At 48.4% G+C, this 72,089-nt stretch overlaps 1 protein-coding gene across 5 annotated transcripts; it reads right to left on the bottom strand.

Moving 5' to 3' along the window:
- Window positions 1–23,815: 23,815 nt before the first annotated feature.
- On the bottom strand, window positions 23,816–65,937 carry STMN1 (stathmin 1). Of its 5 annotated transcripts, none has more exons than XM_063954773.1 (5): window positions 65,883–65,937; window positions 34,576–34,631; window positions 27,076–27,248; window positions 24,263–24,454; window positions 23,816–24,161 (listed from the first exon to the last, which is right to left on the bottom strand). In XM_063954773.1, the coding sequence occupies exons 1-5, from the start codon at window positions 65,918–65,920 to the stop codon at window positions 24,105–24,107; spliced, it is 516 nt and encodes a 171-aa protein (XP_063810843.1). In that variant the 5' UTR covers window positions 65,921–65,937; the 3' UTR covers window positions 23,816–24,104. The 5 variants fall into 5 exon arrangements, with proteins under 5 accessions (XP_063810843.1, XP_063810836.1, XP_063810846.1 ...); XM_063954766.1 differs by lacking the exon at window positions 65,883–65,937 and adding an exon at window positions 35,454–35,599; XM_063954776.1 differs by lacking the exon at window positions 65,883–65,937 and adding an exon at window positions 35,518–35,596.
- Between the last annotated feature and the right edge of the window lie 6,152 nt (window positions 65,938–72,089).

Genomic DNA, 72,089 nt, shown 5'->3' with positions numbered 1-72,089 from the left:
ACTGTCCCTGTCAAGGGTATCAATATTTTTAGTCAGGGAATCCGACCAAGCCACCCCAGCTCTGCACATCCAGGCTGAGGCGATCGCTGGTCGCAGTATAACACCAGTATGTGTGTATATACTTTTTATGATATTTTCCAACCTCCTGTCAGCTGGACCTTGAGGACGGCCCTATCTATAGACGGTACCGCCACTTGTTTTGATAAGCGTGTGAGCGCCTTATCCACCCTAAGGGGTGTTTCCCAACGCGCCCTAACTTCTGGCGGGAAAGGGTATACCGCCCATAATTTTCTATCGGGGGGAACCCACGCATCATCACACACTTTATTTAATTTATCTGATTCAGGAAAAACTATGGTAGTTTTTTCACATCCCACATAATACCCTCTTTTGTGGTACTTGTAGTATCAGAAATATGTAACACCTCCTTCATTGCCTTTAACGTGTGGCCCTAATAAGGAATACGTTTGTTTATTCACCGTCGACACTGGATTCAGTGTCCCTGTCTGTGTCTGTGTCGACCGACTAAAGTAAACGGGCGTTTTAAAACCCCTGACGGTGTTTTTGAGACGTCTGGACCGGTACTAATTGTTTGTCGGCCGTCTCATGTCGTCAACCGACCTTGCAGCGTGTTGACATTATCACGTAATTCCCTAAATAAGCCATCCATTCCGGTGTCGACTCCCTAGAGAGTGACATCACCATTACAGGCAATTGCTCCGCCTCCTCACCAACATCGTCCTCCTACATGTCGACACACACGTACCGACACACAGCACACACACAGGGAATGCTCTGATAGAGGACAGGACCCACTAGCCCTTTGGAGAGACAGAGGGAGAGTTTGCCAGCACACACCAAAAACGCTATAATTATATAGGGACAACCTTATATAAGTGTTTTCCCTTATAGCATCTTTTTTATATATTTCTAACGCCAAATTAGTGCCCCCCCTCTCTGTTTTAACCCTGTTTCTGTAGTGCAGTGCAGGGGAGAGCCTGGGAGCCTTCCCTCCAGCCTTTCTGTGAGGGAAAATGGCGCTGTGTGCTGAGGAGATAGGCCCCGCCCCTTTTTCGGCGGCCTCGTCTCCCGCTCTTAACGGATTCTGGCAGGGGTTAAATATCTCCATATAGCCCCCGGAGGCTATATGTGAGGTATTTTTAGCCAAAATAGGTATTCATTTGCCTCCCAGGGCGCCCCCCTCCCAGCGCCCTGCACCCTCAGTGACTGCCGTGTGAAGTGTGCTGAGAGGAAAATGGCGCACAGCTGCAGTGCTGTGCGCTACCTTTAGAAGACTGAGGAGTCTTCTGCCGCCGATTCTGGACCTCTTCTTACTTCAGCATCTGCAAGGGGGCCGGCGGCAAGGCTCCGGTGACCATCCAGGCTGTACCTGTGATCGTCCCTCTGGAGCTGATGTCCAGTAGCCAAGAAGCCAATCCATCCTGCACGCAGGTGAGTTCACTTCTTCTCCCCTAAGTCCCTCGTTGCAGTGATCCTGTTGCCAGCAGGACTCACTGTAAAATAAAAAACCTAAGCTAAACTTTTCTAAGCAGCTCTTTAGGAGAGCCACCTAGATTGCACCCTTCTCGGCCGGGCACAAAAATCTAACTGGCTTGGAGGAGGGTCATAGGGGGAGGAGCCAGTGCACACCACCTGATCGGAAAGCTTTACTTTTGTGCCCTGTCTCCTGCGGAGCCGCTATTCCCCATGGTCCTTTCAGGAACCCCAGCATCCACTAGGACGATAGAGAAACGGTGCTTTCTTAGGCTGTGAGGAAACCTGAGGCAAGAAAGTCGACTTTCCAGCTATCGCTGTGGACACGAGGTCCGATAGACCATCCCCAAACAATTCCTCACCCTTATAAGGCAAAACCTCCATGTGTTTTTTAGAATCAGCATCTCCTGTCCACTGCCGAGTCCATAAGACCCTCCTGGCAGAAATGGACATAGCATTAATTCTAGAGCCCAGCAGGCAAATGTCCCTCTGAGCATCCCGCATATATAAGACGACGTCTTTTATATGGCCCAGGGTTAGCAAAACAGTATCCCTGTCGAGGCAATCTATGTCGTCTGACAGAGTATCTGTCCATGCTGCTACAGTGCTACACATCCAGGCTGAAGCAATAGCAGGTCTCAGTAGAGTACCAGAGTGTGTATACACTGACTTCAGGATAGCTTCCTGCTTTCTATCCGCAGGCTCCTTTAGGGCGTCCGTATCCTGAGACGGCAGGGCAACCTTTTAGATAAGTGTGTCAGTGCCTTGTCCACCCTAGGGGATGTTTCCCAACGTAACCTGTCCGTTGGCGGGAAAGGGTACGCCATCAGTAACCTCTTAGAAATCACTAGTTTATCAGGGGAACTCCACGCTTCTTCACATAACTCATCAGATGGGGGAAAAGTCACTGGCTGCTTTTTCTCCCCAAACACATAAACCCTCTTGGTGTAATGTGTACTAATGTGTAATGTGTAATACATCTTTCATTGCAATAATCATGTATCGGATTTTAGACTGTAAATGTGCCTCATCATCGTCGACACTTGAGTCGGACTCCGTGACGACATCTGTGTCAACCATCTGAGATAGAGGGCGTTTATGAGCCCCTGACGGTTTCTGAGTCGCCTGGGCAGGCGCAGGCTGAGACCCCGGCTGTCCCAAGGCTGCAGCGTCATCAAACCTTTTATGTAAGGAGCTTACATTGTCGTTTAAGACCTTCCACATATCCATCCAATCAGGTGTCGGCCCCGACGGGGGCGATACCACACTTATCTGCCTTGCTCCGCCTCCACGTAACCCTCCTCAACAAACATGTCGAAACAGCCGTACCGACACACCGCACACACACAGGGAATGCTCAGACTGAGGACAGGACCCCACAAAGTCCTTTGGGGAGACAGAGAGAGAGTATGCCAGCACACACCACAGCGCTATATAACACAGGGATTTTCACTTATAATAAGTGATTACCCAATAGCTGCCTTATATGTTTTATTTGCGCCTACATTTATGTGCCCCCCCTCTCTTTTTTACCCTTCTTGTACCTGGATACTGCAGGGGAGAGCCAGGGGAGCTGCTTCCAGCGGAGCTGTGAAGAGAAAATGGCGCTGGTGTGCTGAGGAAGAAGGCCCCGCCCCCTCAGTGGCGGGCTTCTGTCCCGCTTTCTGTGTAAAAAAATGGCGGATTTTTTTACATATATACAGTGCCAGACTGTATATATGTATTTTTATTGCCAAAAGGTACTTCAATTGCTGCCCAGGGCGCCCAGCCCCCCACCCCAGCGCCCTGCACCCTACAGTGACCGGAGTGTGTAAGTGTGCTGGGAGCAATGGCGCACAGCTGCGGTGCTGTGCGCTACCTTAAATGAAGACAGGAGTCTTCTGCCGCCGATTTCGTCGTCTTCAAGCTTCTGTTCTTCTGGCTCTGCGAGGGGGACGGCGGCGCGGCTCCGGGAACAGACGATCGAGGACAGGTGCCTGTGTTCGAACCCTCTGGAGCTAATGGTGTCCAGTAGCCTAAGAAGCACAAGCTAGCTGCAAGCAGGTAGGTTTGCTTCTCTCCCCTTAGTCCCACGTAGCAGTGAGTCTGTTGCCAGCAGAAGCTCACTATAAATAAATAACCTAATAAATAAAAAACCTAATAATAAGAATTTACTTACCGATAATTCTATTTCTCATAGTCCGTAGTGGATGCTGGGAACTCCGTAAGGACCATGGGGATTAGCGGCTCCGCAGGAGACTGGGCACAAAAGTAAAGCTTTAGGACTACCTGGTGTGCACTGGCTCCTCCCCCTATGACCCTCCTCCAAGCCTCAGTTAGGATACTGTGCCCGGACGAGCGTACACAATAAGGAAGGATTTTGAATCCCGGGTAAGACTCATACCAGCCACACCAATCACACCGTACAACCTGTGATCTGAACCCAGTTAACAGCATGATAATAGAGGAGCCTCTGAAAAGATGGCTCACAACAATAATAACCCGATTTTTGTAACAATAACTATGTACAAGTATTGCAGACAATCCGTACTTGGGATGGGCGCCCAGCATCCACTACGGACTATGAGAAATAGAATTATCGGTAAGTAAATGCTTATTTTCTCTGACGTCCTAGTGGATGCTGGGAACTCCGTAAGGACCATGGGGATTATACCAAAGCTCCTAAACGGGCGGGAGAGTGCGGATGACTCTGCAGCACCGAATGAGAGAACTCCAGGTCCTCCTCAGCCAGGGTATCAAATTTGTAGAATTTAGCAAACGTGTTTGCCCCTGACCAAGTAGCTGCTCGGCAAAGTTGTAACGCCGAGACCCCTCGGGCAGCCGCCCAAGATGAGCCCACCTTCCTTGTGGAATGGGCTTTTACAGATTTTGGCTGTGGCAGGCCTGCCACAGAATGTGCAAGCTGAATTGTACTACAAATCCAACGAGCAATAGTCTGCTTAGAAGCAGGAGCACCCAGCTTGTTGGGTGCATACAGGATAACAGCGAGTCAGATTTCCTGACTCCAGTCGTCCTGGAAACATATATTTTCAAGGCCCTGACTACGTCCAACAACTTGGAGTCCTCCAAGTCACTAGTAGCCGTAGGTACCAAAATAGGTTGGTTCAGATGAAACACTGAAACCACCTTAAGGAGAAAATGAGGACGAGTCCTCAATTCCGCCCTGTCTGAATGGAAGATCAGATAAGGGCTTTTACAGGATAAAGCCCCCAATTCTGACACGTGCCTGGCCGAGGCCAGGGCCAACAACATGACCACTTTCCATGTGAGATATTTTAACTCCACAGATTCAAGTGGTTCAACCAATGTGACTTTAGGAATCCCAAAACTACATTGAGATCCCAAAGTGCCACTGGAGGCACCAAAAGAGGCTGTATATGCAGTACCCCTTTTACAGACGTCTGAACTTCAGGTAGTGAAGCTAGTTCTTTCTGGAAGAAAATTGACAGGGCCGAAATTTGAACCTTAATGGGCCCCAATTTTAGGCCCATAGACACTCCTGTTTACAGGAAATGCAGGAATCGACCTAGTTGAAATTCCTCCATCGGGGCCTTACTGGCCTCGCACCACGCAACATATTTTCGCCAAATGCGGTGATAATGCTTTGCGGTTACATCCTTCCTGGCTTGACCAGGGTAGGGATGACTTCATCCGGAATGCCTTTTTCCTTCAGGATCCGGCGTTCAACCGCCCTGCCGTCAAACGCAGCCGCGGTAAGTCTTGGAATAGACAGGGTCCTCCTTGCTGGAGCAGGTCCCTTCTTAGAGGTAGAGGCCACGGGTCCTCCGTGAGCATCTCTTATAGTTCTTACTTCCCTCCGTCTTATAATTCTCAGTACTTTTTGGTATGAGAGGAAGAGGAGGGAACACATACACTGACTGGTACACCCACGGTGTTACCAGAGCGTCCACAGCTATTGCCTGAGGGTCCCTTGACCTGGCGCAATACCTGTCCAATTTTTTGTTTAGGCGGGACGCCATCATGTCCATCTTTGGTTTTTCCCTATGGTTTACAATCATGTGGAAGACTTCTGGGTGAAGTCCCCACTCTTCCGGGTGGAGGTCGTGCCTGCTGAGGAAGTCTGCTTCCCAGTTGTCCACTCCCGGAATGAACACTGCTGACAGTGCTATCACATGAATGCCGAATCTGCGGCCCTCTAGAAGATGAGCCCTCTGCAACCACCACAGGAGAGACACCCTTGTCTTTGGTGACAGGGTTATCCGCTGATGCATCGGAAGATGCGATCCGGACCATTTGTCCAGCAGGTCCCACTTGAAAGTTCTTGCGTGGAATCTGCCGAATGGAATTGCTTCGTAGGAAGCCACCATTTTTCCCAGGACCCTTGTGCACTGATGCACTGACACCTGGCCTGGTTTTAGGAGGTTTCTGACTAGTTCGGATAACTCCCTGGCTTTCTCCTCCGGGAGAAACACCTTTTTCTGGACTGTGTCCAGGATCATCCCTAGGAATAGAGGTCGTGTCGTCGGGATCAGCTGTGATTTTTGGAATGTTGAGAATCCAACCGTGCTGGCGCAGCACTATCTGAGATAGTGCTACCCCGACTTCCAACTGTTCCCTGGATCTTGCCCTTATCAGGAGATCGTCCAAGTAAGGGATAACTAAACCTCCCTTCCTTCGAAGGAGTATCATCATTTCGGCCATTACCTTGGTAAAGACCCTGGGTGTCGTGGACAATCCAAACGGCAGCGTCTGAAACTGATAGTGACAGTTCTGTACCACAAACCTGAGGTACCCTTGGTGAAAAGGGTAAATTGGGACATGTAGGTAAGCATCTTTGATGTCCAGAGAGACCATATAGTCCCCTTCTTCCAGGTTTGCAATCACTGCTCTGAGTGACTCCATCTTGAATTTGAACCTTTGTATGTAAGTGTTCAAGGATTTTAAATTTAAAAATGGTCTCACCGAGCCGTCCGACTTCGGTACCACAAATAGTGTGGAATAGTACCCCTTTCCCTGTTGCAGGAGGGGTACCTTGATTATCACCTGCTGGGAATACAGCCTGTGAATGGCTTGCAATACTGTCTCCCTGTCTGAGGGAGACGTCGGTAAAGCAGACTTTATGAAACGGCGAGGGGGAGACGTCTCGAATTTCTTGAGACGGGCCCCCACCGTGCCTGAGACCGCTTGTAAAGCCCCAGCGTCATGCTGAGGACTTTGCGGAGGCGGGAGAGGGCTTTTGTTCCTGGGAATTGGCTGTTTCCAGTGGCCACCAGGTCTGTTAGACCTACCCCAAATAACTCCTCCCTTTTATAAGGCGATACTTCCATATGCCTTTTGGAATCATCATCACCTGACCACTGTCTTGCCATAACCCTCTTCTGGCAGAAATGGACAGCGCACTTACTCTTGATGCCAGTCGGCAAATATCCCTCTGTGCATCACGCATATATAGAAATGCATCTTTTAAATGCTCTATAGTTAGTAATATACTGTCCCTATCTAGGGTATCAATATTGTCAGTCAGGGAATCCGACCAAGCCACCCCAGCACTGCACATCCAGGCTGAGACGATTGCTGGTCGCAGTATCACACCCGTGAGTGTATATACATTTTAGGATATTTTACTGCTTTCTGTCAGCAGGTTCCTTAAGGGCGGCCGTATCCGGGGACGGTAGTGCCACCTGTTTAGACAAGCGTGTGAGCGCTTTATTCACCCTAAGGGGTGTTTCCCAACGTGCCCTATCCTCTGGCGGGAAGGGGTATGATGCTAATAACTTTTTAGGAATTAACAGTTTTTATCGGGGGAAACCCACGCATCATCACACACTTCATTTAATTCCTCAGATGCAGGAAAAACTACAGGCAGTTTTTTCTCACCCAACCTAATACCCTTTTTAGTGGTACTGGTATTATCAGAAATGTGTAAAAATAAGAATTTACTTACCGATAATTCTATTTCTCGTAGTCCGTAGTGGATGCTGGGGACTCCGTAAGGACCATGGGGAACAGCGGCTCCGCAGGAAACAGGGCACAAAAGTAAAAGCTTTAGGATCAGGTGGTGTGCACTGGCTCCTCCCCCCATGACCCTCCTCCAAGCCTCAGTTAGGATACTGTGCCCGGACGAGCGTACACAATAAGGAAGGATCTTGAATCCCGGGTAAGACTCATACCAGCCACACCAATCACACTGTACAACCTGTGATCTGAACCCAGTTAACAGCATGATAACAGCGGAGCCTCTGAAAAGATGGCTCACAACAATAATAACCCGATTTTTGTAACAATAACTATGTACAAGTATTGCAGACAATACGCACTTGGGATGGGCGCCCAGCATCCACTACGGACTACGAGAAATAGAATTATCGGTAAGTAAATTCTTATTTTCTCTGACGTCCTAAGTGGATGCTGGGGACTCCGTAAGGACCATGGGGATTATACCAAAGCTCCCAAACGGGCGGGAGAGTGCGGATGACTCTGCAGCACCGAATGAGAGAACTCCAGGTCCTCCTCAGCCAGGGTATCAAATTTGTAGAATTTTGCAAACGTGTTTGCCCCTGACCAAGTAGCAGCTCGGCAAAGTTGTAAAGCCGAGACCCCTTGGGCAGTCGCCCAAGATGAGCCCACCTTCCTTGTGGAATGGGCATTTACAGATTTTGGCTGTGGCAGGCCTGCCACAGAATGTGCAAGCTGAATTGTACTACAAATCCAACGAGCAATCGTCTGCTTAGAAGCAGGAGCACCCAGTTTGTTGGGTGCATACAGGATAAACAGCGAGTCAGTTTTCCTGACTCCAGCCGTCCTGGAAACATATATTTTCAGGGCCCTGACAACATCTAGCAACTTGGAGTCCTCCAAGTCCCTATTAGCCGCAGGTACCACAATAGGCTGGTTCAGGTGAAACGCTGACACCACCTTAGGGAAAAACTGGGGACGAGTCCGCAGTTCTGCCCTGTCCGAATGGAAAAAGAGATATGGGCTTTTGTGAGACAAAGCCGCCAATTCTGACACTCGCCTGGCCGAGGCCAGGGCCAACCGCATGGTCACTTTCCATGTGAGATATTTCAAATCCACAGATTTGAGCGGTTCAAACCAATGTGATTTGAGGAATCCCAGAACTACGTTGAGATCCCACGGTGCCACTGGAGGCACAAAAGGGGGTTGTATATGCAGTACTCCCTTGACAAACGTCTGGACTTCAGGAACTGAAGCCAATTCTTTCTGGAAGAAAAACGACAGGGCCGAAATTTGAACCTTAATGGACCCCAATTTTAGGCCCATAGACACTCCTGTTTGCAGGAAATGCAGGAATCGACCGAGTTGAAATTTCTTCGTGGGGGCCTTCCTGGCCTCACACCACGCAACATATTTTCGCCACCTATGGTGATAATGTTGTGCGGTCACCTCCTTCCTGGCTTTGACCAGGGTAGGGATGACCTCTTCCGGAATGCCTTTTTCCCTTAGGATCCGGCGTTCAACCGCCATGCCGTCAAACGCAGCCGCGGTAAGTCTTGGAACAGACATGGTACTTGCTGAAGCAAGTCCCTTCTTAGCGGCAGAGGCCATGGGTCCTCTGTGAGCATCTCTTGAAGTTCCGGGTACCAAGTCCTTCTTGGCCAATCCGGAGCCACGAGTATAGTTCTTACTCCTCTACGTCTTATAATTCTCAGTACCTTGGGTATGAGTAGCAGAGGAGGGAACACATACACCGACTGGTACACCCACGGTGTTACCAGAACGTCCACAGCTATTGCCTGAGGGTCTCTTGACCTGGCGCAATACCTGTCCAGTTTTTTGTTCAGGCGGGACGCCATCATGTCCACCTTTGGTCTTTCCCAACGGTTCACAATCATGTGGAAGACTTCCAGATGAAGTCCCCACTCTCCCGGGTGGAGGTCGTGCCTGCTGAGGAAGTCTGCTTCCCAGTTGTCCACTCCCGGAATGAACACTGCTATCACATGATTTTCCGCCCAGCGAAGAATCCTTGCAGTTTCTGCCATTGCCCTCCTGCTTCTTGTGCCGCCCTGTCTGTTTACGTGGGCGACTGCCGTGATGTTGTCCGACTGGATCAATACCGGCTGACCTTGAAGCAGAGATCTTGCTAAGCTTAGAGCATTGTAAATTGCCCTTAGCTCCAGTATATTTATGTGGAGAGAAGTCTCCAGACTTGACCACACTCCCTGGAAATTTTTTCCCTGTGTGACTGCTCCCCAGCCTCTCAGGCTGGCATCCGTGGTCACCAGGACCCAGTCCTGAATGCCGAATCTGTGGCCCTCTAGTAGATGAGCACTCTGCAGCCACCACAGAAGAGACACCCTTGTCCTTGGAGACAGGGTTATCCGCTGATGCATCTGAAGATGCGATCCGGACCATTTTTCCAGCAGATCCCACTGAAAAGTTCTTGCGTGAAATCTGCCGAATGGAATCGCTTCGTAATAAGCCACCATTTTTCCCAGGACCCTTGTGCAATGATGCACTGACACTTTTCCTGGTTTTAGGAGGTTCCTGACTAGCTCGGATAACTCCCTGGCTTTCTCCTCCGGGAGAAACACCTTTTTCTGGACTGTGTCCAGAACCATCCCTAGGAACAGCAGACGTGTCGTCGGGATCAGCTGCGATTTTGGAATATTTAGAATCCACCCGTGCTGTTGTAGCAGTACTGCTACTCCGACCTCCAACTGTTCCCTGGACTTTGCCCTTATCAGGAGATCGCCCAAGTAAGGGATAATTAAGACGTCTTTTCTTCGAAGAAGAATCATCATTTCGGCCCTTACCTTGGTAAAGACCCGGGGTGCCGTGGACAATCCAAACGGCAGCGTCTGAACTGATAGTGACAGTTCAGTACCACGAACCTGAGGTACCCTTGGTGAGAAGGGCAAATTGGGACATGGAGGTAAGCATCCTTGATGTCCAAGGACACCATATAGTCCCCTCTTCCAGGTTCGCTATCACTGCTCTGAGTGACTCCATCTTGATTTGAACTTTTGTATGTAAGTGTTCAAAGATTTCAGATTTAGAATAGGTCTCACCGAGCCGTCTGGCTTCGGTACCACAAATAGTGTGGAATAATACCCCTTTCCTTGTTGTAGGAGGGGTACTTTGATTATCACCTGCTGGTGAATTGCTTCCAATACTGCCTCCCTGTCGGAGGGAGACGTTGGTAAAGCAGACTTCAGGAACCTGCGAGGAGGCGACGTCTCGAATTCCAATCTGTACCCCTGAGATACTACCTGTAGGATCCAGGGGTCCACTTGCGAGTGAGCCCACTGAAACTCTTGAGACGACCCCCCACCGCACCTGAGTCCGCTTGTAAGGCCCCAGCGTCATGCTGAGGACTTGGCAGAAGCGGTGGAGGGCTTCTGTTCCTGGGAAGGGGCTGCCTGCTGCAGTCTTTTTTCCTTTCCTCTACCCCTGGGCAGATATGACTGGCCTTTTGCCCGCTTGCCCTTATGGGGACGAAAGGACTGAGGCTGAAAAGACGGTGTCTTTTTCTGCTGAGAGGTGACTTGGGGTAAAAAGGTGGATTTTCCAGCTGTTGCCGTGGCCACCAAATAACTCCTCCCCTTTATACGGCAATACTTCCATGTGCCGTTTGGAATCCGCATCACCTGACCACTGTCGTGTCCATAAACATCTTCTGGCAGAAATGGACATCGCACTTACTCTTGATGCCAGAGTGCAAATATCCCTCTGTGCATCTCGCATATATAGAAATGTATCCTTTAAATGCTCTATAGTCAATAAAATACTGTCCCTGTCAAGGGTATCAATATTTTCAGTCAGGGAAACCGACCAAGCCACCCCAGCACTGCACATCCAGGCTGAGGCGATCGCTGGTCGCAGTATAACACCAGTATGTGTGTATATACTTTTTAGGATATTTTCCAGCCTCCTATCAGCTGGTTCCTTGAGGGCGGCCGTATCTGGAGACGGTAACGCCACTTGTTTTGATAAGCGTGTGAATGCCTTATCCACCCTAGGGGGTGTTTCCCAACGCGCCCTAACTTCTGGCGGGAAAGGGTATAACGCCAATAATTTCTTAGATATTAGCAATTTTTAATTCATCTGATTCAGGAAAAACTACAGGTAGTTTTTTCACACCCCACATAATACCCTTTTTTGTGGTACTTGTAGTATCAGAAATATGTAACACCTCCTTCATTGCCCTTATCATGTAACGTGTGGCCCTACTGGAAAATACGTCTGTTTTTTCACCGTCGACACTGGAGTCAGTGTCCGTGTCGACCGACTGAGGTAATGGCCGACGGTGTTTGAGACGCCTGGACAGGTACTAATTGGTTTGCCGGCCGTCTCATGTCGTCAACCGACCTTGCAGCGTGTTGACATTATCACGTAATTCCATAAATAAGCCATCCATTCCGGTGTCGACTCCCTAGGGGGTGACATCACCATTACAGGCAATTTCTCCGCCTCCACACCAACATCGTCCTCATACATGTCGACACACACGTACCGACACACAGCACACACACAGGGAATGCTCTGATAGAGGACAGGACCCCACTAGCCCTTTGGGGAGACAGAGGGAGAGTTTGCCAGCACACACCAAAACGCTATAATTATACAGGGACAACCTTATAATAAGTGTTTTCCCTTATAGCATCTTAATATATTATAATATCGCCACACAAAATGCCCCCCCCTCTCTGTTTTAACCCTGTTTCTGTAGTGCAGTGCAGGGGAGAGCCTGGGAGCCTTCCTAGCAGCGGAGCTGTGTAGGAAAATGGCGCTGTGTGCTGAGGAGAATAGGCCCCGCCCACTTTCCGGCGGGGCTCTTCTCCCGGTTTTTCTGACAACCTGGCAGGGGTTAAATACATCCATATAGCCTCAGGGGCTATATGTGATGTATTTTTAGCCAGCATAGGTACTTTCATTGCTGCCCAGGGCGCCCCCCCCCAGCGCCCTGCACCCTCAGTGACCGTTGGTGTGAAGTGTGCTGAGAGCAATGGCGCACAGCTGCCGTGCTGTGCGCTACCTTAAGAAGACTGGGAAGTCTTCAGCCGCCGATTTCTGGACCTCTTCTCTCTTCAGCATCTGCAAGGGGGTCGGCGGCGCGGCTCCGGTGATCCATCCAGGCTGTACCTGTGATCGTCCCTCTGGAGCTAGTGTCCAGTAGCCTAAGAAGCCAATCCATCCTGCACGCAGGTGAGTTCACTTCTTCTCCCCTAAGTCCCGCGTTGCAGTGAGCCTGTTGCCAGCAGGACTCACTGAAAATAAAAAAACCTAACAAAACTTTTACTCTAAGCAGCTCTTTAGGAGAGCCACCTAGATTGCACCCTTCTCGGCCGGGCACAAAAACCTAACTGAGGCTTGGAGGAGGGTCATGGGGGGAGGAGCCAGTGCACACCACCTGATCCTAAAGCTTTTACTTTTGTGCCCTGTCTCCTGCGGAGCCGCTGTTCCCCATGGTCCTTACGGAGTCCCCAGCATCCACTTAGGACGTCAGAGAAAACATTTTCCATAGCCTCAATCATGTAACGTGTGGCCCTACTGGAAGTCACATTCGTCTCTTAATCGTCGACACTGGAGTCAGTATGCGTGTCGGCGTCTGTATCTGCCATCTGCGGTAACGGGCGTTTTAGAGCCCCAGATGGCTTTTGAGACACCTGGACAGGCACAGGCTGAGTCGCCGGCTGTCTCATGTCATCAATCTTTTGTAAAGAGCTGACACTGTCACATAATTCCTTCCATAAGCTCATCCACTCAGGTGTCGACTCCCTAGGGGGTGACATCTCTGTTACAGGCAATTGCTCCGCCTCCACCTCATTTTCCTCCTCATACATGTCGACACAACGTACCAACACACAGCACACACACAGGGAATGCTCTGATAGAGGACAGGACCCCACTAGCCCTTTGGGGAGACAGAGGGAGAGTATGCCAGCACACACCAGAGCGCGCTATATATATCTATATATATCTATATATATCTATATATATATATATATATATATATATATATACACACACACACAGGGATAACCTTATATAAGTGTTTTTCCCCTTATAGCTGCTGTATTGTTATACTGCGCCTAATTAGTGCCCCCCTCTCTTTTTTAACCCCTTTCTGTAGTGTAGTAACTGCAGGGGAGAGCCAGGGAGCTTCCCTCCAACGGAGCTGTGAGAGAAAATGGCGCCAGTGTGCTGAGGAGATAGGCTCCGCCCCCTTCTCGGCAGCCTTTTCTCCCGTTTTTCTGTGGAATCTGGCAGGGGTTAAAATTCATCCATATAGCCCTGGGGGCAATATGTGATGTATTTTCGCCAGCCAAGGTGTTTTTATTGCTGCTCAGGGCGCCCCCCCCCTAGCGCCCTGCACCCTCAGTGACCGAAGTGTGAAGTGTGCTGAGGAGCAATGGCGCACAGCTGCAGTGCTGTGCGCTACCTTGGTGAAGGCAGGATGTCTTCTGCCGCCGATTTTTCCGGACCTCTTCTTGCTTCTGGCTCTGTAAGGGGGCCGGTGGCGCGGCTCTGGGACCGAGCTCCGAGGCTGGGCCTGTGTTCGGTCCCTCTGGAGCTAATGGTGTCCAGTAGCCTAAGAAGCCCAATCCACTCTGCACGCAGGTGAGTTCGCTTCTTCTCCCCTTAATCCCTCGATGCAGTGAGCCTGTTGCCAGCAGGTCTCACTGAAAATAAAAAACCTAAAACTAAACTTTCACTAAGAAGCTCAGGAGAGCCCCTAGTGTGCACCCTTCTCGGCAGAGCACAAAAATCTAACTGAGGCTTGGAGGAGGGTCATAGGGGGAGGAGCCAGTGCACACCAGGTAGTCCTAAAGCTTTACTTTTGTGCCCAGTCTCCTGCGGAGCCGCTAATCCCCATGGTCCTTACGGAGTTCCCAGCATCCACTAGGACGTCAGAGAAAAATAAATACTTTATTTACTGCACCCTACAGTGACCGGAGTGTGTGGTGTGCTGTGGGAGCAATGGCGCACAGCTGCAGTGCTGTGCGCTACCTTAATGAAGACCGGAGTCTTCTGCCGCCGATTTCATCGCTTCTCTTCTGTCTTCTGGCTCTGCAAGGGGGACGGCGGCGCGGCTCCGGACGATTGAGGTCAGGCCCTGTGTTCGAACCCTCTGGAGCTAATGGTGTCCAGTAGCCTAAGAAGCACAAGCTAGCTGCAAGCAGGTAGGTTTGCTTCTCTCCCCTCAGTCCCACGTAGCAGTGAGTCTGTTGCCAGCAGATCTCACTGAAAATAAAAAACCTAATAAATACTTTCTTTCTAGTAAGCTCAGGAGAGCCCACTAAGAGCACCCAGCTCTGGCCGGGCACAGATTCTAACTGAGGTCTGGAGGAGGGGCATAGAGGGAGGAGCCAGTGCACACCAGATAGTACCTAATCTTTTCTTTAGAGTGCCCAGTCTCCTGCAGAGCCTGTCTATTCCCCATGGTCCTTACGGAGTTCCCAGCATCCACTAGGACATCAGAGAAAAAGGAATTCTGCTTCTCATAGCTCCAGCGTGGCCCAGACGGCACTGTTCTCGAACCTACAAGGCCTATCGTCAGAGCGTCCAATTCTACTTCCACAACGCCCAGACATCCTCGTTCAGGGCCCGTGTCTACCAGGACCTAGCCCGGCTGTCTTTGACAGCGTGGCTCTTGAAGCTTCCGTCTTAAAGGCTAAAGGGTTTTCTGAGGCGGTCATTCAAACTATGTTGCGGGCCCGGAAACCGGCTTCGGCTCAGATTTACTATAGGGTCTGGCATTCTTACTGTGTTTGGTGCGCATCTAACGATTATGACTCTTCCAAGTTTAGTATAGCCAAATTGTTGGCTTTTCTTCAGCAGTGCCTGGACTTAGGCCTGCGTCTGGCCTCCCTCAAGGTACAAATATCTGCCTTGTCTGTGTGGTTTCAGAGAAAAATTGCGACCTTACCTGATGTGCATACCTTTACTCAGGGCGTGTTGCGTATCCAACCTCCCTATGTCCCACCTGTGGCTCCTTTGGACTGGTCGGTGGTTTTGGAGGCATTACAAGAGTCTCCGTTTGAACCTCTTGGTTCAGCTGACCTTAAGTGGCTTTCCATTAAGGTGGTGTTTCTGCTGGCTATTGCTTCAGCTAAAAGAGTGTCGGATTTGGGTGCCTTGTCCTGTAGTTACCCATATCTGATATTTCACCGTGACCGGGCAGTTCTTAGGACTCGTCCCAGCTATCTACCTAAGGTGGTTTCTTCGTTCCACCTTAATCAGGAGATTGTAGTTCTGGCACTTGTTTCTCCTGATCTGTCTCCCAAAGAGCGGTCTTTGGATGTGGTACGGGCTCTCCGTATCTATGTGAAGAGAACTGCTCCTATTAGGAAATCTGATTCTCTTTTTGTTGTGTTTCACAAACAGGGCTGGCCTGCTCACAAGCAAACACTGGCCAGATGGATTAGAATGGTGATTGCACATGCTTCTGTGAAGGCTAGTCTCTCTGCTCCTGATCACATTAAGGCCCATTCTGCTCAGTCTGTTGGACCTTCTTGGGCGGCCCAACGTGGTGCGACCCTTGAACAATTGTGCAAGGCGGCTACGTGGTCCTCTGTGAACACGTTCATAAGGTTCTATGCCTTCGATACTGCCGCTTTCCAGGATGCTTCCTTTGGACGCCGGGTTTTTGTGCCCGCTACAGTGCGTCACCTCCCATAAGGAACTGCTTTAGGACATCCCCATTGTCCATTCCTTGTGGAGCCCAGTGTACCCCGCAGCAGAAAATGAGTTATGGTAAGAACTTACTTTTGTTAAAACTCTTTCTGCGAGGTACACTGGGCTCCACAAGGCGCCCACCCTGACGCACTTAGCTTCTTTGGGTTGGTATGGCATTAGCCGCTGACACGTCTCCTGTCGTGAGAATGCGGTGTTGTGGCTACTAACCTTTGTCGTCTCTTTTCCTGCTACTGCATTGGGCTGGTTAACTAAAAACCGAGATCCTGTGCAGGGAGGCGGGGTGATATAGGAGGTGGCGCTATGCATTCTGGGAACAGTCAAAGCTTTGAGCCTGTTGGTGCCTCCGATCAAGATCCTATTCTACACCCCATTGTCCATTCCTTGTAGAGCCCAGTGTACCTCGCAAAACGAGTTTTAACAAAGGTAAGTTCTTCCCATAAAACTCATTTAATGGTGATTTATTGAACCAAACCCCGAAATTCCCTCTCCATTCATTTTTACTTGAAGCAACAGTGCACATTTGGCACTTCCATATTCCCCAGCGGAGGTTACAAGAAATCCCAACCAATCTGGGCTGATGAGTGCACAACACCCTGTAAGCCACTGAATCAGATACAAACTAGTGTTTAGAACATTTGAATACTTGACAACTCTTCCAGAACACTTACATTTTCACAATGGTGGAAAAGTTAGGGTGTGGACGTAATGCCCCAGAAAGTGTAATTGTGGCAAGATTTAAGTTCTATCAGCAGGAGTTATGCATTTTAATGTTTTTTAGTTTTTATTTAAGGGTAGTAGTTTAATGGAAATTTTATGATAAAGCTGTCCTTTGCATTGTGGCAATGCCAGAATAGCCCACAAGCAAGCACATACTGCTTTAATGGGTGGTCTTCTGTTTGCCGGCGGTCGGGCTCCCGGCGCTCAGTATACCGGCGCCGGGAGCCCGACAGCCGGCATACCGACAATTATTTTCCCTCGTGGGGGTCCACGACCCCCATAGAGGGAGAATAAAATAGTGTGGCGCGCGTAGCGCGCCACCGTGCCCGTGGCGAGCGCAGCGAGCCCGCAAGGGGCTCATTTGCGCTCGCCAAGCCGGCGGTCGGGCTCCCGGATGCTGGTCGCCGGGAGCCCGACCGCCGGCCACCCGTAGTGAACCCGCTTTAATGGTAGCCCAGAGATAAGATTTTTGTATGCAGATGCTGAAAACAAATTGCATTTGGGGTGACCATGCTGTTGGCATTTCCACACTGTTGCAACAGCACATCCAAGGCATTACTTGCAAGTGGACCAATAACTGCAGTTATTCTTTGTACAATTACTGCATACGGGGGCTATTTGTTCCCTTACAACACTTTTAGAGCCCCTCTCAAACGTAGTGCTTGAGAAGTGTTTGACACAGCTTTAAACACTACCATAGTGTCCTAATACTACCACAGTGTAGATAATAAGAATTTACTTACCGATAATTCTATTTCTCGTAGTCCGTAGTGGATGCTGGGGACTCCGTCAGGACCATGGGGAATAGCGGGCTCCGCAGGAGACAGGGCACATCTAAAAAGCTTTTTAGGTCACATGGTGTGTACTGGCTCCTCCCCCCATGACCCTCCTCCAAGCCTCAGTTAGGTACTGTGCCCGGACGAGCGTACACAATAAGGAAGGATCTTGAATCCCGGGTAAGACTCATACCAGCCACACCAATCACACCGTACAACTTGTGATCTGAACCCAGTTAACAGTATGATAACAAAACGAAGTAGCCTCCGAAAAGATGGCTCACAACAATAGTAATAACCCGATTTTTGTAACAATAACTATGTACAAGCATTGCAGACAATCCGCACTTGGGATGGGCGCCCAGCATCCACTACGGACTACGAGAAATAGAATTATCGGTAAGTAAATTCTTATTTTCTCTAACGTCCTAGTGGATGCTGGGGACTCCGTCAGGACCATGGGGATTATACCAAAGCTCCCAAACGGGCGGGAGAGTGCGGATGACTCTGCAGCACCGAATGAGAGAACTCCAGGTCCTCCTTAGCCAGAGTATCAAAATTTGTAAAATTTTACAAACGTGTTCTCCCCTGACTACGTAGCTGCTCGGCAAAGTTGTAATGCCGAGACTCCTCGGGCAGCCGCCCAGGATGAGCCCACCTTCCTTGTGGAATGGGCATCTACATATTTCGTCTGTGGCAGGCCTGCCACAGAATGTGCAAGCTGAATTGTACTACAAATCCAGCGTGCAATAGACTGCTTAGAAGCATGAGCACCCAGCTTGTTGGGTGTATACAGTATAAACAGCAAGTCAGACTTTCTGACTCCAGCCGTCCTAACTATATATATATATATATTTATATTTTTTAGGGCCCTGACCACGTCTAGTAACTTGGAGTCCTCCAAGTCCCTAGTAGCCGCAGGCACCACAAGAGGTTGTTTCAGGTGAAAACGCTGACACCCCTTTATGAAGAAACTGGAGACGAGTCCCAGTTCTGTCCTGTTCAAATGGAAAATTTTAATATGGGCTTTTGTAAGACAAAGCCGCCCATTCTGACAATCGCCTGGCCGAGGCCAGGGCTAACAACATGGTCACTTCCCATGTGAGATTTGTCAACAGCATGGTCACTTTCCATGTGAGATATTTCAAATCCACAGATTTGAGCGGTTCAAACCAATATTATTTTAAGAAATCCCAACACTATGTTGAGATCTCACGGTGCCCCTAGGGGCACAAAAAAGCTGTATATGCAATACATCCTTTACAATCTGGACTTCAGGAACTGAAGTCAATTCTTTCTGGAAGAAAATCTACAGGGCCGAAATTTAAATGTTAATGAACCCCAATTTGAGGTCCAAAACACTCCTGTTTTCAGGAAGTGTAGAAATCGACCTAGTTGAATTTCCGTCGTGGAGCCTTCCTGGCCTCACCCACGCAACATATTTTCACCACATGTGGTGATGACGTTGTGCGGTCACCTCCTTCCTGGCTTTGACCAAGGTAGGTATGACCTCTTATGGAATGCCTTTTCCCCTCAGGATCCGGCATTCAACCGCCATGCCGTCAAACGCAGCCGCGGTAAGTCTTGGAATAGACATGGTACTTGCTGAATCAAGTCCCTTCTTAGCTCCCCAGGCCCTTAGTCCTCTGTGAGCATTTCTTGAAGTTCCGGGTACCAAGTCCCTCTTGGCCAATCCGGAGCCACTAGTATAGTTCATACTCCTCTATGTCTTATAATTCTCAATACCCTGGTTATGAGAAACAGAGGAGGGAACACATACACAGACTGGTACACCCACGGTGTTACCAGAACATCCACAGCTATCGCCTGAAGGTCTCATGACCTGGCGGAATACCTGTCCCGTTTTTTGTTCGGGCGGGACGCCATCATGTCCACCTTTGGTCTTTGCCAACGGTCCACAATCATGTTGAAAAACTTCCCTATGAAGTTTCCACTCTCCCGGGTGGAGGTCATGCCTGCTGAGGAAGTCTGCTTCCCAGTCGTCCACTCCCGGAAAGAACACTGCTGACAGTGCTATCACATGATTTTCCGCCTAGCGAAAAATCCTTGCAGTTTTCACTGCCCTCCTGCTTCTTGTGCCGCCCTTCTGTTTACGTGGGCGACTGCCGTGATGTTATCCCACTGGATCAATACCGGCTGACCTTGAAGCAGAGGTCTAGCTAAGTTTAGAGCATTATAAATTTGCTCTAAGCTTATTTATGCGGAGAGAATTCTCCAGACTTAAATCACACTTCCCTGGAAATTTTTTCCCTGTGTGACTGTTCCCCAGCCTCTCAGGCTGGCCTCCGTGGTCACCGGCATCCAATCCTGAATGCCCAATCTGCGGCCCTCTAGAAGATGAGCACTCTGTAATCACCACAGGAGAGACACCCTTTTCCTTGGATATAGGGTTATCCGCTGATGCATCTGAGGATGCGATCCGGACCATTTGTCCAGCAGATCCCACTGAAGAGTTCTTGCGGGAAATCTGCCGAATGGAATTGCTTCGTAATAAGCCACCATTTTTACCAGGACTCTTGTGCAATGATGCACTGACACTTTTCCTGGTTTTAGGAGGATCCCGATTAGCTCGGATAACTCCCTGGTTTTCTCCACTGGGAGAAACACGTTTTTCTGGACTGTGTCCAGAATCTTCCCTAGGAACAGTAGACGTGTCGTCGGAAAAAGCTGCGATTTTGGAATATTTAGAATCCACTCGTGCTGTCGTAGAACTACTTAAGATAGTGCTACTCCGACCTCCAACTGTTCTCTGGACCTTGCCCTTATCAGGAAAGCGTCCATGTTTCTTTTAAGAAAAATCCTCATTCCGGCCATTACCTTGGTAAAGACCCGGGGCGCCGTGGACAATCCAAACGGCAGCGTCTGAACTGATAGTGACAGTTCTGTACCAGGAACCTGAAGTACCCTTGGTGAGAAGGGCAAATTTGGACCTGTAGGTAAACGTCCCTGATATCCAGTGACATCATATCGTCCCCTTCTTCCTGGTTCGCTATCACTGCTCCGAGTGACTCCATCTTGATTTGAACGCTTGTATGTAAGTGTTCAAATATTTCAGATCTCACCGAGCCGGTTGGCTTCAGTACCACAATATAGTGTGGAATACTACCCCCTTCCTTGTTGTAAGAAGGGTACTTTGATTATCACCTGCTCGGAATACAGCCTGTGAATTGTGTGAGGGGGAGACGTCTCGAATTTCCAATGTACACCTGGGATATTACATGTAGGATCCCGGAGTTCCCTTGCGAGTGTTGCTGAAACTCTTGAGATGACCCCCTACCGCACCTGAGTCCGCTTGTACGGCCCCAGCGTTATGCTGCGGACTTGGCAGAAGCCGTGAGGAGCTTCTGTTCCTGGGAATGAGCTGCTTGCTGCAGTCTTCTTCCCTTTCCTCTCCCCCTGGGCAGATATGACTGGCCTTCGCCCGCCTGCCCGTATGGGGACGAAAGGACTGAGACTGAAAAGACTGTCCTTTTCTGCCAATATGTGACTCGGGGTAACAAAAGGTGGATTTTTCAGCTGTTGCCATGGCCACCAGGTCCAATGGACCGCCCCTTTATACGGCAATACTTCCATATGCCGTCTGGAATCTGCCTCACCTGACCACTGTCGTGTCTTCGTCTGGCAGATATGTACATCACATTTACTCTTGATGCCAGAATGCAAATATGCCTCTGCGCATCACACATATATAGAAATGCATCCTTAAAATGCTCTATAGACAATAAAATCCTGTCCCTGTCAAGGGTATCAAAATTTTCAGTCAGGAAATCCGACCAAGCCCCCTCAGCGCTGCACATCCAGGCTGAGGCGATTGCTGGTCGTAGTATAACACCAGTATGTGTGTATATACTGTTATGATATTTTCCAGCTTCCTATCAGCTGGCTCCTTGAGGGCGGCCGTATCTGGAAACGGTAACGCCATGTTTTTTTATAAGCGTGTGAGCGCCTTGTCCACCCTAAAGTGTGTTTTCCAACTCGCCCTTACTACTGGCGGGAAAAAGGGTATACCGCCCATAACTTTCTGTCGGAGGAACCCCACGTATCATCACACACTTCATTTAATTTATCTGATTCAGGCAAAACTACAAGTAGTTTATTCCCACCCTACAAAATACCCTTATTTGTGGTACTTGTGGTATCAGAAATACGCAACACCTCCTTCATTGCCCTTAACATGTAACTTGTGGCCCTAAAGGAAAAATACGTTTGTTTCTTCACCGTCGACACTGGGGTCAGTGTCCGTGTCAGTGTCTGTCGACCGACTGAGGTAAATGGGCGTTTTTACAAGCCCCTGACGGTGTCTGAAACGCCTGGACCGATACTAATTTGTCCGCCGGCTGTCTCATGTCGTCAACCGGCTTGCAGCGTGTTGACATTATCACGTAATTCCATAAGTAAGCCATCCATTCTGGTGTCGACTCCCTAGAGAGTGACATCACCATTACAGGCAATTTTCTCCGTCTCCTCACCAACATTTTCCTCATACATGTCGACACACACGTACCGACCTACAGCACACACATACAGGGAATGCTCTGATAGAGGACAGGACCCACTAGCCCTTTGGGGAGACAGAGGGAGAGTTTGCCAGCACACACCAAAAGCGCCATAATGTATATAACAACCCTAGAAGGTGTTGTTTCTATATATGGGCTCTTAATATATAATTATATCGCCAATTTATGCCCCCCTTCTCTTTAACCCTGTTTCTGTAGTGCAGGGGAGAGTGGGAGCCTTCCTCACCAGCGGAGCTGGTCAGGAAAATGGCGCTGAGTGCTGAGGAGAATAAGCTCCGCCCCTTTCACGGCGGGCTTTTCTCCCGGTTATTAGGAAAACTGGCCTGGGTTAAATACATACATATAGCCTTAATGGCTATATGTGATGTATTTATTTGCCAAATAGGTATTTATATTGCTGCCCAGGGCGCCCCCAGCAGCGCCCTGCACCCTCCGTGACCGTGTCAGTGAGCCGTGTAGCAACAATGGCGCACAGCTGCAGTGCTGTGCGCTACCTCTCTGAAGACTGTGAAGTCTTCTGCCGCCTGTTTCCGGACCTCCGTTCCGCCGTCTTTCTTCAGCGTCTGTAAGGGGGATCGGCGGCGCGGCTCCGGGACGAACCCCAGGCTGACCTGTGTTCCGACTCCCTCTGGAGCTCAGTGTCCAGTAGCCTAAAACTTCAATCCTCCTGCACGCAGGTGAGTTGCAAGTCTCTCCCCTAAGTCCCTCGTTGCAGTGATCCTGTCGCCAGCAGGAATCACTGATTAGAAACCTAAAAAAAAACTTTACTAAACAGCTCCTTAAGAGAGCCATCCAGTTTGCACCCTTCTCGGACGGGCACAAAAACCTAACTGAGGCTTGGAGGAGGGTCATGGGGGGAGGAGCCAGTACACACCATGTGACCTAAAAAGCTTTTTAGATGTGCCCTGTCTCCTGCGGAGCCCGCTATTCCCCATGGTCCTGACGGAGTCCCCAGCATCCACTAGGACGTTAGAGAAAATTCCCATTATGATTAATAGTAATTAATGATTAATCCTATTAGTCTGGGGTACTCATTCACAAACTTATTATAGCAGCACGCATTGTGACTCTATAGTGCTTCATCTATTTACAAGGGCAAAGCAGGAAGCAGTACCAACAAAATGTATGAACATCTCTTGCCAAGAGTGAAAACTCCCCCTCCAGCAATCCCTCACATCTCACAGTGCATCAGCCTAGTGCTGGGCCAGGCCCACTGGCAAGCATTGCAAGATCTCCTGTGCAGCCAGGGAGAGTGTTGTCACTGCTATGGTGATTGGGCAGTGACAGCTGCAGCTGTGAAAGTCAAAAGCTGCAGATAGTGCCACTAGCTGTTCAATACATGTGGTGGCACAACAGCATGCTATCTTAGCAGCTCTAATGACACAGGTGCATAGTGTCCCTGTCATTTACCACACCTGTCATGCATAGGGGATAAGCAGTACCAGCAGATCATGCATGCCGAAACTACACATACACTGTTCCTGCCAAATGCCTTACATACGTCGGTCCCTTAAGAGACAGACTGATGATCCCGTTCTGTGGGATAAATAGGCAGAACCATACAAGGATATGACCGTGTTGAAGACAGACTAACCTTTTAATGCTGCATCTGCCTGTAGCTTTCCAGAATACACTAGGTTTTAAAGGTAGAATTTAGCCCAGTCTGACTTTTCCAACAAACTGTTTTATTAAGACAAACTATGACAAGTCATATTTAAGTGCAGTATGTAAGTCTGAGCACTGGTATAACAATACTAGAAAACCTCACACCATAACTTTCCAGTACAATACAACAGTAACAGTAAGATGACTGGACTAGTGAAAGGCTTCTTCATTTACCAAGCAAACAGGGTGCAATATGCCTGTCTACATAATTACAGCGGATAAGACATAAACAGGAGGGGGAACACTTATGGGAATAGCTTTGCAATGCTGGTGCAGTCTTCTCAGACTGGACTCAGTTCTCCGCTTCATCTTTGGATTCTTTCCCCTTTTTTGCATCAACTTTCTTCTCCTGAGGAGAAAAAAAAACAAAAATAATAAGAGTTAGTTATCTGGCTATCAGCACCTGCCAAAATACTTGCTAACCAGGCCTTACTATAAGATGCCACTTACCATCTCTCGCAATCGCTCCAGTTTTGCTGCCATCTGGGCCTCTCTATTTTCTTTAATAGCTTCCATTTTTGAAGTTAGTTTCTCCTCAGCCATTTTGCTGAAATTGTTGTTTTCCTCTTTAGCTTTCTGTAGAACCTCTTTCTCATGCTCTCTCTTCTCAGCAAGCTGCTTTAGGATTTCAGCCTCATGTAACTGGTAAAGATATGAGCGGCACATTACCTCTGACATGCATACAATGAATATTACAATCTTCCATTTAAACACATTTCAGTTTTATAGCTCACAATATTTAAGTTACAAGAGCCAATCAAAATTGAAGCGACCCACACTGTCAAATTCCCTTTTCTTTTGAAGTCATGTAATTCAACCCAGCAACTACCATTTGCTTTTATGGTCTAGCTTGCGTTATCCACTTACCATATTGCATTACAATTAACTGATGTTCGAATATATACTTGTGCATTAGAAATTAACTTCATTTGTCAGACTATAAGGGTTAACCCTGGGAACATGCAGTGTACAGGTAGATACATATTTGTGGCATTTATGAAGGCTACAAACTACCTTAAATCAAAGTGTTATTTCCTTTAGCTCTGAGTTTCAGAAACTCAGCCATTACAGTCCAGGTTAAAGATATCCATGATTTAGCACAGGTGACTTTAGTAACTCAATTTTATTTAACCAACCTCAAGCAAGGATATTCTTAACATCTGGACAACATTGACAGATTTTGGTTAACTGCTTTAGCTGAATACTAGGAAAAAAACCACCTCTAAGATACTGCAACTTTTCTCTTAACAGGGCTACAATTAAAAGCATTTTTTGTTAGAAGAAAAAACATGAAGTTAAATACATGTGGTTTACAACATGCAAGCTGCTAAGCAGGTGCTGCTGCAATGTAATCCAGCAAAGCAAACTCCCTTTCAACATATCCTACTACACACACTCTAAGGGACAGAGTTAGGAGTAAGTAAAAAAAAAAACGAACACCTTGGTAAAAGCCATGTTGTACTGCAGGTTGGGCAGAAATAAAATGTGCAGAGGAAAATGAAAGGGGGAATGTACTAGCAAAATTTTCAGCATCAGAATAAAAGCAAAGCTGCTCATTGTTATATGCAAATGCAGCTAGTAAATGTATTTGGTTTGTCCCTAAAGGTGTGTACACAGTGAGATGCTTGCTATGCCCAATTCTGACTATGCGATTTCCCTTGAACTCAGAGCCCAGATTGACTGTGCAATTTCAACTAAAGGTGTGTACACACAGCGAGATCCTTGCTATGCCCAATATTCACTTTGCGATATCCTCTGAACTCCCTGGAGCCCAGCACCACAGATTTTGACTAACTTTTCTTGAGATATGGACTATGTGTGCTTATGATTTTGGCTTATGTGAGATGTAATGGACATGTGAGATGAACTAGACAGTACACCGATCTAGCAAGGATTGGCTTGCCTGCACAGTCTCTTCTTGCGGGACCACACATCGGGATTGCAATTGGCATAACACCTTGCGATTTGCACTAACTTTTCTTGCGATTTTGACTATATAGTCAAAATCAAAAGAAAAAAAAATCTCGTGTGTACACACCATAAGTGCCAATTTTAACTATACTTTGTACTAGATAGTACATTAGATAGTTAAGATTCACTTGCCTGCACAGTCTATCTAGCCTTGCGATACCTACCCTCTGGGAGTGCGCATTGGGATCGAATCAGTATCCCAAGCTGCCTAACACCTTGAGATGTGCACTAACTTTCCTTGAGATTTTGACTATAGTCAAAATCTTACAGATTTATCTCACCGTGTGTACACCTTAATCATCAGTCCAGGGTTCTGGAAGAACACTTGCAGTTAGTGAACTCACACCAACTGCCACAGCAATCATGTGAAGAGATGAAAGCCTCATATCTGTAAACTGTAGAGTAAAATTCACTGCTCACCATTGACTGGTATTATGGGTAGATGCCATTTCCAAATGTTTAACCAAAGCAGCAATTAGAGGAAAATTAGCATAGTACACAGGTTACAAAATACAAGTTACCATTTCATTCCTTTACATATTTTTCAAGGAATGGAGAAAGTTCTACTCTACATTGTCAAATTTTTCATTTTTGTGACTAGGGCAGCTAGAACTATAGGTTTATTATTCATCCACAGAAGCTAAATGTGCCATGGGTTCCATTGCATTACTCTATATCCAGTTATAGCAATAGACGTATCAGGGCAAATACCAAGGGACTGTGCAGTTTTGAGTGCAATACCCTTTTCAGACAAATACCAGCAATTACCCGGCACTTTAGTACTGGATTGTTCTGCTGGTCTGACCCAGACTTTCACAGAAGCAAGTTACCGGGTCAAGAATTTCAACCTGGTAATTTGCTGATCAAAACAAGTATTTACTCTGTGTGAAAGTTTCAACCCGGGTCTCCAACCCCGGTTGACCCTTCAACACAGAAAAAGGAGCAGCGTTTTTCATGAAGTTACCAAGTAGAACTGCTACACACGGTAATTTCATTTTCTGTGTGAAAGGGGTATATACTTTTTACATCTAAATGACTACAGATGCGGAAAAAAATTTGTCGCTACTCAATTGTGGTACAAGGTGCACATGCATCTCTCGCCAAGTCAGGCGTTAGCTGCGCAAAACCTGCCTGAAGTCCTGCTTTGGACGTCCAAATTATTGCTTGGATGGCCAAAGTGCAGAGTTTACATACACACTTCTCCCACCTCAGAAGGCTCCTAAAAAAAATTATATAAAAAAAATAAGTTAAATCATATCACAAAGACAGCTTGGCAAGTAGTACAGTCTCACCTTGCGCCTCTCTTCTGCAGCTTCCAGTTTCTTCTGAATTTCTTCCAAGGAGCATTCCTTTTTCTTGGGAGAGGCAATTGAGAGATCTGGAGTAGCATCAGTAGATGGAGGGCTCAGGATAAGCTCAAATGCCTGGCCAGAGGCACGTTTTTCCAGCTCTCTTACTTTGATCTCTAAAAAAAAAATAAAAAATAAGATTTTACTCACCGGTAAATCTATTTCTCGTAGTCCGTAGTGGATGCTGGGGACTCCGTAAGGACCATGGGGAATAGACTGCTCCGCAGGAGACTGGGCACATCTAAAGAAAGATTTAGGACTATCTGGTGTGCACTGGCTCCTCCCCCTATGACCCTCCTCCAAGCCTCAGTTAGGAACTGTGCCCGGAAGAGCTGACACAATAAGGAAGGATTTTGAATCCCAGGTAAGACTCATACCAGCCACACCATATAACACGTGATAGGAACCCCGGTTAACAGTATGATAACAATTGGAGCCTCTGAAGAGATGGCTCACAACAAAACCCGATTTTTGTAACAATAACTATGTACAAGTATTGCAGACAATCCGCACTTGGGATGGGCGCCCAGCATCCACTACGGACTACGAGAAATAGATTTACCGGTGATTAAAATCTTATTTTCTCTGATGTCCTAGTGGATGCTGGGGACTCCGTAAGGACCATGGGGATTATACCAAAGCTCCCAAACGGGCGGGAGAGTGCGGATGACTCTGCAGCACCGAATGAGAGAACTCCAGGTCCTCAGCCAGGGAATCAAATTTGTAGAATTTAGCAAACGTGTTTGCCCCTGACCAAGTAGCTGCTCGGCAAAGTTGTAAAGCCGAGACCCCACGTGCAGCCGCCCAAGATGAGCCCACCTTCCTTGTGGAATGGGCTTTTATCGATTTAGGCTGCGGTAATCCTACCGCAGAATGCGCCAGCTGAATAGTGCTACAAATCCAGCGCGCAATAGACTGCTTAGAAGCAGGAGCACCCAGCTTGTTGGGTGCATACAGGATAAACAGAGTCAGTTTTTCTGACTCCAGCCGTCCTGGAAACATAAATTTTCAGGGCCCTGACTACGTCCAGCAACTTGGAATCCTCCAAGTCCCTAGTAGCCGCAGGCACCACAATAGGTTGGTTCAAGTGAAAAGCTGAGACCACCTTCGGGAGAAACGGAGGACGAGTCCTCAATTTTGCCCTATCCATCTGGAAAATCAGATAAGGGCTTTTTCAAGACAAAGCCGCCAAATCTGAAACCCGCCTGGCCGATGCCAGGGCCAACAGTATGACCACTTTCCACGTGAGATATTTTAATTCCACAGTCTTAAGTGGTTCGCACCAATGTGATTTCAGGAATGCCAAAACCACGTTGAGATCCCAAGGTGCCACTGGGGGCTGAATATGCAGAACTCCTTTGACAAAAGTCTGAACTTCAGGCAGTGAAGCCAGTTCTTTCTGGAAGAAAATCGACAGAGCCGGAATCTGGACCTTGATGGACCCCAATTTGAGGCCCAACGTCACCCCTGCTTGCAAGAAGTGTAGGAATCGACCCAGTTGAAATTCCTCCTTCGGGGCCTTCATGGCCTCACACCAAGCAACATATTTCCGCCAAATGTGGTAATAATGTCTTGCGGTGACATCCTTCCTGGCTTTGATCAGGGTAGGGATGACTTCCTCCGGAATACCCTTTTCCTTTAGGATCCGGTGTTCAACCGCCATGCCGTCAAACGCAGCCGCGGTAAGTCTTGGAACAGACAGGGTCCCTGCTGCAGCAGGTCTTGTCTGAGCGGCAGAGGCCAAGGGTCCTCTGCCAGCATCTCTTGAAGTTCCGGGTACCAAGCTCTTCTTGGCCAATCCGGAACCATGAGTATGGTTTTCACTCCTCGCATTCTTATTATTCTCAGCACCCTGGGTATGAGAGGTAGAGGAGGAAACGCATAAACAGACTAGTACACCCACGGTGTCACTAGAGCGTCCACAGCGATCACCTGAGGGTCCCTTGACCTGGCGCAATATCTTTTCAACTTTTTGTTGAGGCGGGACGCCATCATGTCCACCCGTGGTCATTCCCAACGGTTTACCCGCATTTGGAAAACTTCTGGAAGAAGTCCCCATTCTCCCGGGTGTAGGTCGCCCATCGGAGAATCCTTGTGGCTTCTGCCATCACCATCCTGCTTCTTGTGCCGCCCTGTCTGTTTACATGGGCGACCGCCGTGATGTCTGAATGGATCAGTACCGGCTGGTTTTGAAGCAGGGGCCTTGCTTGGCTTAGGGCATTGTAAATGGCCCTTAGCTCCAGAATTATGTGAAGCGAAATCTCCTTGGAAATTTCTTCCCTGTGTGACTGCACCCCAGCCCCGAAGGCTGGCCTCCGTGGTCACCAGGACCCAGTCCTGTATTCCGAATCTGCGGCCCTCTAGTAGATGAGCCCTCTGCAGCCACCACAGCAGCGACACCCTGTTTCTTGCCGACAGGGTTATCCGCTGTTGTATCTGTAGATGGGACCCGGACCATTTGTCCCACAGGTCCCACTGGAACGTCCTTGCGTGGAACCTTCCGAATGGAATTATGCTTCGTACGAAGCTACCATTTTTTTTTTCTTTCAGGACTCGTGTGCTTCCACTGGAAGAAACACTCTTTTCTGGGTCTGTGTCCAGAATCATTCCCAGGAACAGAAGACGTATCGTCGGGACCAGCTGTGACTTTGGAATATTGAGAATCCAGTCGTGCTGTTGTAGCACTTCCCGAGAGAGTGCTACCCCTACTACCAACTGTTCTTTGGACCTCGCCTTTATCAGGAAATCGTCCAAGTACGGGATAATAAAAAAACTTCCTTCTTGCGAAGGAGTATCATCATTTCGGCCGTTACCTTGGTAAAGACCTTCGGTGCCGTGGACAACTCCAACGGCAGCGTCTGGAACAGATAGTGACAGTCCTGTACCACACATCTGAGGTACTCCTGGTGAGGAGGGTAAATGGGGACATGCAGGTACGCATCCGTGATGTCCAGGGAGACCCTGTAATCCCCCTCGTCCAGGCTCGTAATAACCGTCCTGAGCGATTCCATCTCGAACTTGAATCTTCTGATATAAAAGGTCAAGTATTTTAATTTTAAGATGGGTCTCACCGAACCGTTCTGTTTCGGTACCACAACCATTGTGGAATAGTAACCCCTTCCTTGCTGAAGGAGGGGCACCTTGACAATCACTTGTTGTGATTATAGTGTTGAATAGCCACCAACACCGCCTCCCTGGCAGAGGGAGGTGTCGGTAAGGCAGATTTTAGGAAACGGCGGGGGGAAGAACGTCTCGAACTCCAGCCTGTACCCCTGAGATACTACTTGAAGGACCCAGGAATCCATGTGAGAGCCCACTGGGCGCTGAAATTTCTGAGACGGGCCCCCACCGTACCCGGGTCCGCCTGAGCAGCCCCAGCGTCATGCTGTGGACTTACCGGACGCAGGGAGGACTTCTGCTCTTGGGAACTAGCTGTGCGCTGCAGCTTTTTCCTCTACCTTTGCCTCTCGGCAGAAAGGATGAGCCTCTAGCCCTCTTGCTTTTCTGGGGCCGAAAGGACTGTACTTGATGATACGGTGCTTTCCTTTGTTGTGGGGTAGCCTGTGGCAAACAAGTCGATTTCCCAGCAGTAGCTGTGGAAACGAGGTCTGAAAGACCATCCCCAAACAGTTTTACCCCCTTATAGGGCAAAACTTCCATGTGCCGATTCGAGTCGGCATCGCCTGACCAATGCAGAGTCCATAACCCCCGTCTGGCAGCAATGGACCTAGTGCTTATTTTTGATGCCAGCCGGCAAATATCCCTCTGTGCATCACGCATGTATAAGACCACGTCTTTTATATGCTCTATTGTCAGCAAAATATTGTCCCTATCCATAGTTATTTTCAGACAGGGAATCTGACCACGCAGCGGGAGCACTGCACATCCATGCTGAAGCAATGGCTGGTCGCAATATAATGCCCGAGTGTGTGACTATCTTTCAGGGTAACCCCCTGCTTTTTATCAGCAGGTTCCTTCAGGGCGGCCGTATCCGGAGACGGTAGTGCCACCTTTTCTGATAAGCGTGTAAGCGCTGTATCTACCCTATGGGGTGTTTCCCAACGTGACCTATCCTCTGGCGGGAAAGGGTACGCTGCCAATAACCGTTTAGAAATTATCAATTTCTTACCGGGGGAAGACCACGCTTCCTCACACACCTCATTTAATTTCTCAGATGCAGGAAAAACTACTGGTAGTTTTCTGTCACCAAACATAATACCCTTTTATGTGGTACCTGGGGTATTATCATAAATGTGTAATACATTTTTCATTGCCTCAATCATGTAACGGGTGGACCTATTTGGAGGGTACACTAGTCTCATAGTCGTCGACACTGGAGTCGGTATCCGTGTCGACATCTGTTTCTGCCATCTGAGGTAGCGGGCGTTTTTAGAGCCCCCCCATGACATTTGAGACGCTGGAACAGGCACAAGCTGAGTAGCCGGCTGTTCTGTGTCGTCGACCTTTTGTGTAAGGAGTTGACACTTTCACGTAATCCTTCCATAAGTCCAACCACACCGGTGTCGATCCCTCAGGGGATGACATCACATTTACAGGCATTCGCTCCGCCTCCACATCATTATCCTCCTCATACATGAGGACACAGCCGTACCGACACACAGCATACACACAGGGAATGCTCTGACAGAGGACAGGACCCCACAAAGCCCTTTGGGGAGACAGAGGGAGAGTATGCCAGCACACACCAGGGCACTATATATCACAGGGATATCACATATAAAGAGTGTTTTCCCTTATAGCTGCCTATATATATTGTATACTGCGCCTAAATTGTGCCCCCCTCTCTTTTTTAACCCTTTCTGTAGTGTATTGACTGCAGGGGAGAGCCAGGGAGCTTCCCTCCAACGGAGCTGTGAGGGAAAAATGGCGCCAGTGTGCTGAAGGAGATAGCTCCGCCCCTTATTCGCTGACTTTCTCCCGCATTTTTATGGATTCTGGCAGGGGTTAAAAAGCACCTATATAGCCTCTGGGGCTATATATGGTGCCAGTTTGCCAGCCAAGGTGTCAGTATTGCTGCTCAGGGCCCCCCCCCCCCCCCAGCGCCCTGCACCCATCAGTGACCGGAGTGTGAGGTGTGCATGAGGAGCAACGGCGCACAGCTGCAGTGCTGTGCGCTACCTTGGAGAAGACAGAAGTCTTCAGCCGCCGATTTTCCAGACCACCTTCTTGCTTCTGGCTCTGTAAGGGGGACGGCGGCGCGGCTCCGGGAACGGACGACGAGGTCGGGTCCTGTGTTCGATCCCTCTGGAGCTAATGGTGTCCAGTAGCCTAAGAAGCCCAAGCTACCACCACTTAGGTAGGTTCGCTTCTTCTCCCCTTAGTCCCTCGATGCAGTGAGCCTGTTGCCAGCAGGTCTCACTGAAAATAAAAAACCTAACAAACACTTTCTTCCTAGGAGCTCAGGAGAGCCCCTAGTGTGCATCCAGCTCAGCCAGGCACAGAAATCTAACTGAGGCTTGGAGGAGGGTCATAGGGGGAGGAGCCAGTGCACACCAGATAGTCCTAAATCTTTCTTTAAGAAACCGATCCCTACAATAATGGTGAAAGGAATAGCTTGGAAGTATTAGAGATAAGGAATTTAGTTGTGCATGATGCAGAGTTCTACCAAAAAACAGAGGGCAAAAGGCACACTGCAACCAAGATCTTACACCCCCTACAGGTGTGCAGGTATACAAGTGAAGACTCCCTACTGCACTAAACATGAATGGGTGCAGCTAGAAATCAGGGCTGTCTAGTATAACTCAATTTACTGACAAATATTCTGCAGCAGAGGAAGGCTTTAATTTTTTTTTATTTTTTTTTAAAGTAAGCACATATGTAAGTGTAGAGTATAGACGACATACATTCAAGATTTTATGTTTACACAGCCACAAGCTCAATAACCACCAGTCTCTTCATCTTATGCAGTTGATGTATAAGCTGTTTTCAGTTAGGGGATAGAATGCCTGATTCTTAGCGGAAGTAAAAAAAAAACCCAACTTGGCAAGACCATGTTGCACTGCAGGTGGGGCAAGTATATGGTGTAGAAATTTAGATACGAGGGGCTATATTCTAACTCAAATATAGACTGCAGTGTAAAAATAAAGCTGCCTATTTATGGGCTGGATGCAAAGAGACCATATTTACCATGTACGCAAAAAAACAACCTACACATTTGCAATCCGTGCAGTGTTAAGGTGGGTACACACTAACATATCTGCAGATCAATTGATCTGCAGATATATCTATGGACGGATCGAGCAGTGTGTTCAGCATACACACTGCTCGATCCGTCGGGGACTGACGTCATGAACTGGGCGGGCATGTACACACGCCCACCCAGTTCAGCTGTCAATCACCGCCGGCCACCGCAGCATGTGTACGTACACACACAGCGACGCGCCAATATATCGGTAGATATACTGGCCGTCGGCTGTGCTGCGCGGCCGACGCGATACGTCTGAACGGAGTTCACAGACGTATCGGCCGTACACACTGGCCGACGGTCCCGCGATATATCGTCCGTTCAGGAGAACGGACGATATATCGACCAGTGTGTACGGGCCTTAAGATTGGGAGGTAATTCAGATCTGATCGCTAGGCAGCAATTTTTGCTGTCCTGCTTTCAGATAGTCGCCACCTACAGGGGGAGTGTATTTTCGTTGTGCAAACGCATGTGTAGCAGAGCTGCACAAACTGATTTTGTTCAATCTCTGTACAGTCCAGGTCTTACTCAGCCGCTGCAATCACTTTAGCCTGTCCGGGACCAGATTTCACGTCAGACACCCTCCCTTCAAACACTTAGTCCTGTCTGCATTTTTCCAGACACGCCCTGCAAATGGTCAGTTGCCACCCACAAATGCCCTCTTCATGTCAATCTCCTTGCAAACCACCATGCATATATCCTTCACACAAACCTGTCGCTGACTGGAGATCCCCGGCCCTTTGCAGCCATCCGTCACAAATGCACATTGTGGTGCCTACGCAGTTCGGATCTGATCGCCCACTGTGCGAAAACACACAACAGCGATCAGATCTGAAATACCTCCTTTGTCCATGTGCAGTTACATTAACTTTTCACTTAACTCAATTCAGAAACAGGGAGTACAGTCAGAACCTGAACACCTCTAATACCCCTTTCACACATGCAGCTACAGTATAAACCGGATTTTAGCATGAGAACACACATCAACCTAGGATTTCTGTATGTATGAAAGGAAGCAAGTCCCAGGTCCATTAAATGTACCCTTGCCCCAAGTTAGTATTCCTATTAGATGCCCACATGGATAGTGAAGCCGTTAGCCCATGGGTCCCAGGTTCTCACCTTGAGCCTTATAATTCTATTTTAGCTATTTGTTTATGGATTGCAATATTCATACATTTATAAAGGATTAAAATATGGCACTATCTCACATCCTTCAAGCAAAACGAACAAAAGCCTACCAGCTTCAGACATGACTGAAAGTGCAAGTGACGAGTGGTAACCGGGTGCCAGGAAGCTGCAAAGAGAAAAAAAAAAAAATCGAATCACCATAGGATACATGTTAGCCTGGCACACGAATGCTCAGCGAGACAGCCATCACGGAGGCACATAGCCCAGTGCATGCTAGCGGTGCCGGGAGCAACGGGATGAGAGTCACGTGACAGAAGCGGGCGCGGCACCTGTCATCTACCACGAGGGTACCACAACACAAAGGAACGCATAACCCAGTTCACGTGACCCGCGCAGGCGAACAAGGACATGGGAGCATCCGGCGCCTCTGTTATACCGGACAGCGCACACGCAGCGCCAGGCTGGCAGCAAACTGACAAGAGCCGTTATGAAGACGGACAGAAGCTGCCAGACGCGCAGCGCCCACGAGGGGCGGGGCCAGACACTACACCTGAACAAAGCTGGGAGCGCGCCTATTATACCAGCAGCAGCTTCGTATCAGACATCACCCTGCTGCTACCCCCTCCCCCTCTAGATATATGTGCCCGGTAGCCGCTGTGTGTGAGAGTCACAGCCGCCGCTTTATCCACCCTTACACCATGGCGCTGTTATACCACATCCGCAGCATAGTCGCTCAAAAGCCGATAGAAAGCCAGACATATAAGCCAGCGATGCACATAAATGGCAACTACACATCGACCTCTCACACGCAGACCTGCGAGCAGCAGCCAGCACTAGCTGTAGCGCTAAATAACTTAAGGCGCTAGCCCCCGCATTCTCCCATCTCCTCGCGGCACGGCTGCCTCGCCCCCTACAACCCACTGACTCCCTACCGTGGGTATACACACCTACAGCTACGATACCGGCGCTGCGCCGCCCGCACCCTCACCTGTCTCTGCCGCTGCTGAAGAATACCGCGCGCTCTCGCAGCTGCAGCGAACAAAAGCGCCCACCTCTGCCACGTGACCCGCGGTGCGCCCCCACCATTGGCCAAGACAGTTGTCGGCCCGCCTCCTCCATATCGGCGCGCGGGAGCTTCAGGGGGGCACGAGATGATGAGCGTATGTTATGTCCCCCGTGCTGTCTGCCAATGCTGTGTGCGCTCCCATCTCAGTCAGTGCGACATGATGGTGGCACGTGCAGTGCGACCACCCTAATAGCATCCCCTCCTCATTTTGTGCCAGGCTAGCTAGTAAAGACCAGTCACTTAACATGACATTACTATGGTTATATAGCAAGGCAATAAAAGATTCTTTATGCTCGTTGGTGTTAGCCATTACCCGGCCTAGTATTTCTATTTATTTGCCTAGTGTATTCATGGGGTTGGGTATGAAATGCCAGCAAAGTACATGCAGGTTGTTATAAGCCTCACATGGAGTTAAAGTGGACAGAGATAAAGTACCAGCAAATCAGCTCCTAGTCTGGGTTTGAAAAATGACAGTAGTTGACTAGGGCTGGCCATCGATGGGTTCGATGGCACCATCGGTGATAATCGATTATACGATCACCATCGATGGTTTGCACCACTCGATGGCCATTGCTGAAAGGCGCTGGCCGGGCCGCAGGCCAATCAAAACATGGGGCGGGGCTTAGCGGTGTCAGGGGCGGAGTTATGCATCTGGTTCTCTCCCATCGATGGCAAAAACATTCGACAACGGCAATAAACCATCAAGGATTTGGAATCATCGATGGTTGATGGCCAGCCCTAGAGTTGACTGACTGGAACTTTATCTCTGTCCCACTGGCGTTTCTATAATGGGTGCAGTGTGTGCGGTGCACACGGGCCCTGAGTCCAGAGGGGGCCCCCATCGCACACGCACCCATTTTCTCTGACGTCCTAGTGGATGCTGGGAACTCCGTAAGGACCATGGGGAATAGACGGGCTCCGCAGGAGACTGGGCACTCTAAAAGAAAGATTAGGTACTATCTGGTGTGCACTGGCTCCTCCCTCTATGCCCCTCCTCCAGACCTCAGTTAGAATCTGTGCCCGGCCAGAGGTGGGTGCTCCTAGTGGGCTCTCCTGAGCTTACTAGAAAGAAAGTATTTATTAGGTTTTTTATTTTCAGTGAGATCTGCTGGCAACAGACTCACTGCTACGTGGGACTGAGGGGAGAGAAGCAAACCTACCTGCTTGCAGCTAGCTTGTGCTTCTTAGGCTACTGGACACCATTAGCTCCAGAGGGTTCGAACACAGGGCCTGACCTCGATCGTCCGGAGCCGCGCCGCCGTCCCCCTTGCAGAGCCAGAAGACAGAAGAGAAGCGATGAAATCGGCGGCAGAAGACTCCGGTCTTCATTAAGGTAGCGCACAGCACTGCAGCTGTGCGCCATTGCTCCCACAGCACACCACACACTCCGGTCACTGTAGGGTGCAGGGCTCTGGGGGGGGGCGCCCTGGGCAGCAATTAAAATACCTTTGGCATAAAAATACACATAATACAGTCTGTGACTGTCAGGGCCGGTTCTAAGACTTGTGGCGCCCCGGGCAAAATATGGGGGCGGGCTTCAATTGGGGGCGTGGTCACGACGCTGCAAGAAAATAAATAAATAAATAAAAAGAATACTTACCATCCCCGTTCCTGATCCAGCCCCCCTACGCCGGCGGCACCGCTCTTCTCCCCTCTCTCTTCTCTTCGATCTATGGGAGAGACGTTATTACGTCTCTCCCATAGAACAGCATAGACACTAGAGGTCAATTATGACCCCTAGTGTCTGTGCCACTATGCTGTGCGGTGCGCGATGACGTCATCGCGCATCGCACAGCAAAGGTCCTCTACACGAAGGGAAACTAGACCGTAGCGTCTAGTTTCCCTTCATGGAGAGGACCTTTGCTATGCGGTGCGCGATGACGTCATCGCGCACCGCACAACTAAGGTCCTCCCAATGAAGGGAAACTAGACGCTACGCGTCTGGTTCCCTTCAAAGCGGGAGGGCACTGCGGGGGGCACAGTGGCGGATCTTGCCCTGGTGCGGCGCCCTCCGGACGGCGACGGCGCCCTCCGGAAGGCGGCGCCCCGGGCAAAAGTACCGCTTGCCCGTGGCAAGAACCGCCACTGGTGACTGTATATGTGTAAAACCCCCGCCATTTTTAGTCAGAAACAGGACAGAAGCCCGCCGCTGAGGGGGCGAGGCCTTCTTCCTCAGCACACCAGCGCCATTTTCTCTTCACAGCTCCTCTGGAAGGAAGCTCCCCAGGCTCTCCCCTGCAGTATCCTGGTACACAAAGGGTGAAAAGAGAGGGGGGGGGCACATACATTTAGGCGCAAAAATTGTATATACAGCAGCTACTGGGTAAACACTGAGTTGTAGTGTAATCCCTGGGTTATATAGCGCTGGGGTGTGTGCTGGCATACTCTCTCTCTGTCTCTCCAAAGGGCCTTGTGGGGGAACTGTCTTCAAATAGAGCATCCCCTGTGTGTGTGGTGTGTCGGTACGCGTGTGTCGACATGTCTGAGGTAAAAGGCTCCTCTAAGGAGGTGATAGAGCGGATATGTGTGTGAGAGGGTGTCTCCGTCGACAACGCCGACACCTGTTTGGATATGTGTAAGTGCTAAGGTGAATTTATTGCACAAATGGTTAGGGAACAGACAGGAAATCTACCCATGTCTGTCCCTATGTCACAGAGACCTTCAGAGTCTCACAATGCTCACTATCCAAAAATAACAAACACTGGTATCGACACGGAGTTTAACTCCACTGTCGACTACGATAATGCAAAGTTACAGCCAAGATGGCTAGAAGGTATTCAATATATGATTATTGAAATAAAAGATGATTTGCATATCACTGATGACTCATCTGTCCCTGACACGAGAGTACACATGTTTAAGGGGAAGAATGCTGAGGTAAATTTCCCTCCTCTCATGAGGAAAAAGAGCGGGAATCTCCAGACAAGAGACGGCAGCTTCCCACAAGAGAATTCTCAGGCTGTATCCTTTCCCCACTAGGGCCAGGATGTGTTGAGAATCTTCCCCTAGGGTGTCCTGTTTGCACAGACGGTAGCACTTGCTATTCTCAGGGATCCTGCAGATAGCGTGCACATTCTAGTATACTACCCAGACCGGCGATTGTGTCGGCATGGGTTTATAGCGCTGTGGCAGCGTGGACAGGTACCTTATCAGCAGAGATTGAGACCCTAGTAAATATATTAAAGATGCTGTCTTAAGTGATAGATATATAGTTATAAAGCATGCCCAAAGAGACATGAGTATACTGGGTCCTAGAGTCAAAGCTATGTCGATCTCTGCTTGACGTGTCCTGTAGAATATGCATTGGACAGATGATGCCGACTTAAGAGGCATATGGAAGGCTGAGGATTGTGTGGAGAAGGGTTCTCGGGCCTGGTCTCCACAGCTATAGCTGGTAATTCTGCTAGTTTGCCTTATATTCCTGCACAGCCTAAGAAAGCACGACATTATTAAATGCAGCCTTTCGAATAAAGAAACAAGAAAGTCTGAGGTGCGTCCTTTCTTGTCAGAGCCGGGATCAACACAGCTAGTTCCCAGGAACAGAAGTCCTCCCCGGCCCCTACAAAAATCCAATGCCGCTGGGGCTCCACAGGCGGAGCTAGGCCCGGTGGGGACACGCCTTCGTAAGTTCAGCCACAAGTGGGTTCACTCCCTGTTAGGTACCTGAGCAATAGATATTGTGTCTCAGGGATACAAGCTGGACTGTGAGAAGATGCCCCTCACCGACGGCCCTGCGGGCTTCCCCCCAAGAGAGGGAGCCAGTGTTAACTGCAATTCACAAATTGTATCTTTAACAGGTGGTGGTCAAGGGTCCCCTCCTTCAACAAGAGGGTGTTATTATTCGACCATGTTGTAATCCCGAAACCAGACGGTTCGGTCAGACCCATATTGAATTAAAAATCCCTGAACATATACCTGAGAAGAGTTCAAGTTCAAGATGGAATCGCTAAGAGCGGTCAGGGCAAGCCTAAAAAGGGGGAGACTTTATCGTGAATCGGGACATAAGGGATGCATACCTTCATGTCCCCATTTATCCACCTCATCAGGCGTACCTCAGAATTGCGGTACGGGATTGTCATAACCAAGGTAATGGCGGATATGATTGTGCTCCTGCGGAAGCAAGGTGTCACTATTATCACGTACTTGGACGATCTCCTCATAAAAGCGAGATCAAGAGAGCAGTTGCTGAACAGCGTATCACTTTCTCTGGAAGTGTAACGGCAACACGGCTGGATTCTGTATATTCCAAAGTCGCAGTTGGTTCCTACAGCTCATCTGCCTTTCCTAGGCACGATCCTAGACACAGACCAGAAAAGGGTTTATCTCTCGATAGTGAGAGCTCAGGAGCTCATGACACTGGTCAGGAATATATTAAAACCAAAACAGGTGTCAGTGCATCACTGCACTCGAGTCCTGGGAAGGATGGTGGCATCATACGAGGCCATCCCCTTAGGCAGGTTCCATGCGAGGACCTTCCAATGGGACTTACTGGACAAGTGGTCCGGATCACCTCTTCAGATGCATCGGTTAATCACCCTATCCCCCAGGGCCAGGGTGTCTCTCCTGTGGTGGCTGCAGAGTGCTCACCTTCTCGAGGGCCGCAGATTCGGCATTCAGGACTGGATCCTGGTGACCACGGATGCAAGCCTCCGAGGGTGGGGGGCAGTTACACAGGGAAGAAATTTCCAAGGTCTGTGGTCAAGTCAACAGACTTGCCTTAACATCAATATCCTGGAACTAAGGGCCATATACAACGCCCTAAGTCAAGGGGAGATCCTGCTTCGCGACCAACCGGTTCTGATCCAGTCAGACCGCAGGGGTTCATGTAAACCGCCAAGGCGGCACAAGGAGCAGGGTGGCGAGGGTAGAAGCCACCAGAATTCTTCGCTGGGCGGAGAATCAAGTAAGCGCACTGTCAGCAGTGTTCATTCCGGGAGTGGACAACTGGGAAGCAGACTTCCTCAGCAGGCACGACCTCCACCCGGGAAAGTGGGGACTTCATCAGGAAGTCTTCACGCAGTTTGCAAATTGATGGGAACTGCCTCAGGTGGACTAGATGGCGTCCCACCTCAATAAAAAGCTAAAAAAGGTTTTAAGCCGGGTCAAGGGACCCTCAGGTGATAGCTGTGGTCGCACTAGTAACACCGTGGGTGTTCCAGTCGGTCTATGTATTCCCTCCTCTTCCTCTCATACCCAAGGGCTGAGAATTGTAATAAAAGGAGGAGTGAAAACAATATTCTTTGCTCCGAATTGGCCAAGAAGGACTCGGGACCCGGAGCTGCAAGAAATGCTCTCAGAGGACTCAGGGCTTCTGCCTCTCAGACAGGACATGTTGCAACAGGGGCCCTGTCTGTTCCAAGACTTACCGCGGCTGCATTTGACGGCATAGCGGTTGAACGCCGGATCCTAGCGGAAAAGGGCATTCCGGATGCAGTTATTCCTACGCTGATAAAGGCTAGGAAAGACGTGACAGCAAGACTTTTTCACTGTATATAGCGAAAATAGGTTGCTTGGTGTGAGGCCGGGAAGGCCCTACAGAGAAATTCCAGCGGGGTCGATTCTTGCACTTCCTACAGTCAGGAGTGACTATGGACCTAAAATTAGGATCCATAAATGTCAAGATTTCGGCCCTATCCATTTTCTCTCAAAAAGAACTGGCTTCACTGCCTGAAGTTCAGACGTTGTTCCGGGGGTGCTGCATATTCAGCCTCCTTTTGTGCCACCGGTGGCACCTTGGGATCTTAACGTTGTGTTGGATTTCCTGAAATCCCACTGGTTTGAGCCACTTAAGACCGTGGAGCTAAAATATCTCACGTGGAAAGTGGTCATGCTATTGGCCTTAGCTTCGGCTAGGCGTGTGTCAGAATTGGCGGTTTTGTCATGTAAAAGCCCTTATCTGATCTTCCATATGGACAGGGCAGAATTGAGGACTCGTCCCCAATTTCTCCCTAGGGTGGTATCATCGTTTCATTTGAACCAGCCTATTGTGGTGCCTGCGGCTACTAGGGACTTGGAGGATTCCAAGTTGCTGGACGTAGTCCGGGCTTTGAAAATTTATGTTTCCAGAACGGCGGGAGTCAGAAAGTCTGACTCGCTGTTTATTCTGTATGCAGCCAACAAGGTTGGCGCTCCTGCTTCGAAGCAGACTATTGCTCGCTGGATCTATAGCACGATTCAGCTGGTTCACTCTGCGGCTGGATTGCCGCATCCAAAATCGGTGAAAGCCCATTCCACAAGGAAGGAGGCTCTTCTTGGGCGGCTGCCCGAGGGGTCTCGGCTTTACAGCTTTGCCGAGCTGCTACTTGGTCGGGGTCAAACAAGTTTGCTAAGTTCTACAAGTTTGATACCCTGGCTGAGGAGGACCTTGAGTTTGCTCATGCGGTGCTGCAGAGTCATCCGCACTCTCCCGCCCGTTTGGGAGCTTTGGTATAATCCCCATGGTCCTTACAGAGTTCCCAGCATCCACTAGGACGTCAGAGAAAATAAGAATTTACTCACCGGTAATTCTATTTCTCGTAGTCCGTAGTGGATGCTGGGCGCCCGTCCCAAGTGCGGACTCTCTGCAATACATGTATATAGTTATTGCTTAACTAAAGGGTTATTGTTATGAGCCATCCGTTAAATGAGCCTCAGTTGTTGTTCATACTGTTAACTGGGTATGGTTATCACAAGTTGTACAGTGTGATTGGTGTGGCTGGTATGAGTCTTACCCTGGATTCCAAATCCTTTCCTTGTTGTGTCAGCTCTTCCGGGCACAGTTTCCCTAACTGAGGTCTGGAGGAGGGGCATAGAGGGAGGAGCCAGTGCACACCAGATAGTACCTAATCTTTCTTTTAGAGTGCCCAGTCTCCTGCGGAGCCCGTCTATTCCCCATGGTCCTTACGGAGTTCCCAGCATCCACTACGGACTACGAGAAATAGAATTACCGGTGAGTAAATTCTTATTTTCTAAATACTCACCCCTTCGGAGTCCCGCAGCGACGTTCACGGCAGTACTTAAACTCTGTGATTTTCACGGAGTTCTGCGCATGTGCAGTAGAGAAATCTCAGGGAAAATGGCAGCCGCGCCATTTTCTCGGAGATTTGCGCATGCGCAGTAGAGTCTGAGCTCTCTAGTGCTCAGACTCTCAGCGCTGCCGGCAGAGAGGAGGGGGCCCAAACGGAGGAGGCTGCACCCGGGCCTCCTCCTCTCTTAAAGCACCCCTGCTCTATCCACTTTATCTCCATCTGAGGCTTAGTAAATATTATTTATTTATTAACAGTTTCTTATATAGCGCAGCAAATTCCGTTGCGCTTAACAATTTGAAATAACAATAACAAAATGGGTGATAAAAAACAGACCCCTTAAATACTAAAATCCCCACAAGGTTGTATTACTGATAATCATCTCTATTGTTATGCTGACAAGGATTTTATGTAGACAAGCTGATATCTCGTACTTTAAGATACATTATTGTGCATGTTGGTATTTTGATGTATCAAGATTCTAAACTCTGGATTTATTTACAGCATGTAGATATTGTTAGTTATTGGTATACGGTCTATATTGGTATTTCATTATATCGGTATTATGTTAGTCGGTATCTAACTTGGTATGTCGGTATTTTAAACTGATCTGTATTTCGTTGGTGTCGGTATTCTGTTTTGTAAGTATATTGGTGGCGTTGGTTTGTGGTTTGTCAGTCATTTGTTTGTATCGGTAAGGGATGGCCATCGGTGGGTTATTCATCAATGGTTACCATCGATGGTACCATCAGTGGATAACCTCGATGGTGGGAAACCATCTGAATGGGAACCATCGATGGTCACCATTACTTTAGTATTGAACTAGACGCGGGCCAGTCAGAGCCCGGGGGGGTGGCTTCGTGGGTGGCAGGGGGTGGGGCTATGCTCTGTGTCCCTGACACCCTAGAGGGGGAAAAAAATGATAGCTCTTTATCATCGATGGTGAGAAACCATCTGGTTCTCCCCATCGATGGTAAAAGTAGTTACCATTGGTCATAGACCACTGATGATTTCAAATCATCGATGGCTGATGGCCATCCCTAGTATCGGTATGTTAGTTGTTGGTTTTAGGTTGCTGGTATTTATATTGTCGGTAACCTTTTCACCGGTATATTGACATCTCGTATTCATGAACTGGACTAGTTAATGGGTTACTTACAACTGTTACAGTATTACAAAACCTGTGACTTGTAGTGTCTGATTTTAGCTGTTGGTAAAATATATGCAGACGACATCAACTTTTTGTATCACTATACAGACAGTGGGCCTGATTCAGAGATGTGTGCACATGCATTCGCTGCTGCGAATTTGTACACGACTGCAAAAACATGCTAATGTCGTAGTAGGTTTGGTATGCATGACCGGCGGTCAGCATACCGACTGCGGGATCCCGGTGGCGGAATGAGCGCAACAAGCCCCTTGCAGGCTTGCTGCGCTCGCCACGCTGTAGGCTCAGTGGTGACCGCATCTTCTAGGAGTAGTACTTGACTTATGTCACAGGGTATCCGGTCATTAGGTCGACCACTATTGGTTGACATGCATTAGGTCGACAGGATCTATAGGTCACCATGGTCACTAGGTCGACGTGTACTCGGTCGACATGAGATTTTTAAATTTTTTCCCAATTTATGAACTTTTTCATACTTTATGATCCACGTGGACTACAAGCGAAGCGAGTCATGCGAGGGGACACGGTGCACTAATTGGGGTTCCCGGTCACTTATGAAGAAAACGACACCAAAAAAAGAAATAACCCTCATGTTGACCTTTTTCCATGTCGACCTTGTTCATGTTGACCAAATTACCATGTATTTCAGGTGTCGACCTAGTCACTGTCGACCAATAGTGGTCGAGCTAAGAGTAGTCGACCCTATGATCCACACCCTGTCACAGATGGGTAAATGTAAGAACAGTCAATATGGGTGGGTGGGGATGCGGTATCAGCACACGTTATGTGCGCTATACTGCTTCCCCCCATGTATGACAGCCGCGGTGTGTGCTCAGTGACAGGGGCGGGCGCTATGTAATTATCAGCACTGCTATCTTAAAGTTAGCACACCGATATGTGAGTTCAATGTAAGAACGGTCACCTGCTGCTGTCGATTTCGACAGCTGCAGGTGGTGATGCCCTGTCTCTACAGCAGCTATGGCAGGTGCCGGATCTGAACTGCGCAGGGGATCTTGCATGAGTAGCGAGATCCTGCACAGAGGAGCCGGCCTGGCAGGGAGACACAGTGCGTCAGGTCTCAGCTGACACGCTGTAAGCTCAGGGGGTCATCGCCGGAGGGTGGAGTTTTCACTCCCCTGTTGATACAGCTTGTCGGGATGTAGTTATGTGACTGGTGGTCAGGGGACCGACGGTGACAATACCTCCCCCTACATCCGCCCCTTCACAATCCCGACGATCAGCATGCCAACCAACAGGGATTATTCCCACTCGTGGATGTCCACAACACTTATAGAGTGGGAATAGAACCCGTGGCAACTGCAGCGAACCTGCAAAGGGCTTGTTGCACAACCCTTACCCCCCCACGCGCGCGTGCCGGCATTCCGCTGCCGGGATACCAGCGTCGTTATGCTGACCGGCGGTCTCCTGACTGCCGGTCATGCATACCACACCCACCTTGTCGATGTCCCTTCCTGCTTCGCCTAGGTAATGAGGAGAAGCAGGAGGTGTTATAGCAGTACGATCCATGCCGCTTTAATACATTTACCCCAGAGTCTCCGGAGACTCTGGGCACACCTCCAGAGTGATGTAATGGGGCTTCCCACAAGGCCACACCCCCATAGTGATGCAAATGGGGGACTTCCATGAAACTATGCCCCCTACCCATGAAGCCATGCTCCATTTTTGGCTCCTATCACCGACACAACTATCCTGGGTTTGGGAAGAATTGGTATACGGTTAATATACCATCTGTCGGGCGCTAAATGCCGGCGGTTGGAATCCCGAACACAACCCCGTATTCCCACTCGGGTGGTGGGTTCACGCCATCACCTGAGTGGGAATAAAACATTTGGCGAGCGAGGCACAGACAGACAGTAATCTCTCAACTGTGAACAACTTCCATTTGTGTACATTTCTGAATCAGGCACAAAAATCTATAGGGGAAATAGAACTCATAAATGAATGGCTATGAAAAGCTAGTATTTTATAGCCCCTCATGGCATCACATTTTCTCTGACGTCCTAGTGGATGCTGGGTACTCCGTAAGGACCATGGGGTATAGACGGGCTCCGCAGGAGACTGGGCACTCTTAAAAGAAAGATTAGGTACTATATCTGGTGTGCACTGGCTCCTCCCTCTATGCCCCTCCTCCAGACCTCAGTTAGTATCTGTGCCCGGCCAGAGCTGGATGCACCCTAGGGGCTCTCCTGAGCTTCCTAGAAAAGAAAGTATTTGTTAGGTTTTTTATTTTCAGTGAGATCTGCTGGCAACAGACTCACTGCTACGTGGGACTGAGGGGAGAGAAGCGAACCTACCTGCTTGCAGCTAGCTTGGGCTTCTAAGGCTACTGGACACCATTAGCTCCAGAGGGATCGAACACAGGCCCAGTCCTCGGTTGTCCGGTCCCGGAGCCGCGCCGCCGTCCCCCTTGCAGAGCCAGAAGAACGAAGAGAAGTTGAAAATCGGCGGCTGAAGACTCCGGTCTTCATTAAGGAAGCGCACAGCACTGCAGCTGTGCGCCATTGCTCCCTTAGCACACCACACACTCCGGTCACTGATGGGTGCAGGGCGCTGGGGGGGCGCCCTGGGCAGCAATTAGATTACCTTACTTGGCGAAAAGCACATAATACAGTCTGATAAACTGTATATGTGCATTAACCCCCGCCATTAAAGTACATAAAAGGACAGAAGCCCGCCGCTGAGGGGGCCGGGCCTTCTTCCTCAGCACACCGGCGCCATTTTCTCTTCACAGCTCAGCTGGAAGGAAGCTCCCCAGGCTCTCCCCTGCAGTATCCTGGTACACAAAGGGTAAAAAAGAGAGGGGGGGCACATAAATTTAGGCGCAAAACTGTGTATATAAGCTGCTATAGGGGAAAAATCACTCAGTATAGTGTACATCCCTGTATTATATAGCGCTGTGGTGTGTGCTGGCATACTCTCTCTCTGTCTCTCCAAAGGGCCTGGTGGGGGAACTGTCTTCAAATAGAGCATCCCCTGTGTGTTTGGTGTGTCGGTACGCGTGTGTCGACATGTCTGAGGTAAAAGGCTCCTCTAAGGAGGTGATAGAGCGGATATGTGTGTGGGAGGGTGTCTCCGTCGACAACGCCGACACCTGTTTGGATATGTGTAAGTGCTGAGGTAAAATTATTGCACAAAAGGTTAGGGAACAGAAAGGAAATTTACCCTGGTCTGTCCCTATGTCACAGAGTCCTTCAGAGTCTCTCTATGTTCACTATCCAAAATAACAAAGTATCGACACGGAGTTTAACTCCACTGTCGACTACGATAATGCAAAGTTACAGCCAAGAGGGCTAAAAGATATTCAATATATGATTATTGGAATAAAAGATGATTTGCATATCACTGATGACTCATCTGTCCCTGACACGAGAGTACACATGTTTAAGGGGAAGAATGCTGAGGTAAATTTCCCTCCTCTCATGAGGAAAAAGAGCGGGAATCTCCAGACAAGAGACGGCAGCTTCCCACAAGAGAATTCTCAGGCTGTATCCTTTCCCCACTAGGGCCAGGATGTGTTGAGAATCTTCCCCTAGGGTGTCCTGTTTGCACTAGCTATTCTCAGGGATCCTGCAGATAGCGTGCACATTCTAGTATACTACCCAGACCGGCGATTGTGTCGGCATGGGTTTATAGCGCTGTGGCAGCGTGGACAGGTACCTTATCAGCAGAGATTGAGACCCTAGTATGCATATAAATATTTTAAGATGCTGTCTTAAGTGATAGATATATAATTATAAAGCATGCCCAAAGGGACATGAGTATACTGGGTCCTAGAGACAAAAGCTATGTCGATTTCTGCTTGACGTGTCCTGTAGAATATACATTGGACAGATGATGCCGACTTAAGAGGCATATGGAAGGCTGAGGATTGTGTGGAGAAAGGTTCTCGGGCCTGGTCTCCACAGCTATAGCTGGTAATTCTGATATTTTGCCTTATATTCCTGCACAGCCTAGGAAAGCACGACATTATTAAATGCAGCTTTTCGAATAAAGAAACAAGAAAGTCTGAGGTGCGTCCTTTCTTGTCAGAGCCGGGGGCAGAGGAAAGAAGCTGTACAACACAGCTAGTCCCCAGGAACAGAAGTCCTCCCCGGCCTCTACAAAAATCCACCGCATGTCGCTGGTGCTCCACAGGCGGAGCTAGGCCCGGTGGGGACACGCCTTCGTAAGTTCAGCCACAAGTGGGTTCACTCCCTGTTAGATCCCTGGGCAATAGAAATTGTATCGCAGGGATACAGGCTGGACTGTGAGAAGATGCCCCCTCACCGAGGACCCGGCGGGCTTCCCCCCAAGAGAGGGAGCCAGTGTTAACTGCAATTCGTAAATTGTATCTTCAACAGGTGGTGGTCAAGGGTCCCCTCCTTCAACAAGAGGGTGTTATTATTCGACCATGTTATAATCCCGAAACCAGACGGTTCGGTTAGACCCATATTGTATTAAAATCCCTGAACATATACCTGAAAAGGTTCAGGTTCAAGATGGAATCGCTAAGAGCGGTCATTGCAAGCCTGAAATGAATCGGGACATAAGGGATGCATACCTTTGTGTCCCCATTTATCCACCTCATCAGGCGTACCTCAGAATTGCGGTACGGGATTGTCATTACCAATTTCACCAAGGTATTGGCGGATATGATGGTGCTCCTGCGGAAGCAAGGTGTCACTATTATCACATACTTGGATGATCTCCTCATAAAAGCGAGATCAAGAGAGCAGTTGCTGGACAGCGTATCACCATCTCTGGAAGTGAAACGGCAACACGACTGGATTCTATATATTCCGAAGTCGCAGTTGGTTCCTACAGCTCATCTGCCTCGCCTAGGCATGATCCTAGACACAGACCAGAAGAGGGTTTATCTCCTGCAAAGAGAGCTCAGGAGCTCATGACACTGGTCAGGAATCCATTGAAAACCAAAACAGGTGTCAGTGCATCACTGCACTCGAGTCCTGGGAAGGATGATGGCATCATACGAGGCCATCCCCTTCGGCTGGTTCCATGCAAGGACAATGGAACTTACTGGACAAGTGGTCCGGATCACATCTTCAGATGCATCGGTTAATCACCCTATCCCCCAGGGCCAGGGTGTCTCTCCTGTGGTGGCTGCAGAGTGCTCACCTTCTCGAGGGCCGCAGATTCGGCATTCAGGACTGGGTCCTGGTGACCACGGATGCAAGCCTCCGAGGGTGGGGAGCAGTTACACAGGGAAGAAAATTCCAAGGTTTGTGGTCAAGCCAACAGACTTGCCTTCACATCAATATCCTGGAACTAAGGGCCATATACAACGCCCTAAGTCAAGCGGAGTTCCTGCTTCGCGACCAACCGGTTCTGATCCAGTCAGACCGCAGGGGCTCATGTAAACCGCCAGGGCGGCACAAGGAGCAGGGTGGCGAGGGTAGAAGCCACCAGAATTCTTCGCTGGGCGGAGAATCAAGTAAGCGCACTGTCAGCAGTGTTCATTCCGGGAGTGGACACGACCTCCACCCGGGAAAGTGGTGACTTCATCAGGAAGTCTTCACGCAGTTTTGCAAATTGATGGAAACTGCCTCAGGTGGACTACATGGCGTCCCACCTCAATAAAAAGATAAAAAAGTTTTATGCTGGGTCAAGGGACTCTCAGGCGATAGCTGTGGTCGCACTAGTAACACCGTGGGTGTTCCAGTCGGTCTATATATTCCCTCCTCTTCCTCTCAGACCTAAGGGCTGATAATTGTAATAAACGGAGGAGTGTGAACAATATTCTTTGCTCCGGATTGGCCAAGAAGGACTCGGTACCCGGAACTGCAAGAAATGCTCTCAGAGGACCCATGGCCACTGCCTCTCAGTCAGGACATGTTGCAACAGGGACCCTGTCTGATCCAAGACTTACCGCGGCTGCGTTGGACGGCATGGCGGTTGAACGCCGGATCCTAGCAGAGAAGGGCATTCCGGATGCAGTTATTCCTATGCTGATAAAGGCTAGGAAAGACGTGACAGCAAGACTTTTTCACTGTATATGGCGAAAATAGGTTGCTTGGTGTGTGGCCGGGAAGGCCCTACAGAGGAATTCCAGGGGGGTCGATTCCTGCACTTCCTACAGTCAGGAGTGACTATGGGCCTAAAATTAGGATCCATAAAGGCCAAGATTTCGGCCCTATCCCTTTTTCTCTCAAAAAGAACTGGCTTCACTGCCTGAAGTTCGGACGTTGTTACAGGGGTGCTGCATATTCAGCCCCTTTTGTGCCTCCAGTGGCACCTTGGGATCTTAACGTGTGTTGGATTCCTAAAATCCCACTGGTTTGAGCCACTTAAGACCGTGGAGCTAAAATATCTCACGTGGAAAGTGGTCATGCTTTTGGCCTTAGCTTGGACTAGGCGTGTGTCAGAATTGGCGGCTTTGTCATGTAAAAGCCCATATCTGATCTTCCATATGGAAAGGGCAGAATGGAGGACTCGTCCCCAATTTCTCCCTAAGGTGGTATCATCGTTTCATTTGAACCAGCCTATTGTGGTGCCTGCGGCAACTGGGGACTTGGAGGATTCCAAGTTGCTGGACGTAGTCCGGGCCCTGAAACTTTATGTTTCCAGGACGGCTAGAGTCAGAAAAACTGACTCGCTATTTATCCTGCATGCACCCAACAAGCTGGGTGCTCCTGCTTCAAAGCAGACTATTGCTCGCTGGATCTGTAGCACGATTCAGCTTGCACATTCTGCGGCTGGACTGCCGCATCCTAAATTAGTAAAAGCCCATTCCACGAGGAAAGTGGGCTCTTCTTGGGCGGCTGCCCGAGGGGTCTCGGCTTTACAATTTTGCCGAGCTGCTACTTGGTCGGGTTCAAACACTTTTGCAAAATTCTACAAGTTTGATACCCTGGCTGAGGAGGACCTTGAGTTTGCTCATTCGGTGCTGCAGAGTCATCCGCACTCTCCTGCCCGTTTGGGAGCTTTGGTATAATCCCCATGGTCCTTACGGAGTACCCAGCATCCACTAGGACGTCAGAGAAAATAAGAATTTACTCACCGGTAATTCTATTTCTCGTAGTCCGTAGTGGATGCTGGGAGCCCGTCCCAAGTGCGGACTCTCTGCAATACATGTATATAGTTATTGCTTAACTAAAGGGTTATTGTATGAGCCATCTGTTGAGAGAGGCTCAGTTATTGTTCATACTGTTAACTGGGTATAGTTATCACGAGTTGTACGGTGTGATTGGTGTGGCTGGTATGAGTCTTACCCTGGATTCCAAATCCTTTCCTAGTAATGTCAGCTCTTCCGGGCACAGTTTCCCTAACTGAGGTCTGGAGGAGGGGCATAGAGGGAGGAGCCAGTGCACACCAGATATAGTACCTAATCTTTCTTTTAAGAGTGCCCAGTCTCCTGCGGAGCCCGTCTATACCCCATGGTCCTTACGGAGTACCCAGCATCCACTACGGACTACGAGAAATAGAATTACCGGTGAGTAAATTCTTATTTTAACTCCATTTTAACTCTGTGACAGGCATTTGTGCATGCCAACTGGCAGGGAATGTACCTGGGGATAACCTACTAATGTCTCCGCACAAACACAGCATGTGCCCACTTACCTTTCAGCTTGTCACCTGAACGAATACCATAAACAGAAATTCTGTGGAATAAATTACGTTTGTTCTATTTATTTATTTATTTATTTCTCATACGTCCTAGAGGATGCTGGGGTCCACTTCATGACCATGGGGTATAGACGGTTCCGCAGGAGCCATGGGCATTCTCAAGACTTTTCAATGGGTGGTAACTGTCTCCTCCCTCTATGCCCCTCCTCCAGACCTCAGTTTTAGAAATGTGCCCAGGCAGACTGGATGCACTCTGAGGAGCTCTACTGAGTTTCTCTGAAAAGACTTATGTTAGGTTTTTTATTTTCAGGGAGAACTGCTGGCAACAGTCTCCCTGCTTCGTGGGACTGAGGGGGCAGAAGTAGGAACCAACTTCCTGAAGAGTTTCATGGCTCTGCTTCTGCTGACATGACACCATTAGCTCCTGAAGGGAATTGAACGCTAGCCGTGTCTAGATGCTCACTCCCACAGCACGCCGTCACCCCCCTCACAGAGCCAGAAGTCAGAAGACAGGTGAGTGTATGAAGACAGATCTTCAATCAAGCAAAGTGACGGCTGAGGTACCGCGTGGCTGGCGGGAGCGCAGCACGCCATTGCTGCCCACACATACACAGGCACTGCAGGGTGCAGGGTGCTGGGGGGGGGGGGCGCCCTGGGTAGCAAATAACCTCGTAAACTGGATAAAAGGGGGCATAAGATGCCAAGGCACAGCCCTACCCCCGCCAGTATAAATATGTGAAAAATCTCTGAGGAGAAACGCGCCATTGCGGGGGCCGAGCTTCCTCCTCAGGCAGCCAGCACACTGTTTAGCGCCATTTTCTTTCATTCACAGACTGCAGAGAAGAAGCTGGTCCTCCTCCACTCCTGAACAAGTATCAAGGTGAAGAAAAGGGGGGGCCTGGGTGCTAATACATATTGTGCACAATATAATAGCGCTTAAAGGTTTCTGTGTACGGAGTACGCGACACAGGGATATTGTCTCTGTGTACAAAGTACGTGGCACGGGGATTTTTTCTTTGGCGCTGGGTTGTGAACTAGCTGCTCCTAAACTGTGTCTCTCTGACAGATTTTACTGTGGGTCTGTCCCCTGTAAGTCCCAGTGTGTCTGTGAGGGTGTGTTGTACACGTGTGTAAGACATGTCTGAGGCAGGGCGTTCCTCCCCGGAGGAAGGCATTTTAGGGACACAGAGTTGTAATGTGGTGGCGCTGCCGGCACACCAAGAGCCTGCATGGGTGAAAGAAATACGTGATAGTATGCATCATATCAATAGGAGATTAGATAAGTCTGAATCTCATGCTGAGTGCTGGAGAAAATCTGTGGAGGATGTGATTTTTCAGGGCTCTGTTCTTCCATCCGCAGGTGACCCCTCTGGGTCACATAAGAGACCATTTGCGAATATTGTGAATACTGATACCGACACGGACTCTGATTCTTGTGTCGACGATAGTGACTCCAGAGAAATAGATCATAAATTGGCAAAAAATATACAATATATGATTGTAGCCATAAGGGAAGTGTTGGAAGTCACGGAAGCCACTCCTGTACCTCAGGAGAAAGCTTATTTCTATAAAGAACAGAAATCCAAGGTCACCTTCCCTCCTTCCCACGAGCTTAATACTCTCTTTGAAGGGATGTGGGTGAATCCCGAAAATAAATTTAGTATTACCAAGACAATTCAGATAGCTTATCCTTTACGGTGGAGGACAGGAAAAAATGGGAGTCACCCCCTGTGTTAGACAAAGAAGGTAATTCTCCCTGCACCTGGCACGGCTTCACTAAAAGAGTCGGCAGACAGAAAGATGGAAACTACATTGAAATCCATTTATGTTGCCAATGGTACGCTGCTCAGGTCCACTATTGCTTGCGCGTGGGTGAGTCGCGCTATTGAAAAATGGTCAGAAAGCGTGTCATCAGAAATTGACACGATTGATAAAGATGAGATACTCCTTAAGTTAGGGAATATCAAAGACGGTGCCGCATACATGCTAGTAGTGATGAAATATATTGGACTCTTGAGGTGAGGCCTTATTTGGCTATGGACTGGATGCGTTAGTCTCGGCGGCTACCGCAGGTAAATCGACATTTTTGCCCTCTGCGCCTGCACCGGCAAAAAAGACGTATCACCCGCACTTGCAGTCCTTTTGGCCCAATAAATACAAAAAAGCAAGAGGTTCACCCTTCTTTGCAGGTAGGGGAAGGGGAAAGGGAAAGAAGTCCACAGCGGCTTCAGGTTCCCAGGAGCAGAAGTCTACCCCTACTTTTGCCAAAGCTTCAGCATGACGCTGGGGCTCCTTTGCTGGAGGCCGCTCGGGTGGGGGCACGTCTCAAACTGTTCAGCCAAGGCTGGATTCTGTCTGGCCTGGATCCCTGGGTGTTGCAAATAGTGTCCCAGGGATAAAAGCTGGAGTTTCAAGACGTTCCCCCATGCCGATTTTTCAAATCGACCTTGCCAGCTTCTCTGCCGGAGAGGGAAGCAGTAACAGCAGCAATCCAAAAATTATGTCAGGATCAGGTCATAGTCCTGGTACCTTTGTCACAACAAGGGGAGGGGTTTTATTCAAGCCTTTTTGTAGTTCCGAAGCCGGACGGCTCGGTCAGACCGATCCTAAACCTAAAAAATCTGAATCTCTACTTGAAACGATTCAAGTTCAAAATGGAATCACTGAGGGCAGTGATTTCCAGTCTGGAAGAGGGGGACTACATGGTGTCTGTAGACATAAAGGATGCTTACCTGCATGTTCCCATTTATCCTCACCAGGCTTATCTGAGATTCGCGGTTCATAATTGCCATTACCAATTCCAGACGTTACCTTTCGGTCTCTCCACGGCGCCGAGGGTATTCACCAAGGTGATGGCGGAGATGATGGTTCTCCTGCGTCAAAAAGGAGTCAATATAATTCCTTATCTAGACGATCTCCTGATAAAGGCGAGCAGTTGTTACTAAACATCACACTCTCCCTGTCAATACTCCAACAACACGGTTGGATCATAAATTATCCAAAGTCACAGTTGGAACCGACGACAAGATTGTCTTTTCTCGGGATGATTCTGGACGCAGAAGTTCAGAGAGTTTTTCTTCCAGTGGAAAAGGCTCTGGAAATCCAGAAAATGGTCAAACAAATATTGAAACCATCAAGTGTGTCGATCCATCAGTGCATTCGGTTGTTGGGGAAGATGGTGGCGGCCTACGAGGCCATACAGTTTGGCAGGTTCCATGCCAGAGTATTTCAGTGGGAACTGTTGGACAAGTGGTCGGGATCCCACCTTCACATGCACCGGAAGATAATCCTGTCATCAAAAGCCAGGATTTCGCTCCTGTGGTGGCTACACAGTTCTCACCTACTAGAGGGACGCAGGTTCGGGATTCAGGACTGGCTCCTGGTAACCACGGATGCAAGTCTCCGAGGCTGGGGAGCTGTCACTCAGGGAGAAAGCTTCCAGGGAAAATGGTCAAGTCAGGAAGCCTGCCTTCACATAAATGTGCTGGAATTGAGAGCCATTTACAACGGCCTTCAACAAGCAGTACATCTTCTTCAAGATCATCCCGTGCAGATCCAGTCGGACAATGTAACAGCAGTCGCGTACATAAACAGGCTGGGCAGAACGAAAAGCAGAGCGGCAATGGCAGAGGTGGCGAAGATCCTCCTCTGGGCAGAAAGACATGTAAAGGCTCTGTCGACAATTTTCATTCCGGAAGTAGACAACTGGGAAGCAGACTTCCTCTGCAGACACGTTCTCCATCCAGGAAAGTGGGGCCTCCACCAAGAAGTCTTCGCAGAGGTGACAAGTCTTTGGGGAGTTCCTCAAGTAGACATGATGGCATCTCATCTCAACAAGAAGCTTCAGAGATATTGTTCCAGGTCGAGAGACCCTCAAGCAATAGCAGTGGATGTGCTGGTGGCCCAGTGGGTGTTCTGGTCGGTGTATGTCTTCCCTCCACTTCCGCTGATCCCAAAAGTGCTCAGGATCATAAGAAGAACAAGAGTTCGAGCAATCTTCATTGCCCCAAACTGGCCAGGGAGGGCTTGGTACCCAGATCTTCAGGAGTTGCTCATAGAAGATCCTCGGCCTCTTCCTCTTCGCGAGGACCTGCTGCAGCAGCGGCCATGTGTGTATCAAGACTTACCGACTTTGACGGCATGGCTGTTGAGCGCCGGATCTTAGCCGAAAGGGTATTCCCAAGGAAGTCATCCCCACCCTTATTCAGGCCAGGAAAGGAGTAACGTCAAAACATTACCACCGTATTGGAGAAAATATGTGTCTTGGTGTGAATCCAAGAAGGCTCCTACGGAAGAGTTTGAGTTGGGACATTTTCTCCATTTTCTGCAGGCTGGTGTGGAGACGGGCCTCTGACTGGGATCAATCAAGGTCCAGATTTCGGCCTTGTCGGTGTTCTTCCAAAAACAATTGGCCTCTCTTCCAGAGGTTCAGACCTTCGTGAAAGGGGTTCTGCACATCCAGCCTCCTTTTGTGCCTCCAGTGGCACCATGGGACCTTAACAGTTCCTTCAATTGGATTGGTTTGAGCCTCTACAAGAGACAGAGTTGAAGTTTCTCACTTGGAAAGTGGTGATGCTTTTGGCATTGGCATCTGCACGGCAGGTGTCTGAATTGGGGGCTAGAATATGTCGCTAGAACAGCTCGAATACGGAAAACAGAGTGTTTGTTTGTCCTGCATGCTCCCAACAATATTGGGTGTCCTGCTTCCAAGCAGACTATTGCACGTTGGATCAGAAGTACGATTCAGCACGCTCATACTATGGCTGGATTGCAGTTACTGACGTCGGTAAAGGCCCATTCCATTAGGAAGGTGGGCTCATCCTGGGCGGCTGCCCGGGGGGTCTCGGCATTGCAACTTTGCCGAGCGGCTACTTGGTCGGGGTCAAACACATTTGCAAAATTCTACAAGTTTGACACCTTGGCCGATGAAGACCTCAAATTCGGTCAATCGGTGCTGCAGGGTCATCCGCACTCTCCCGACCGTACTGGAGCTTTGGTATAAACCCCATGGTCATGAAGTGGACCCCAGCATCCTCTAGGACGTATGAGAAAACAGGATTTTGATACCTACCGGTAAATCCTTTTCTCCTAGTCCGTAGAGGATGATGGGCGCCCATCCCAGTGCGTACTTTACCTGCAGTTTTGTTATTAAAGTTACACAAGTTTTGTTTTCTTAGTTTCAGCATGTTGCTGTAATTGGTTCATGCCTGTTGGCGTGTGTTATGTTGAATGCCATGTTGTGCGGCATGGTTGAGGTGTGAGCTGGTATGTATCTCACCACTAGTATTAAAGTAAATCCTTTCCTCGAAATGTCAGTCTCCCTGGGCACAGTTCCTATAACTGAGGTCTGGAGGAGGGGCATAGAGGGAGGAGCCAGTTCACACTTATTGAAAAGTCTTGAGAGTGCCCATGGCTCCTGCGGAACCGTCTATACCCCATGGTCATGAAGTGGACCCCAGCATCCTCTACGGACTAGGAGAAAAGGATTTACCGGTTGGTATCAAAATCCTGTTTATTTTAACATAAATCACTGTGGCGGGCTGTAAAAAGCAGCTTGGTAATTACTTTTTTCTTTGCCTTGATTTGTGTCTTCAGGCTGCTGTTAATGATTTGTAATTCTGAAGATTTCCCAGTGGTTTGTGACTACCATAGCAAACACAATCAACTGACGTAGCGTGCAAAGAGACTTTGAAATGCTATTTTCATGACTTGACTGCACAACCATCTACCTTAACATGACATGCTGAGATCTGTGAGCCTGTGTCTGCTTTGTACATTTTGACATCCTCCTCTCTGTGTCCCCATCTGCTATCACATGACGTGCTATAAAAACTGTGGGGGTAATTCAGAGTTGACTGTAGCTGTGCTAAATTTAGCACAGCTACGATTAGGCACACTGACATGCAGGGGGACGCCCAGCACAGGACTAGCCTGCCCCGCATGTCAGTCCCTGCCTCGTCGCAGAAGTGCAAAAGCATCACACAGCGGCGATGCTTTTGTACTTCAGGAGCAGCTCCCGGCCAGTGCAGCTCCTGCGCGCTGGCTGGGAGCTACTCGTCGCTGCCTGGGTCGCATCGGCTGCGTGTGACATCACGCAGCAGTCGCGGCCCGCCCCGGCACGGTCCGGCCATGCCTACATTGGCTGGACCGCGCCCCTTAAATGGCAGCTTAACGCCGTTGTACCGCCCCCTCCCGCCCAGCGACCGCCTCTGCCAGTCAATCAGGCAGAGGCGATCGCTAGCTAAAGATAGCCCTCGGCTGGCTGGAATGCGCCGGCACACTGCGGTGCCGGCGCATGCGTAGTTCAGGTCTGATCGCTGCTGTGTGAACACGCACAGCTCCGATCAGGTCTGAATTAGACCCTAGGACTCTGGGCCAAATTCAGAGATGGACGGAAATTCAATGGCACATGCAAGCAGCATTGAATTTCCGTCTGATTTCTAGGAGGGGCATGCAGGTGATGTCTCAGAAGAGATGCCTCCTGCATGTAACTACAATCCTGGCAGTGCGACAAACATTGCAACCTGGGATCCTACATCGTGACCATTGGTCACAATGTGCCACGCAGACTGCCAGCTGAGTAAGCGTCATCAATGCGCAGCTAGCCAATGGAATTGGGGGCTGCGAGGCAAGGAAGTCTGCCTGGTGACACGCAGACCCTTGGTTCTCCCCTCCCAGAAAACAGGGCAATACACCTCTGTTTGTAGGAACACAGGCCTCACTCCACCCCTTTCCCACCCCCTCAACGCCACTGCCTGTCAATCAGGCAGAGGGGAATTACAGGTGACATTGCAAGGCCCGTTCTGCACAAGCGCAGAATGGGCCTTATGCAGCCATAGATTCCCGATAATCAGGAATTTGCAAAGCTCCCATCACCAAAATATATCTCGTAATCAGGCCCTTTGTGATAACCACTGTTATTTGCCCTCTACAGAGGGCAGAGGTACAATACTGTAAAGGAGATAATGATTTGTAAGTGAATAGCTAAGCCGGCACTTACATAGCATTTTCAAGAAGAACAAAATTGCGAGCGTGGCTTTAAAGTACCACTTTCACACCGCCTTTCACACCACTTTCACACCGCATCCGGGAGCCTGACACAGGAGCTCCAAGCGCCACCCGTACACACACAGTGAACGGGAAATGGTTCGCAACGACCAGGTTCCTGTTCACACCAGGCAGCGAGCTACCAGGGTTGAAATACCGGTATTTTTCCCCTGGCACCTTTCAGACTGCACATAAACACGGGTTATACGTGCTCATGTGCCAATAACCCGTGTTTATAGCTGAGTTTCTGAAAGGGGTATATGTTACAATTAGCAGTCTCTAGTCAAGTCTCTGAGGTATTCATCGTGGACACAGTCTATTGGCAACAAGGTCTCTCTTCATCTTTTTCCTGGCAATGCAGTGGTTATGCTACAATGTTTCACAAGGCCCGCTGTGAACAAGTATGAAGGAGATCTCTGGCCCTTGCAGTCCGTCATTGTAGATTTCTCACCTGGTCCTTGGCAGGCCTGCTGGAAGATTAGTTGTAGCCCAATACTGGGGGGCATGGTAGAGAAGGCCATTGAAGGGCTGACTATCAATGCTTTGTATCGATAGAAGGAACCCATTGATGGCCATTTCTTCAGTGGATCTGCAGCAATCCAGAAAGGGAGGCGGAATTAAATGGGGCAAATGTTACAGATGAGGCAATAAAAAAAAGAGATGGAGCTAAGTGGAGGAGAGCAGGGCTCAGCTCCACCCCAGACAAAAAAAAACCCCTTTGCTGCATGTTATGCCATTGATGCAGAGAACTATCAGATCTCAGCCATTGATGGCATAATTATTAACCATCAATAGTTAACCATGGACGATGGCCATGTTCTATTATAAATGTCTTTCTACATGTTACAGAGGGCGTGGCAGTGCCATCCTGGAAGGCCCTGAATTATGAAATGGTGGATGGCCTCCTAGTTAGTCTGGGTCCCATACAATTACCACCCTTATGTTTATAGTCACCCTGTAGTCTTGTCTTGAAGCCTCCACGATATTCAGTTGAGTTTATTTGCTTGGACTGTGACTGAGGCAATTCATATTTTATTTTTATCAGAGCTCCAGACTCACCAGTCTGACTGCATAGTGGATGGTCGCAACGGTCAGGCATGAAAACTCTTCCAACATGCCTGACTGATCTGTTAATTGGTCGGCCACATTTTGCAGGGTATGCACTGCTGCTGCCATTCACCCAACATTTCCCCTGTTCCTTCACAGGGGAGGAACGGGGAAGTGTTTTCTCCCCAGGGGAGGAAAACAGATATCACAGAATATGGCCACAATATATTATGGTTTCAGCTTGTCAGATAAAATGTTGGTTGGTCTGACATTTTATCTAGCAATGGGCCTGAGTTGGGAGTAAAGCAAAAGAGAGCAAGTAACTGAGCACTCTGGGCCTCATTCATGTTTGTACACAAATACAATTGCGATTTTCTAGGCTACAGAACTGCTAATTTTAGAAATTGAAGCTGCCAGAAATTAAAAGAGGTGCCCACCGGAGCCATTGCAAACTAATTTGCAGGTTGCGTACACATTTGCAGCCTATACGCAAAAATTAGGAATATCAAGGTTAAGGATAGAGCTACGCATACTAGGGGTCATTCCGAGTTGATCGCACGTAGCAACTTTTTGCTGCTCGTGCAATCAAATAGACACCGCCTATGGGGGAGTGTATTTTAGCATAGCAGGGCTGCGAACGATTTAAATGTGCAGAGAGATTTAGATTTGAGAGAGGCGTGTTAGGGCCATGGTGGGAATCAAACCCATGAGACAGTAATGCTAACCATTACACCATCCATACTGATGTATGTATACTATATATATATATATATATAAATAGAACAATTTACCCTTATCTTGCGCTATAGTGTTGCTGCACCTCAAGAAAAACCCTTCTGCTAGCAAAGGATTCACAAAAATACAATAACAATAGATTTCTGAGGGCGCACTAATTGAAATTATACTGTTAAAATTCAAAATATATCCAGCAACCAATTATAAAATGTATTAAAATACAGATTCAAGTGCAACTTGAGGCAATAACTCACAGTACATATACTAGAATAGATGCAATGATGATCACCTTTGATGATATTCAAGAAACTGATGTTCAGATAAAAATAAGGGGAATTGCTCTTTAAACCCAACGCGTTTCGTCCTTGAAAGGACTTCATCAGGGAAATAGGTTTATGAGAGACTATTCTGCAGACTCCTTATTAGAGCGGTACTCTTTAGAAATTACATACGACTTGGTGATACCCTTAAAGGTGCAAAAGAGAAGGGGGGTAATCCTATATAATCATGAAGGGTAGACGGCCTGATGATACCCTAGTTCTTATCTGGTGGTACCCCAATTTTATTATACAGGTTGAGTATCCCTTATCCAAAATGCTTGGGACCAGAGGTATTTTGGATATCAGATTTTTCCGTATTTTGGAATAATTGCATACCATAAAGAGATATCATGGTGATGGGACCTAAATCTAAGCACAGAATGCATTTATGTTTCATATACACCTTATACACACAGCCTGAAGGTCATTTTAGCCAATATTTTTTATAACTTTGTACATTAAACAAAGTGTGTGTACATTCACACAATTCATTTATGTTTCATATACACCTTGGCCCTCATTCCGAGTTGTTCGCTCGGTATTTTTCATCGCATCGCAGTGAAAATCCGCTTAGTACGCATGCGCAATGTTCGCACTGCGACTGCGCCAAGTAACTTTACTATGAAGATAGTATTTTTACTCACGGCTTTTTCTTCGCTCCGGCGATCGTAATGTGATTGACAGGAAATGGGTGTTACTGGGCGGAAACACGGCGTTTCAGGGGCGTGTGGCTGAAAACGCTACCGTTTCCGGAAAAAACGCAGGAGTGGCCGGGGAAACGGTGGGAGTGCCTGGGCGAACGCTGGGTGTGTTTGTGACGTCAACCAGGAACGACAAGCACTGAACTGATCGCACAGGCAGAGTAAGTCTGGAGCTACTCTGAAACTGCTAAGTAGTTAGTAATCGCAATATTGCGAATACATCGGTCGCAATTTTAAGAAGCTAAGATTCACTCCCAGTAGGCGGCGGCTTAGCGTGTGTAACTCTGCTAAATTCGCCTTGCGACCGATCAACTCGGAATGAGGGCCCTTATACACACAGCCTGAAGGTCATTTAATACAATATTTTTAATAACTTTGTGTATTAAACAAAGTTTGTGTACATTGAGTCATCAAAAAACAAAGGTTTCACTATCTCACTCTCACTCAAAAAAAGTCTGTATTTCGGAATATTCCGTATTTCGGAATATTTGGATATGGGATACTCAACCTGTATATAAAGGTTAAATATAAGTGGTCGGTCCTCTTTCTAGAAAGTGTAGGACCGTTAAGATATCCAACAAAAATCAAGTGAATCCTTTCATAAGGTGTAATATAGTGGAATCCAATCGGTGTGTGAGTGTCTCTCCTCCTAAATTGCAATTGACTTGCAATTTACTTTTCTACTTCTCTTGTAGCCAAGAGCTGTGCTCTTTTAAAGTCAGACCAATTGCCTGCAGGCTCTCTGTTAACATATTGACCAATAGGAGGCACAGGGGTTCATTCCGACCTGGTCGCACGCAGGCTATTTTTAGCACTGCTGCGACCAGGTAATCACCGCGTACAGGGGAGGGGTGTGAGGGGAGCGATCGCTTGTGCAGAGAGCTGCACAAACGAAAAGTTTGTGCAGTCTCTGCACAGCTCAAAACGTACTTAGCCCTTGCGATGGATCTTCTTGAAGCTGACGTCAGGATCCCTCCCTGCTGACATCCGGACACGCCTGCGTTTTCTTCGGCACTCCCAGAAAACGGTCGGCTTCTTCCTGTCAATCTTTTTGCACTCGTTGCTGCAAACGCAATCTTCGGGATTCTCTTCGCTGCCCGACATGCCTGCGCATTACGGTCAGGGCGCATGCATGCGCAGTTCAGACCCAATCACACTGCTGCGAACGACTGCAGCGTGCGATTGGGTCGGAATGACCCCCATAGAGTGATACAGAGAAGCAGACAGATCAAGATGCCTGAACCTTTGCCTTCCAAGTATTCTACAGGCAGCAAACCAGACCTATATCATTACTGTTGGAAAGGTTCTGCTGAGGGTTGATCACCCTGGTGTACTGTATCTTGCGTGAATTTACAATGCACATGCTCAGAAAGAAAAACATAAAAGGTGTGACTTTTAAATAATCAGACTGATGCTATAATTTATTTAATTATATTAAGTATATTTTAACTCCATTCCACTTCTATGTCCCCTTCTGTACGACAGACCTGACTGCATTCTTATTCTCCATTGGTCAAAGCCGTGCTGTAGCTCATTATCTGTCAGCTGTCTCAACAGCTCTGGAGTTTTCTTCTTTACCTCAGTAACTGATGCAAAACGGCTTCCCTTAAGTACAGATTTGACTTTATGGAAAAGAAGGAAGTCACACGGTGCTAAGTCTAGCGAGTATGGATGGTGTTCTAGCACTGCAATCAGTTTCTCGGACAAAAACTGCTTCACAGAGAGAGCTGTGCGGGCTGGTGCGTTGTCCTGAAGGAGGATGAAACCAAGGGTCTAATTCAGATCTGATCACAGCAGCAAATTTGTTAGCTAATGGGCAAAACCATGTACTCTGCAGGGGGGACAGATATAACGTGCAGAGAGAGTTAGATTTGGGTGGGTTATTTTGTTTCTGTGCAGGGTAAACACTGGCTGCTTTATTTTGACACTGCAATTTAGATTTCAGTTTGACCAAAACCCACCCAAATTTAACTCTCTCTGCACATGTTATATCGCCCCACCCACCCGCAGTGCACATGGTTTTACCTAACAAATTTGCGGCTACCATGAGATCTGAACTAGGCCCCATATCTCCACAACTCCGTCCTCTTTCTTCTGATTCTTTAACGCAAAGTTTTCAGATAAGTTTTGTAGTAATGTTGATTCACTGTTGCGCTTTCTGGTACCCAGTCTTCCAGAATAACACCCTTGATATCAAAGAAACAACATGGCTTTGCGTTTGGATTTGCTTTTGGTGATGATGATGCTTTCCAGTGCATGTTAAGATCTTGATTCGACAGTCAGTTCTAACATTTTGCTCAATTTTTTCCAAATTTTTATTTGTATTTCACGTGCAAAGCCTTCCGGAATGGTCATCATCATCATCGAAATCCCTATGACCATCACTAAATCTTTTGTGCCGCTCAAACACACATGTACATCATACAATCTGCTCTGTAAGCCTCGGTTAGCATACGGAAAGATTCTGTGGGCGTTTTGTTCAATTTAACTAAAAATGTAAGTTAACATGTTACTCTACTTTTGAACTAAGGGGGTCATTCCGAGTTGTTCGCTCGGTAAAAATCTTCGCAGCGCAGCGATTTTCCGCTTAATGCGCATGCGCAATGTCCGCACTGCGACTGCGCCAAGTAAATTTGCTATGCAGTTAGGAATTTTACTTACGGCTTTTTCATCGTTCTGGCGATCGTAATGTGATTGACAGGAAATGGGTGTTACTGGGCGGAAACAGGCCGTTTTATGGGCGTGTGGGAAAAAACGCTACCGTTTCCGAAAAAAACGCAGGAGTGGCCGGAGAAACGGGGGAGTGTCTGGGCGAACGCTGGGTGTGTTTGTGACGTCAAACCAGGAACGACAAGCACTGAACTGATCGCAGATGCCGAGTAAGTCTGAAGCTACTCAGAAACTGCTACGAGGTGTGTAATCGCAATATTGCGAATACATCGTTCGCAATTTTAAGATGCTAAGATTCACTCCCAGTAGGCGGCGGCTTAGCATGAGCAAATCTGCTAAAATCCGCTTGCGAGCGAACAACTCGGAATGACCCCCTAAGTATTTTTTACAACTCATGAGAAAAACACAACTTCTTTGAACGCTGTGTGACAGTAAATGATCTGTGCAAGAGGTGTGAAACTTGTCCAAGGTCAATGTCTCTCCCCACTCTCTTTTAACTCAAGCAAGTACAGTCTTGTTTAATAGCCACACCTCATACATATATGCGGCTATGGACACCAGCAGGCCTTCTGAACATATCAAATTTTATGGCAGGAGCTATAAGGGACATTGGGGCAGATGTATTAACCTGGAGAAGGCATAAAGAAGTGATAAACCAGTGAAATGTGCAAGGTGATAAAGGCACCAGCCAATCATATCCTAACTGTTAATTTACATATTGGAGCTGATTGGCTGGTGCCTTTATCACCTTGCACATATCACTAGTTTATCACTTCCTTATGCCTTCTACAGGTTAATACATCTGCCCCACTCTCTCCTAGATAAAGTTCAATAGGATCGTGTTTATGCAAATGCGTGACATGCAGGCCAGCACACAGGAAGAGTATCTTTTATACCTACTTTAGGGTAGGTAAAAATACACACTGAAGATGTAACAAACCAGTCACATGAGCTGCCAATGAGATGCATACGGCTCTACATGTAAATGGAAATATACTATTTTTATAAATACTATACTTTTGAGTAATACTGTATAAACCCATTTTACTTCCAACTCTGTATCAGCCCTTCTGTGTTCAGTTATTAAGGAGATTGAATTCCGACTTGAGAAGTGGTAAAGCAGCGATAAGTGCAAGGTGACAACGCACCAACCAATCAGCTCCTAACTATAAATTTACATATTGGAGCTGATTGGCTGGTACAGTACGTTATCCCCTTGCACTTATCACTGCTTTATCACTTCTCCAAGTTTAATACATCTGCACCTAGGACCAACCTCTCTGGCCACAGAAAATAACTTGAAATTGGAAAAGCAGTGGCCTATTTGTAATGGGTGCAAGATGTGCGGTGGATGTGGGTCCCTGGGTCCAGGGAGGAACACACTGCACTCCCTGCACCCATGTTTTTTAATATGTACTTCTCTATAGTCAGGTGTCAGCAGTGCCAACGCTGTACTAATCATTTGTAAAATTGCATAATGGCCGCCTTCTTGATGATTTGCGCATGTGCAGTGAAAAAATTACCAGGAAAATGCCCATGGTGCAATTTTCCCGGACATCTGCACATGCGAAGTAGACTCTAGACTCTTGTGCCGTGGTTAGAGCGGTGGAAGCCTGGGTGGAGACTGCACAAAGCCCCCTTCCTTAATTAATATATCCCTTCTTACAATAGTAACACACTGAATTTGGATCCATGTTGCTTAGGGCTAGAGGTTGGTCTACATTTTTTGTATTTCTAGTAGAGTAGGTTCGGCTTCATTTTCATTGAATTTTCTGATATACCTGGAATAAATTTTCAGCAAAATAATTTTTTAAATGTTTAGTGGTAACTGAACATTATGTGCAGCAGTTATTGCTTCCCTGTATGTATTAATGCAGGAAAATAACAGATTGCGCCACCTTCATTTATGTCACAGCTCTTCTTCAGCTACAGTAGGTACACAGTTGCCCAATCCTCAGAAGATCCGACCCCAACCGACCAGTTGGTCCGACATTGGAAAAGTGTGTACACTCCCCCGACATAACCTTTCACCCAATCCTGGTCACCTAATCAGGTCATATGGTTTTTAAACATACTTAAAAACTAGGAGACCAGGCTCCGACCAGCCAACCATCCATCTGACAGCAACAGTAGCTCAGCACACCATCTGAAACAACTGTCAGTCAGACACATGCCAGCATCAGTGGCATTGCCCGGCAACTGGAGTGTTAACAGTTGCTGCAGTCGGGCATGGCGGAGGGGCTGGATCTCGGAGGCGTATTTAGACCTCATGGGGCCCTAAGCAGTATACCAATTTGGGCCCTCCTTCCTCAAACAATCCATATTTTTCCATTTGCAATAAGTTGGACTGAATTACTTATTTATAATTAATCATAAACACTAATTATAATTTGGAGTGCTCAGCCCAGGCTATTACAATGACAAAGTACAGAGCCCAGCAGAGTCTCACTACTGATAACATAGGCGTGTGCACGGTGGGTGCCTCGTGTGCAACAGCACACCCTAATGTAAGCCACTCCCCATATGCCAGATCTGCAATGGCATTGCTGTTCATAGGCTGAATTCTAGCCCTGGCCTGCTGAGCAGGTCCACACCTTGGCACTCTGCTCGGTAGTCAGCATGGGCCCTGACAATCAGGCATTCCCACATGCAGGGTTGGCACCCACAGCTGTCTGCCCCTTGGCAAGAGAAAGCCATCACGTCGAGGTCAGGCATAGAGAGAGGAGCAGCAGCTCACAGCAGCACTGCCATCCAAAACTGAGGAGGAGGACTCTGACTTTGGAGGTAGACAGTGACAGTGGCTGATGGTGAGTCTTTTGATAAAAAGTTTCTATAAATTTTTTTCTCTATCGTCCTAAGTGGATGCTGGGGTTCCTGAAAGGACCATGGGGAATAGCGGCTCCGCAGGAGACAGGGCACAAAAAAGTAAAGCTTTTACCAGATCAGGTGGTGTGCACTGGCTCCTCCCCCTATGACCCTCCTCCAGACTCCAGTTAGATTTTGTGCCCGAACGAGAAGGGTGCAATCTAGGTGGCTCTCCTAAAGAGCTGCTTAGAGAAAGTTTAGCTTAGGTTTTTTACTTTACAGTGAGTCCTGCTGGCAACAGGATCACTGCAACGAGGGACTTAGGGGAGAAGTAGTGAACTCACCTGCGTGCAGAGTGGATTTGCTGCTTGGCTACTGGACACTAGCTCCAGAGGGACGATCACAGGTACAGCCTGGATGGTCACCGGAGCCGCGCCGCCGGCCCCCTTGCAGACGCTGAAGAGAGAAGAGGTCCAAAATCGGCGGCTGAGGACTCCTGAGTCTTCATAAAGGTAGCGCACAGCACTGCAGCTGTGCGCCATTTTCCTCTCAGCACACTTCACACAACAGTCACTGAGGGTGCAGAGCGCTGGGGGGGGCGCTCTGAGAGGCAAATAAAAACCTTATTAGAGGCAAAAAATACCTCACATATAGCCCACAGAGGCTATATGGAGATATTTAACCCCTGCCTAACTTCAAAAATAGCGGGAGACGAGCCCGCCGTAAAAGGGGCGGGGCCTATCTCCTCAGCACACAGCGCCATTTTCTCTCACAGAAAAGCTGGAGAGAAGGCTCCCAGGCTCTCCCCTGCACTGCACTACAGAAACAGGGTTAAAACAGAGAGGGGGGGCACTGATTTTGGCGATATTGTATATATATAAAAGATGCTATAAGGGAGAAACACTTATATAAGGTTGTCCCTATATAATTATAGCGTTTTTGGTGTGTGCTGGCAGACTCTCCCTCTGTCTCCCCAAAGGGCTAGTGGGTCCTGTCCTCTGTCAGAGCATTCCCGGTGTGTGTGCTGTGTGTCGGCACGTGTGTGTCGACATGTATGAGGACGATGTTGGTGAGGAGGCGGAGAAATTGCCTGTAATGGTGATGTCACTCTCTAGGGAGTCGACACCGGAATGGATGGCTTATTTAGAGAATTACGTGAGAATGTCAACACGCTGCAAGGTCGGTTGACGACATGAGACGGCCGACAATCTATTAGGACCGGTCCAGGCGGCTCAGAAACACCGTCAGGGGTTGTAAAAACGCCCATTTACCTCAGTCGGTCGACACAGACACAGACACGGACACTGAATACAGTGTCGACGGTGAATAAACAAACGTATTTCTCATTAGGGCCACACGTTAAGGGCAATGAAGGAGGTGTTACGTGTTTCTGATACTACAAGTACCACAAGAAAGGGTATTATGTGGGAGTGGAAAAAACTACCTGTAGTTTTTCCTGAATCAGATAAAATAAAATGAAGTGTGTGATGATGCGTAGGGTTACCCCGATAGCAAATATTGGCGTTATACCCTTTCCCGCCAGAAATTAGGGTACGTTGGGAAACACCCCTTAGGGTGATAAGGCGCTCACACGCTTATCAAGTGGCGTTACCGTCTCCAGATACGGCCGCCCTCAAGGAGCCAGCTGATAGGAAGCTGGAAAAATATCCTAAAAAGTATATACACACATACGGTGGTTATACTGCGACCAGCGATCGCCATCAGCCTGGAGATGCAGTGCTGGGTTGGCTTGGTCGGATTCCCTGACTGAAAATATTTTATTCATGTAGAGCATTTAATAGGATGCATTCTATATATATGTATGTGAGATGCACAGAGGGATATTTGCTCTCTGGCATCAAGATAAGTGCGTTGTCCATATCTCCCAGAAGATGTCAGGGACACGACAGTGGTCAGGTGATACAGATCCCATACGGCAGATGGAAGTATTGCTGTATAAAGGGAAGGAGTTATTTGGGGGTCGGTCCATCGGACCTGGGGACCACAGCAACAGCTGGGAAATCCAACCTTTTTTACCCCAAGTTACATCTCAGCTAAAAAAGACACCGTCTTTTCAGCCTCAATCTTTCCTTTCCCATGAGGGCATGCAGGCAAAAGGCCAGTCATATCTGCCCAGACATAGAGGTAAGGGAAGTCGACTGCAGCAGGCAGCCCTTTCCCAGGAAAAGAAGCCCTCCACCGCGTCTGCCAAGTCCTCAGCATGACGCTGGGGCCGTGCAAGCGGACTCAAGGTGGGGGGGTAGTCTCAAGAGTCTCAGGGCGCAGTGGGATCACTCGCAAGTTGACCCCTAGATCGTACGAGTATTATCCCAGGGGTAAAGATTGGGGAGTCGAGACATCTTCTCCTCGCAGGTTCCTGAAGTCTGCTTTACCAACGGCTCCCTCCGACAGGGAGGCAGCATTGGAAACAATTCACAAGCGGTATATCCAGCAGGTGATAATCAAAGTACCCCTCCTACGACAAGGAAAAGGGTATTATTTTTCCACACTATATTGTGGTACTGAAGCCAGACGGCTTGGTGACACATAGTCTAAATCTAAAATGTTTTGAACACTTACATAAAAGGTTCAAATCGAGATAAAGTCACTCAGAGCAGTGATAGCGAACCGGAAAAAAGGGGACTATATGGTGTCCCTGGACATCAAGGATTACCTCCATGTCCAAATTTTGTCCTTCTCATCAAGGGTACCTCTGGTTCGTGGTACAGAACTGTCAATATCAGTTTCAGACGATGCCGTTTGAATTATCCACGGCACCCCGGGCCTTTTTACCAAGGTAATGGCCGAAAAGATGTTTCTTCAAAGAAAAAAGGCATCTAAATTATCCCTTACTTGCACGACCTAAAAAGGGCAAGTTCCAGAGAACAGTTGGAGGTCGGAAGAGCACTATCTAAAGTAGTTCTTCGACGGCACGACTGGATTCTAAATATTCCAAGAATCGCAGCTGTTTTCCGACGATACGTCTGCTGTTCCTAGGGATGATTCTGGACACGGTTCAGAAAAAGGTTTTTCTTCCCGAGGAAAAAGCCAAGGAGTTATCCGACCTGTCAGGAACCTCCTAAAACCAGGAAAGGTGTCTGTACATCAATGCACAAGAGTCCTGGGAAAAATGGTGGCTTTTTACGAAGCAATTCCATTCGGCAGATTCCATGCAAGAATTTTCCAAAGGGATCTGTTGGACAAATGGTCAGGGTCGCATCCTCAGATGCACCTGCGAATAACCCTGTCGCCAAGGACAAGGGTATATCTTCTGTGGTGGTTGCAAAAGGCTCATCTATTGGAGGGCCGCAGATTCGGCATACAGGATTTGATCCTGGTGACCACGGACGCCAGCCTGAGAGGTTGGGGAGCAGTCACACAAGGAAGAAACTTCCAGGGGGTATGGACGAACCTGGAAAAGTCTCTTCACATAAACATTCTGGTACTAAGAGCAATCTAAAATGCTCTAAGCCAGGCGGAACCACTCCTGCAAGGAAAACCGGTGTTGATTCAGTCGGACAACATCACGGCGGTCGCCCATGTAAACAGACAGGGCGGCACAAGAAGCAGGAGTGCAATGGCAGAAGCTGCCAAGATTCTTCGCTGGGCGGAGAATCACGTAATAGCACTGTCAGCAGTGTTCTTCCCGGGCGTGGACAACTGGGAAGCAGACTTCCTCAGCAGACACGATATTCACCCGGGAGAGGGGGGTCTTCATCCAGAAGTCTTCCACATGCTAATAAACTGTTGGGAAAGACCAATGGTAGACATGATGGCGTCTCGCCTCAACAAGAAACTGGACAAGTATTGCGCCAGGTCAAGAGATCCACAGGCAATAGCTGTGGACGCACTGGTAACACCTTGGGTGTACAAATCAGTATATGTGTTTCCTCCTCTGCCTCTCATACCAAAGGTATTGAAGATTATACGGTGAGGAGGAGTAAGAACAATACTAGTGGCTCCGGATTGGCCAAGAAGGACTTGGTACCCGGAACTTCAAGAGTTGGTCACGGACGACCCGTGCCCTCTACTTCTGAGAAGGGACCTGCTACAACAGGGTCCCTGTCTCTTTCAAGACTTACCGCGGCTGCGTTTGACGGCATGGCGGTTGAACGCCAGATCCTAAAAGGGAAAGGCATTCCAGAAGAAGTCATTCCTACCTTGATTAAGGCAAGGAAGGAAGTCACCGCGAAACATTATCACCGCATTTGGCGAAAATATGTCGCGTGGTGCGAGGATCGGAGTGTTCCGACGGAGGAATTTCAACTGGGTCGTTTCCTACATTTCCTACAATCAGGATTGTCTATGGGTCTCAAATTGAGATCTATTAAGGTTCAAATTTCGGCCCTGTCAATATTCTTCCAAAAAGAATTGGCCTCAGTTCCTGAGGTACAGACTTTTGTTAAAGGAGTACTGCATATACAGCCTCCTGTGGTGCCTCCGGTGGCACCGTGGGATCTAAATGTAGTTTTAGATTTCCTCAAATCCCATGGGTTTGAACCATTGAAAAAGGTGGATTTTAAATATCTCACATGGAAAGTGACTATGTTACTGGCCCTGGCTTCCGCCAGGAGAGTATCTAAATTGGCGGCTTTATCTTATAAAAGCCCTTATCTAATCTTCCATTCGGATAGGGCAGAACTGAGGACTCGTCCGCATTTTCTCCCTAAGGTGGTATCAGCGTTTCACCTGAACCAACCTATTGTGGTGCCTGCGGCCACTGGCGACTTGGAGGACTCCAAGTTGTTGGACGTTGTCAGAGCCTTAAAAATATACATTTCAAGGACGGCTGAAGTCAGAAAATCTGACTCGCTGTTGATACTATATGCACCCAACAAGTTGGGTGCCCCTGCTTCTAAGCAGACGATTGCTCGTTGGATTTGTAACACAATTCAACTTGCTCATTCTGTGGCAGGCCTGCCACAGCCTAAATCTGTTAAGGCCCATTCCACAAGGAAGGTGGGCTCATCTTGGGCGGCTGCCCGAGGGGTCTCGGCATTACAATTCTGTCGAGCAGCTACGTGGTCGGGGGAAAACACGTTTGTAAAATTCTACAAATTTGATACCCTGGCAAAAGAGGACTTGGAATTCTCTCATTCGGTGCTGCAGAGTCATCCGCACTCTCCCGCCCGTTTGGGAGCTTTGGTATAATCCCCATGGTCCTTTCAGGAACCCCAGCATCCACTTAGGACGATAGAGAAAATAAGAATTTACTTACCGATAATTCTATTTCTCGGAGTCCGTAGTGGATGCTGGGCGCCCATCCCAAGTGCGGATTATCTGCAATACTGTACATAGTTATTGTTAACAAATTCGGGTTATATTGTTAAGGAGCCATCTTTAAGAGGCTCTTTCTGTTATCATACTGTTAACTGGGTTTAGATCACAAGTTGTACGGTGTGATTGGTGTGGCTGGTATGAGTCTTACCCGGGATTCAAATTGCCTCCCTTATTGTGTACGCTCGTCCGGGCACAGT

The sequence above is a fragment of the Pseudophryne corroboree genome, chromosome 2 (genome assembly GCF_028390025.1).
Source record: "Pseudophryne corroboree isolate aPseCor3 chromosome 2, aPseCor3.hap2, whole genome shotgun sequence".
In the NCBI taxonomy this organism is placed as follows: Eukaryota; Metazoa; Chordata; class Amphibia; order Anura; family Myobatrachidae; genus Pseudophryne; species Pseudophryne corroboree.
The sequence above is the reverse complement of the archived record's forward strand: the minus strand, read 5'-3'. Positions and strand labels throughout refer to the sequence as shown.

Coding starts and splice junctions, on each gene's coding strand:
- STMN1 (XM_063954766.1), bottom strand. CDS start 35,584: ATGGAGGAGGCGGGCCGACAACTGTCTTGGCCAATGGTGGGGGCGCAC. Junction 27,249..34,575: donor TTCAGTCATGTCTGAAGCTG/GTAGGCTTTTGT, acceptor TTTTTTTTTTAG/AGATCAAAGTAAGAGAGCTG. Junction 24,162..24,262: donor TGGAGCGATTGCGAGAGATG/GTAAGTGGCATC, acceptor TTTTCTCCTCAG/GAGAAGAAAGTTGATGCAAA.